The sequence below is a fragment of the Scyliorhinus torazame genome, chromosome 25 (assembly GCF_047496885.1).
Source record: "Scyliorhinus torazame isolate Kashiwa2021f chromosome 25, sScyTor2.1, whole genome shotgun sequence".
In the NCBI taxonomy this organism is placed as follows: domain Eukaryota; kingdom Metazoa; phylum Chordata; class Chondrichthyes; order Carcharhiniformes; family Scyliorhinidae; genus Scyliorhinus; species Scyliorhinus torazame.
In genome coordinates, this window is record NC_092731.1 from 11,415,478 (window position 1) to 11,485,196 (window position 69,719).

The window sequence follows — 69,719 nt, forward strand, 5'->3', positions numbered from 1 at the left end:
CAGTGTGTTGGACAGAGTGCAGAACAGTGTGCTGGACAGTGTGTTGGACAGTGTGCTGGACAGTGTGTTCGAAATTGTGCTGGACAGTGTGCTGGACAGTGTGTTGGACAGTGTGCTGAACAGTGTGTTGGACAGTGTGCTGGACAGTGTGCTGGACAGTGTGTTGGGCAGTGTGCTGGACAGAGTGCAGAACAGTGTATTGGACAGTGTGCCTGACAGTGTTTTGGACAGTATGTTCGACAGTGTGCTGGACAGTGTGCTGGACAGTGTGTTGGACAGTGTGCTGGACAGTGTGTTGGACAGTATGCTGGACAGTGTGCTGGACAGTGTGCTGGACAGTGTGTTGGACAGTGTGCTGGACAGTGTGTTGGACAGTGTGTTGGACAGTGTGCTGGACAGTGTGCTGGACAGTGTGTTGGACAGTGTGCTGGACAGTGTGTTGGACAGTGTGCTGGACAGTGTGTTGGACAGTGTGCTGGACAGTGTGTTGGACAGTGTGCTGGACAGTGTGCCTGACAGTGTGTTGGACAGTGTGCTGGTCGGTGTGCTGGACAGTGTGCTGGACAGTGTGTTGGACAGTGTGTTGGAAAGTGTGTTGGACAGTGTGCTGGACAGTGTGCTGGACAGTGTGTTGGACTGTGTGCTGGGCAGTGTGTTGGACAGTGTGTTGGACAGTGTGCTGGGCAGTGTGCTGGTCAGTGTGTTGGACAGTGTGTTGGACAGTGTGCTGGACAGTGTGTTGGGCAGTGTGCTAGACAGTGTGTCGGGCAGTGTGCTGGACAGTGTGCTGGGCAGTGTGTTGGACATTGTGTTGGACAGTGTGTTGGGCAGTGTGCTGGACAGTGTGCTGGGCAGTGTGTTGGACAGTGTGTTGGACAGTGTGCTGGACAGTGTGCTGGACAGTGTGTCGGACAGTGTGTTGGACAGTGTGTTGGACAGTGTGTCGGGCAGTGTGCTGGACAGTGTGTTGGAAAGTGTGCTGGACAGTGTGCTGGACAGTGTGTTGGACAGTGTGCTGGACAGTGTGCTGGACAGTGTGCTGGACAGTGTGTTGGACAGTGTGTCGGACAGTGTGTTGGACAGTGTGCTGGACAGTGTGTTGGACAGTGTGCTGGACAGTGTGCTGGACAGTGTGCTGGACAGTGTGTTGGACAGTATGCTGGACAGTGTGCTGGACAGTGTGCTGGACAGTGTGTTGGACAGTGTGCTGGACAGTGTGCTGGGCAGTGTGTTGGGCAGTGTGCTGGACAGTGTGTTGGGCAGAGTGCTGGTCAGCGTGTCGGGCAGTGTGCTGGACAGTGTGCTGGGCAGTGTGTTGGGCAGTGTGCTGGACAGTGTGTTGGGCAGTGTGCTGGACAGTGTGCTGGGCAGTGTGTTGGACAGTGTGTTGGACAGTGTGCTGGACAGTGTGCTGGACAGTGTGTCGGACAGTGTGTTGGACAGTGTGTTGGACAGTGGGTCGGGCAGTGTGCTGGACAGTGTGTTGGAAAGTGTGCTGGACAGTGTGCTGGACAATGTGTTGGACAGTGTGCTGGACAGTGTGCTGGACAGTGTGCTGGACAGTGTGTTGGACAGTGTGTCGGACAGTGTGTTGGAAAGTGTGCAGGACAGTGTGTTGGACAGTGTGCTGGACAGTGTTCTGGACAGTGTGTTGGACAGTGTGTTGGACAGTGTGCTGGACAGTGTGCTTGACAGTGTGCTGGACAGTGTGTTGGGCAGTGTGTTGGGCAGTGTGCTGGACAGTGTGTTGGACAGTGTGTTGGACAGTGTGTTGGACAGTGTGCTGGACAGTGTGCTGGACAGTGTGTTGGACAGTGTGCTGGACAGTGTGCTGGACAGTGTGTTGGACAGTGTGCTGGACAGTGTGCTGGACAGTGTGCTGGACAGTGTGCTGGACAGTGTGTTGGAAATTGTGCTGGACAGTGTGCTGGACAGTGTGTTGGACAGTGTGCTGGACAGTGTGTTGGACAGTGTGCTGGACAGTGTGCTGGACAGTGTGTTGGGCAGTGTGCTGGACAGAGTGCAGAACAGTGTATTGGACAGTGTGCCTGACAGTGTTTTGGACAGTATGTTCGACAGTGTGCTGGACAGTGTGCTGGACAGTGTGTTGGACAGTGTGCTGGACAGTGTGTTGTACAGTGTGTTGGACAGTGTGTTGGACAGTGTGCTGGACAGTGTGCTGGACAGTGTGTTGGACAGTGTGTCGGACAGTGTGTTGGACAGTGTGCTTGACAGTGTGTTGGACAGTGTGCTGGACAGTGTGTTGGACAGTGTGTTGGACAGTGTGTTGGACAGTGTGTTGGACAGTGTGCTGGACAGTGTGCTGGACAGTGTGCTGGACAGTGTGTCGGACAGTGTGTTGGACAGTGTGTCGGGCAGTGTGCTGGACAGTGTGCTGGACAGTGTGTTGGACAGTGTGCTGGACAGTGTGCTGGACAGTGTGCTGGACAGTGTGTCGGGCAGTGTGCTGGACAGTGTGCTGGACAGTGTGTTGGACAGTGTGCTGGACAGTGTGCTGGACAGTGTGCTGGACAGTGTGTTGGACAGTGTGCTGGACAGTGTGTTGGACAGTGTGCTGGACAGTGTGCTAGACAGTGTGTTGTGCAGTGTGCTGGACAGTGTGCTGGACAGTGTGTTGGACAGAGTGCAGAACAGTGTGCTGGACAGTGTGTTGGACAGTGTGCTGGACAGTGTGTTCGAAATTGTGCTGGACAGTGTGCTGGACAGTGTGTTGGACAGTGTGCTGGACAGTGTGTTGGACAGTGTGTTGGACAGTGTGTCGGACAGTGTGTTGGAAAGTGTGCTGGACAGTGTGCTGGTCAGTGTGCTGGACAGTGTGTTGGACAGTGTGTTGGACAGTGTGCTGGACAGTGTGCTGGACAGTGTGCTGGACAGTGTGTTGGACAGTGTGTCGGACAGTGTGTTGGACAGTGTGCTTGACAGTGTGTTGGACAGTGTGCTGGACAGTGTGTTGGACAGTGTGTTGGACAGTGTGTTGGACAGTGTGTTGGACAGTGTGCTGGACAGTGTGCTGGACAGTGTGCTGGACAGTGTGTCGGACAGTGTGTTGGACAGTGTGTCGGGCAGTGTGCTGGACAGTGTGCTGGACAGTGTGTTGGACAGTGTGCTGGACAGTGTGCTGGACAGTGTGTCGGACAGTGTGTTGGACAGTGTGTTGGACAGTGTGTCGGGCAGTGTGCTGGACAGTGTGTTGGAAAGTGTGCTGGACAGTGTGCTGGACAGTGTGTTGGACAGTGTGCTGGACAGTGTGCTGGACAGTGTGCTGGACAGTGTGTTGGACAGTGTGTCGGACAGTGTGTTGGACAGTGTGCTGGACAGTGTGTTGGACAGTGTGCTGGACAGTGTGCTGGACAGTGTGCTGGACAGTGTGTTGGACAGTATGCTGGACAGTGTGCTGGACAGTGTGCTGGACAGTGTGTTGGACAGTGTGCTGGACAGTGTGCTGGGCAGTGTGTTGGGCAGTGTGCTGGACAGTGTGTTGGGCAGTGTGCTGGACAGTGTGTCGGGCAGTGTGCTGGACAGTGTGCTGGGCAGTGTGTTGGGCAGTGTGCTGGACAGTGTGTCGGACAGTGTGTTGGACAGTGTGCTGGACAGTGTGTTGGACAGTGTGCTGGACAGTGTGCTGGACAGTGTGTTGGACAGTGTGTTGGACAGTGTGCTGGACAGTGTGCTTGACAGTGTGCTGGACAGTGTGTTGGACAGTGTGTTGGACGGTGTGTTGGACAGTGTGCTGGACAGTGTGCTGGACAGTGTGTTGGACAGTGTGCTGGACAGTGTGTTGGACAGTGTGCTGGACAGTGTGTTGGACAGTGTGCTGGACAATGTGCTGGACAGTGTGCTGGACAGTGTGTTGGAAATTGTGCTGGACAGTGTGCTGGACAGTGTGTTGGACAGTGTGCTGGACAGTGTGTTGGACAGTGTGCTGGACATTGTGCTGGACAGTGTGTTGGGCAGTGTGCTGGACAGAGTGCAGAACAGTGTATTGGACAGTGTGCCTGACAGTGTTTTGGACAGTATGTTCGACAGTGTGCTGGACAGTGTGCTGGACAGTGTGTTGGACAGTGTGCTGGACAGTGTGTTGGACAGTGTGCTGGACAGTGTGCTGGACAGTGTGCTGGACAGTGTGTTGGACAGTGTGCTGGACAGTGTGTTGGAAAGTGTGCTGGACAGTGTGTTGGACAGTGTGCTGGACAGTGTGTTGGAAAGTGTGCTGGGCAGTGTGTTGGGCAGTGTGTTGGACAGTGTGCTGGACAGTGTGCTGGACAGTGTGTCGGGCAGTGTGCTGGACAATGTGCTGGACAGTGTGTTGGACAGTGTGCTGGACAGTGTGTTGGACAGTGTGCTGGACAGTGTGCTGGACAGTGTGTTGGGCAGTGTGTTGGACAGTGTGTTGGAAAGTGTGCTGGACAGTGTGCTGGTCAGTGTGCTGGACAGTGTGCTGGACAGTGTGCTGGACAGTGTGTTGGACAGTGTGCTGGACAGTGTGTTGGACAGTGTGCTGGACAGTGTGCTGGACAGTGTGTTGGGCAGTGTGTTGGGCAGTGTGTTCGACAGTGTGCTGGACAGTGTGCTGGACAGTGTGCTGGACAGTGTGCTGGGCAGTGTGTTGGACAGTGTGTCGGACAGTGTGTTGGAAAGTGTGCTGGACAGTGTGTTGGACAGTGTGTTGGACAGTGTGTCGGACAGTGTGCTGGACAGTGTGTTGGACAGTGTGTTGGACAGTGTGTCGGACAGTGTGTTGGAAAGTGTGCTGGACAGTGTGTTGGACAGTGTGCTGGACAGTGTGCTGGACAGTGTGCTGGACAGTGTGTTGGACAGTGTGTTGGACAGTGTGTTGGAAAGTGTGCTGGACAGTGTGCTGGTCAGTGTGCTGGACAGTGTGTTGGACAGTGTGTTGGACAGTGTGCTGGACAGTGTGCTGGGCAGTGTGTTGGACAGTGTGCTGGACAGTGTGCTGGACAGTGTGTTGGACAGTGTGCTGGACAGTGTGTTGGACAGTGTGCTGGACAGTGTGCTGGACAGTGTGTTGGACAGTGTGCTGGACAGTGTGTTCGAAATTGTGCTGGACAGTGTGCTGGACAGTGTGTTGGACAGTGTGCTGAACAGTGTGTTGGACAGTGTGCTGGACAGTGTGCTGGACAGTGTGTTGGGCAGTGTGCTGGACAGAGTGCAGAACAGTGTATTGGACAGTGTGCCTGACAGTGTTTTGGACAGTATGTTCGACAGTGTGCTGGACAGTGTGCTGGACAGTGTGTTGGACAGTGTGCTGGACAGTGTGTTGGACAGTATGCTGGACAGTGTGCTGGACAGTGTGCTGGACAGTGTGTTGGACAGTGTGCTGGACAGTGTGTTGGACAGTGTGTTGGACAGTGTGCTGGACAGTGTGCTGGACAGTGTGTTGGACAGTGTGCTGGACAGTGTGTTGGACAGTGTGCTGGACAGTGTGTTGGACAGTGTGCTGGACAGTGTGTTGGACAGTGTGCTGGACAGTGTGCCTGACAGTGTGTTGGACAGTGTGCTGGTCGGTGTGCTGGACAGTGTGCTGGACAGTGTGTTGGACAGTGTGTTGGAAAGTGTGTTGGACAGTGTGCTGGACAGTGTGCTGGACAGTGTGTTGGACTGTGTGCTGGGCAGTGTGTTGGACAGTGTGTTGGACAGTGTGCTGGGCAGTGTGCTGGTCAGTGTGTTGGACAGTGTGTTGGACAGTGTGCTGGACAGTGTGTTGGGCAGTGTGCTAGACAGTGTGTCGGGCAGTGTGCTGGACAGTGTGCTGGGCAGTGTGTTGGACATTGTGTTGGACAGTGTGTTGGGCAGTGTGCTGGACAGTGTGCTGGGCAGTGTGTTGGACAGTGTGTTGGACAGTGTGCTGGACAGTGTGCTGGACAGTGTGTCGGACAGTGTGTTGGACAGTGTGTTGGACAGTGTGTCGGGCAGTGTGCTGGACAGTGTGTTGGAAAGTGTGCTGGACAGTGTGCTGGACAGTGTGTTGGACAGTGTGCTGGACAGTGTGCTGGACAGTGTGCTGGACAGTGTGTTGGACAGTGTGTCGGACAGTGTGTTGGACAGTGTGCTGGACAGTGTGTTGGACAGTGTGCTGGACAGTGTGCTGGACAGTGTGCTGGACAGTGTGTTGGACAGTATGCTGGACAGTGTGCTGGACAGTGTGCTGGACAGTGTGTTGGACAGTGTGCTGGACAGTGTGCTGGGCAGTGTGTTGGGCAGTGTGCTGGACAGTGTGTTGGGCAGAGTGCTGGTCAGCGTGTCGGGCAGTGTGCTGGACAGTGTGCTGGGCAGTGTGTTGGGCAGTGTGCTGGACAGTGTGTTGGGCAGTGTGCTGGACAGTGTGCTGGGCAGTGTGTTGGACAGTGTGTTGGACAGTGTGCTGGACAGTGTGCTGGACAGTGTGTCGGACAGTGTGTTGGACAGTGTGTTGGACAGTGGGTCGGGCAGTGTGCTGGACAGTGTGTTGGAAAGTGTGCTGGACAGTGTGCTGGACAATGTGTTGGACAGTGTGCTGGACAGTGTGCTGGACAGTGTGCTGGACAGTGTGTTGGACAGTGTGTCGGACAGTGTGTTGGAAAGTGTGCAGGACAGTGTGTTGGACAGTGTGCTGGACAGTGTTCTGGACAGTGTGTTGGACAGTGTGTTGGACAGTGTGCTGGACAGTGTGCTTGACAGTGTGCTGGACAGTGTGTTGGGCAGTGTGTTGGGCAGTGTGCTGGACAGTGTGTTGGACAGTGTGTTGGACAGTGTGTTGGACAGTGTGCTGGACAGTGTGCTGGACAGTGTGTTGGACAGTGTGCTGGACAGTGTGCTGGACAGTGTGTTGGACAGTGTGCTGGACAGTGTGCTGGACAGTGTGCTGGACAGTGTGCTGGACAGTGTGTTGGAAATTGTGCTGGACAGTGTGCTGGACAGTGTGTTGGACAGTGTGCTGGACAGTGTGTTGGACAGTGTGCTGGACAGTGTGCTGGACAGTGTGTTGGGCAGTGTGCTGGACAGAGTGCAGAACAGTGTATTGGACAGTGTGCCTGACAGTGTTTTGGACAGTATGTTCGACAGTGTGCTGGACAGTGTGCTGGACAGTGTGTTGGACAGTGTGCTGGACAGTGTGTTGTACAGTGTGTTGGACAGTGTGTTGGACAGTGTGCTGGACAGTGTGCTGGACAGTGTGTTGGACAGTGTGTCGGACAGTGTGTTGGACAGTGTGCTTGACAGTGTGTTGGACAGTGTGCTGGACAGTGTGTTGGACAGTGTGTTGGACAGTGTGTTGGACAGTGTGTTGGACAGTGTGCTGGACAGTGTGCTGGACAGTGTGCTGGACAGTGTGTCGGACAGTGTGTTGGACAGTGTGTCGGGCAGTGTGCTGGACAGTGTGCTGGACAGTGTGTTGGACAGTGTGCTGGACAGTGTGCTGGACAGTGTGCTGGACAGTGTGTCGGGCAGTGTGCTGGACAGTGTGCTGGACAGTGTGTTGGACAGTGTGCTGGACAGTGTGCTGGACAGTGTGCTGGACAGTGTGTTGGACAGTGTGCTGGACAGTGTGTTGGACAGTGTGCTGGACAGTGTGCTGGACAGTGTGTTGTGCAGTGTGCTGGACAGTGTGCTGGACAGTGTGTTGGACAGAGTGCAGAACAGTGTGCTGGACAGTGTGTTGGACAGTGTGCTGGACAGTGTGTTCGAAATTGTGCTGGACAGTGTGCTGGACAGTGTGTTGGACAGTGTGCTGGACAGTGTGTTGGACAGTGTGTTGGACAGTGTGTCGGACAGTGTGTTGGAAAGTGTGCTGGACAGTGTGCTGGTCAGTGTGCTGGACAGTGTGTTGGACAGTGTGTTGGACAGTGTGCTGGACAGTGTGCTGGACAGTGTGCTGGACAGTGTGTTGGACAGTGTGTCGGACAGTGTGTTGGACAGTGTGCTTGACAGTGTGTTGGACAGTGTGCTGGACAGTGTGTTGGACAGTGTGTTGGACAGTGTGTTGGACAGTGTGTTGGACAGTGTGCTGGACAGTGTGCTGGACAGTGTGCTGGACAGTGTGTCGGACAGTGTGTTGGACAGTGTGTCGGGCAGTGTGCTGGACAGTGTGCTGGACAGTGTGTTGGACAGTGTGCTGGACAGTGTGCTGGACAGTGTGTCGGACAGTGTGTTGGACAGTGTGTTGGACAGTGTGTCGGGCAGTGTGCTGGACAGTGTGTTGGAAAGTGTGCTGGACAGTGTGCTGGACAGTGTGTTGGACAGTGTGCTGGACAGTGTGCTGGACAGTGTGCTGGACAGTGTGTTGGACAGTGTGTCGGACAGTGTGTTGGACAGTGTGCTGGACAGTGTGTTGGACAGTGTGCTGGACAGTGTGCTGGACAGTGTGCTGGACAGTGTGTTGGACAGTATGCTGGACAGTGTGCTGGACAGTGTGCTGGACAGTGTGTTGGACAGTGTGCTGGACAGTGTGCTGGGCAGTGTGTTGGGCAGTGTGCTGGACAGTGTGTTGGGCAGTGTGCTGGACAGTGTGTCGGGCAGTGTGCTGGACAGTGTGCTGGGCAGTGTGTTGGGCAGTGTGCTGGACAGTGTGTCGGACAGTGTGTTGGACAGTGTGCTGGACAGTGTGTTGGACAGTGTGCTGGACAGTGTGCTGGACAGTGTGTTGGACAGTGTGTTGGACAGTGTGCTGGACAGTGTGCTTGACAGTGTGCTGGACAGTGTGTTGGACAGTGTGTTGGACGGTGTGTTGGACAGTGTGCTGGACAGTGTGCTGGACAGTGTGTTGGACAGTGTGCTGGACAGTGTGTTGGACAGTGTGCTGGACAGTGTGTTGGACAGTGTGCTGGACAATGTGCTGGACAGTGTGCTGGACAGTGTGTTGGAAATTGTGCTGGACAGTGTGCTGGACAGTGTGTTGGACAGTGTGCTGGACAGTGTGTTGGACAGTGTGCTGGACAGTGTGCTGGACAGTGTGTTGGGCAGTGTGCTGGACAGAGTGCAGAACAGTGTATTGGACAGTGTGCCTGACAGTGTTTTGGACAGTATGTTCGACAGTGTGCTGGACAGTGTGCTGGACAGTGTGTTGGACAGTGTGCTGGACAGTGTGTTGGACAGTGTGCTGGACAGTGTGCTGGACAGTGTGCTGGACAGTGTGTTGGACAGTGTGCTGGACAGTGTGTTGGAAAGTGTGCTGGACAGTGTGTTGGACAGTGTGCTGGACAGTGTGTTGGAAAGTGTGCTGGGCAGTGTGTTGGGCAGTGTGTTGGACAGTGTGCTGGACAGTGTGCTGGACAGTGTGTCGGGCAGTGTGCTGGACAATGTGCTGGACAGTGTGTTGGACAGTGTGCTGGACAGTGTGTTGGACAGTGTGCTGGACAGTGTGCTGGACAGTGTGTTGGGCAGTGTGTTGGACAGTGTGTTGGAAAGTGTGCTGGACAGTGTGCTGGTCAGTGTGCTGGACAGTGTGCTGGACAGTGTGCTGGACAGTGTGTTGGACAGTGTGCTGGACAGTGTGTTGGACAGTGTGCTGGACAGTGTGCTGGACAGTGTGTTGGGCAGTGTGTTGGGCAGTGTGTTCGACAGTGTGCTGGACAGTGTGCTGGACAGTGTGCTGGACAGTGTGCTGGGCAGTGTGTTGGACAGTGTGTCGGACAGTGTGTTGGAAAGTGTGCTGGACAGTGTGTTGGACAGTGTGTTGGACAGTGTGTCGGACAGTGTGCTGGACAGTGTGTTGGACAGTGTGTTGGACAGTGTGTCGGACAGTGTGTTGGAAAGTGTGCTGGACAGTGTGTTGGACAGTGTGCTGGACAGTGTGCTGGACAGTGTGCTGGACAGTGTGTTGGACAGTGTGTTGGACAGTGTGTTGGAAAGTGTGCTGGACAGTGTGCTGGTCAGTGTGCTGGACAGTGTGTTGGACAGTGTGTTGGACAGTGTGCTGGACAGTGTGCTGGGCAGTGTGTTGGACAGTGTGCTGGACAGTGTGCTGGACAGTGTGTTGGACAGTGTGCTGGACAGTGTGTTGGACAGTGTGCTGGACAGTGTGCTGGACAGTGTGTTGGGCAGTGTGCTGGACAGTGTGTTGGACAGTGTGCTGGACAGTGTGTTGGGCAGTGTGCTGGACAGTGTGCTGGACAGTTTGTTGGACAGAGTGCAGAACAGTGTGCTGGACAGTGTGTTGGACAGTGTGCTGGACAGTGTGTTGGAAAGTGTGCTGGACAGTGTGCTGGACAGTGTGTTGGACAGTGTGTCGGACAGTGTGTTGGACAGTGTGCTGGACAGTGTGTTGGACAGTGTGCTGGACAGTGTGCTGGACAGTGTGTTGGACAGTGTGTTGGACAGTGTGCTGGACAGTGTGCTGGACAGTGTGCTGGACAGTGTGTTGGGCAGTGTGTTCGGCAGTGTGCTGGACAGTGTGCTGGACAGTGTGTTGGACAGTGTGCTCGACAGTGTGCTGGACAGTGTGTTGGACAGTGTGTTGGACAGTGTGTTGGACAGTGTGCTGGACAGTGTGCTGGACAGTGTGTTGGACAGTGTGTCGGACAGTGTGTTGGACAGTGTGCTTGACAGTGTGTTGGACAGTGTGCTGGACAGTGTGCTGGACAGTGTGTTGGACAGTGTGTTGGACAGTGTGTTGAACAGTGTGTTGGACAGTGTGCTGGACAGTGTGCTGGACAGTGTGCTGGACAGTGTGTCGGACAGTGTGTTGGACAGTGTGTCGGGCAGTGTGCTGGACAGTGTGCTGGACAGTGTTTTGGACAGTGTGCTGGACAGTGTGCTGGACAGTGTACTGGACAGTGTGTCGGGCAGTGTGCTGGACAGTGTGCTGGACAGTGTGTTGGACAGTGTGCTGGACAGAGTGCTGGACAGTGTGCTGGACAGTGTGTTGGACAGTGTGCTGGACAGTGTGTTGGACAGTGTGCTGGACAGTGTGCTGGACAGTGTGTTGTGCAGTGTGCTGGACAGTGTGCTGGACAGTGTGTTGGACAGAGTGCAGAACAGTGTGCTGGACAGTGTGTTGGACAGTGTGCTGGACAGTGTGTTCGAAATTGTGCTGGACAGTGTGCTGGACAGTGTGTTGGACAGTGTGCTGAACAGTGTGTTGGACAGTGTGCTGGACAGTGTGCTGGACAGTGTGTTGGGCAGTGTGCTGGACAGAGTGCAGAACAGTGTATTGGACAGTGTGCCTGACAGTGTTTTGGACAGTATGTTCGACAGTGTGCTGGACAGTGTGCTGGACAGTGTGTTGGACAGTGTGCTGGACAGTGTGTTGGACAGTATGCTGGACAGTGTGCTGGACAGTGTGCTGGACAGTGTGTTGGACAGTGTGCTGGACAGTGTGTTGGACAGTGTGTTGGACAGTGTGCTGGACAGTGTGCTGGACAGTGTGTTGGACAGTGTGCTGGACAGTGTGTTGGACAGTGTGCTGGACAGTGTGTTGGACAGTGTGCTGGACAGTGTGTTGGACAGTGTGCTGGACAGTGTGCCTGACAGTGTGTTGGACAGTGTGCTGGTCGGTGTGCTGGACAGTGTGCTGGACAGTGTGTTGGACAGTGTGTTGGAAAGTGTGTTGGACAGTGTGCTGGACAGTGTGCTGGACAGTGTGTTGGACTGTGTGCTGGGCAGTGTGTTGGACAGTGTGTTGGACAGTGTGCTGGGCAGTGTGCTGGTCAGTGTGTTGGACAGTGTGTTGGACAGTGTGCTGGACAGTGTGTTGGGCAGTGTGCTAGACAGTGTGTCGGGCAGTGTGCTGGACAGTGTGCTGGGCAGTGTGTTGGACATTGTGTTGGACAGTGTGTTGGGCAGTGTGCTGGACAGTGTGCTGGGCAGTGTGTTGGACAGTGTGTTGGACAGTGTGCTGGACAGTGTGCTGGACAGTGTGTCGGACAGTGTGTTGGACAGTGTGTTGGACAGTGTGTCGGGCAGTGTGCTGGACAGTGTGTTGGAAAGTGTGCTGGACAGTGTGCTGGACAGTGTGTTGGACAGTGTGCTGGACAGTGTGCTGGACAGTGTGCTGGACAGTGTGTTGGACAGTGTGTCGGACAGTGTGTTGGACAGTGTGCTGGACAGTGTGTTGGACAGTGTGCTGGACAGTGTGCTGGACAGTGTGCTGGACAGTGTGTTGGACAGTATGCTGGACAGTGTGCTGGACAGTGTGCTGGACAGTGTGTTGGACAGTGTGCTGGACAGTGTGCTGGGCAGTGTGTTGGGCAGTGTGCTGGACAGTGTGTTGGGCAGAGTGCTGGTCAGCGTGTCGGGCAGTGTGCTGGACAGTGTGCTGGGCAGTGTGTTGGGCAGTGTGCTGGACAGTGTGTTGGGCAGTGTGCTGGACAGTGTGCTGGGCAGTGTGTTGGACAGTGTGTTGGACAGTGTGCTGGACAGTGTGCTGGACAGTGTGTCGGACAGTGTGTTGGACAGTGTGTTGGACAGTGGGTCGGGCAGTGTGCTGGACAGTGTGTTGGAAAGTGTGCTGGACAGTGTGCTGGACAGTGTGTTGGACAGTGTGCTGGACAGTGTGCTGGACAGTGTGCTGGACAGTGTGTTGGACAGTGTGTCGGACAGTGTGTTGGAAAGTGTGCAGGACAGTGTGTTGGACAGTGTGCTGGACAGTGTTCTGGACAGTGTGTTGGACAGTGTGTTGGACAGTGTGCTGGACAGTGTGCTTGACAGTGTGCTGGACAGTGTGTTGGGCAGTGTGTTGGGCAGTGTGCTGGACAGTGTGTTGGACAGTGTGTTGGACAGTGTGTTGGACAGTGTGCTGGACAGTGTGCTGGACAGTGTGTTGGACAGTGTGCTGGACAGTGTGCTGGACAGTGTGTTGGACAGTGTGCTGGACAGTGTGCTGGACAGTGTGCTGGACAGTGTGCTGGACAGTGTGCTGGACAGTGTGTTGGAAATTGTGCTGGACAGTGTGCTGGACAGTGTGTTGGACAGTGTGCTGGACAGTGTGTTGGACAGTGTGCTGGACAGTGTGCTGGACAGTGTGTTGGGCAGTGTGCTGGACAGAGTGCAGAACAGTGTATTGGACAGTGTGCCTGACAGTGTTTTGGACAGTATGTTCGACAGTGTGCTGGACAGTGTGCTGGACAGTGTGTTGGACAGTGTGCTGGACAGTGTGTTGTACAGTGTGTTGGACAGTGTGTTGGACAGTGTGCTGGACAGTGTGCTGGACAGTGTGTTGGACAGTGTGTCGGACAGTGTGTTGGACAGTGTGCTTGACAGTGTGTTGGACAGTGTGCTGGACAGTGTGTTGGACAGTGTGTTGGACAGTGTGTTGGACAGTGTGTTGGACAGTGTGCTGGACAGTGTGCTGGACAGTGTGCTGGACAGTGTGTCGGACAGTGTGTTGGACAGTGTGTCGGGCAGTGTGCTGGACAGTGTGCTGGACAGTGTGTTGGACAGTGTGCTGGACAGTGTGCTGGACAGTGTGCTGGACAGTGTGTCGGGCAGTGTGCTGGACAGTGTGCTGGACAGTGTGTTGGACAGTGTGCTGGACAGTGTGCTGGACAGTGTGCTGGACAGTGTGTTGGACAGTGTGCTGGACAGTGTGTTGGACAGTGTGCTGGACAGTGTGCTGGACAGTGTGTTGTGCAGTGTGCTGGACAGTGTGCTGGACAGTGTGTTGGACAGAGTGCAGAACAGTGTGCTGGACAGTGTGTTGGACAGTGTGCTGGACAGTGTGTTCGAAATTGTGCTGGACAGTGTGCTGGACAGTGTGTTGGACAGTGTGCTGGACAGTGTGTTGGACAGTGTGTTGGACAGTGTGTCGGACAGTGTGTTGGAAAGTGTGCTGGACAGTGTGCTGGTCAGTGTGCTGGACAGTGTGTTGGACAGTGTGTTGGACAGTGTGCTGGACAGTGTGCTGGACAGTGTGCTGGACAGTGTGTCGGGCAGTGTGCTGGACAGTTTGCTGGACAGTGTGTTGGACAGTGTGCTGGACAGTGTGCTGGGCAGTGTGTTGGACAGTGTGCTGGACAGTGTGCTGGACAGTGTGTTGGACAGTGTGCTGGACAGTGTGTTGGACAGTGTGCTGGACAGTGTGCTGGACAGTGTGTTGGGCAGTGTGCTGGACAGTGTGTTGGACCGTGTGCTGGACAGTGTGTTGGGCAGTGTGCTGGACAGTGTGCTGGACAGTTTGTTGGACAGAGTGCAGAACAGTGTGCTGGACAGTGTGTTGGACAGTGTGCTGGACAGTGTGTTGGAAAGTGTGCTGGACAGTGTGCTGGACAGTGTGTTGGACAGTGTGTCGGACAGTGTGTTGGACAGTGTGCTGGACAGTGTGTTGGACAGTGTGCTGGACAGTGTGCTGGACAGTGTGTTGGACAGTGTGTTGGACAGTGTGCTGGACAGTGTGCTGGACAGTGTGCTGGACAGTGTGTTGGGCAGTGTGTTCGGCAGTGTGCTGGACAGTGTGCTGGACAGTGTGTTGGACAGTGTGCTGGACAGTGTGCTGGACAGTGTGTTGGACAGTGTGTTGGACAGTGTGTTGGACAGTGTGCTGGACAGTGTGCTGGACAGTGTGTCGGACAGTGTGTCGGACAGTGTGCTTGACAGTGTGTTGGACAGTGTGTTGAACAGTGTGTTGGACAGTGTGCTGGACAGTGTGCTGGACAGTGTGCTGGACAGTGTGTCGGACAGTGTGTTGGACAGTGTGTCGGGCAGTGTGCTGGACAGTGTGCTGGACAGTGTGTTGGACAGTGTGCTGGACAGTGTGCTGGACAGTGTGCTGGACAGTGTGTCGGGCAGTGTGCTGGACAGTGTGCTGGACAGTGTGTTGGACAGTGTGCTGGACAGTGTGCTGGACAGTGTGCTGGACAGTGTGTTGGACAGTGTGCTGGACAGTGTGTTGGACAGTGTGCTGGACAGTGTGCTGGACAGTGTGTTGTGCAGTGTGCTGGACAGTGTGCTGGACAGTGTGTTGGACAGAGTGCAGAACAGTGTGCTGGACAGTGTGTTGGACAGTGTGCTGGACAGTGTGTTCGAAATTGTGCTGGACAGTGTGCTGGACAGTGTGTTGGACAGTGTGCTGAACAGTGTGTTGGACAGTGTGCTGGACAGTGTGCTGGACAGTGTGTTGGGCAGTGTGCTGGACAGAGTGCAGAACAGTGTATTGGACAGTGTGCCTGACAGTGTTTTGGACAGTATGTTCGACAGTGTGCTGGACAGTGTGCTGGACAGTGTGTTGGACAGTGTGCTGGACAGTGTGTTGGACAGTATGCTGGACAGTGTGCTGGACAGTGTGCTGGACAGTGTGTTGGACAGTGTGCTGGACAGTGTGTTGGACAGTGTGTTGGACAGTGTGCTGGACAGTGTGCTGGACAGTGTGTTGGACAGTGTGCTGGACAGTGTGTTGGACAGTGTGCTGGACAGTGTGTTGGACAGTGTGCTGGACAGTGTGTTGGACAGTGTGCTGGACAGTGTGTTGGACAGTGTGTTGGACAGTGTGCTGGTCGGTGTGCTGGACAGTGTGCTGGACAGTGTGTTGGACAGTGTGTTGGAAAGTGTGTTGGACAGTGTGCTGGACAGTGTGCTGGACAGTGTGTTGGACTGTGTGCTGGGCAGTGTGTTGGACAGTGTGTTGGACAGTGTGCTGGGCAGTGTGCTGGTCAGTGTGTTGGACAGTGTGTTGGACAGTGTGCTGGACAGTGTGTTGGGCAGTGTGCTAGACAGTGTGTCGGGCAGTGTGCTGGACAGTGTGCTGGGCAGTGTGTTGGACATTGTGTTGGACAGTGTGCTGGACAGTGTGCTGGGCAGTGTGTTGGACAGTGTGTTGGACAGTGTGCTGGACAGTGTGCTGGACAGTGTGTCGGACAGTGTGTTGGACAGTGTGTTGGACAGTGTGTCGGGCAGTGTGCTGGACAGTGTGTTGGAAAGTGTGCTGGACAGTGTGCTGGACAGTGTGTTGGACAGTGTGCTGGACAGTGTGCTGGACAGTGTGCTGGACAGTGTGTTGGACAGTGAGTCGGACAGTGTGTTGGACAGTGTGCTGGACAGTGTGTTGGACAGTGTGCTGGACAGTGTGCTGGACAGTGTGCTGGACAGTGTGTTGGACAGTATGCTGGACAGTGTGCTGGACAGTGTGCTGGACAGTGTGTTGGACAGTGTGCTGGACAGTGTGCTGGGCAGTGTGTTGGGCAGTGTGCTGGACAGTGTGTTGGGCAGTGTGCTGGACAGTGTGTCGGGCAGTGTGCTGGACAGTGTGCTGGGCAGTGTGTTGGGCAGTGTGCTGGACAGTGTGTTGGGCAGTGTGCTGGACAGTGTGCTGGGCAGTGTGTTGGACAGTGTGTTGGACAGTGTGCTGGACAGTGTGCTGGACAGTGTGTCGGACAGTGTGTTGGACAGTGTGTTGGACAGTGGGTCGTACAGTGTGCTGGACAGTGTGTTGGAAAGTGTGCTGGACGTGTGCTGGACAGTGTGTTGGACAGTGTGCTGGACAGTGTGCTGGACAGTGTGCTGGACAGTGTGTTGGACAGTGTGTCGGACAGTGTGTTGGACAGTGTGCAGGACAGTGTGTTGGACAGTGTGCTGGACAGTGTGCTGGACAGTGTGTTGGACAGTGTGTTGGACAGTGTGCTGGACAGTGTGCTTGACAGTGTGCTGGACAGTGTGTTGGGCAGTGTGTTGGGCAGTGTGCTGGACAGTGTGTTGGACAGTGTGTTGGACAGTGTGTTGGACAGTGTGCTGGACAGTGTGCTGGACAGTGTGTTGGACAGTGTGCTGGACAGTGTGCTGGACAGTGTGTTGGACAGTGTGCTGGACAGTGTGCTGGACAGTGTGCTGGACAGTGTGCTGGACAGTGTGTTGGAAATTGTGCTGGACAGTGTGCTGGACAGTGTGTTGGACAGTGTGCTGGACAGTGTGTTGGACAGTGTGCTGGACAGTGTGCTGGACAGTGTGTTGGGCAGTGTGCTGGACAGAGTGCAGAACAGTGTATTGGACAGTGTGCCTGACAGTGTTTTGGACAGTATGTTCGACAGTGAGCTGGACAGTGTGCTGGACAGTGTGTTGGACAGTGTGCTGGACAGTGTGTTGGACAGTGTGTTGGACAGTGTGCTGGACAGTGTGCTGGACAGTGTGTTGGACAGTGTGTCGGACAGTGTGTTGGACAGTGTGCTTGACAGTGTGTTGGACAGTGTGCTGGACAGTGTGCTGGACAGTGTGTTGGACAGTGTGTTGGACAGTGTGTTGGACAGTGTGCTGGACAGAGTGCTGGACAGTGTGCTGGACAGTGTGTCGGACAGTGTGTTGGACAGTGTGTCGGGCAGTGTGCTGGACAGTGTGCTGGACAGTGTGTTGGACAGTGTGCTGGACAGTGTGCTGGACAGTGTGCTGGACAGTGTGTCGGGCAGTGTGCTGGACAGTGTGCTGGACAGTGTGTTGGACAGTGTGCTGGACAGTGTGCTGGACAGTGTGCTGGACAGTGTGTTGGACAGTGTGCTGGACAGTGTGTTGGACAGTGTGCTGGACAGTGTGCTGGACAGTGTGTTGTGCAGTGTGCTGGACAGTGTGCTGGACAGTGTGTTGGACAGAGTGCAGAACAGTGTGCTGGACAGTGTGTTGGACAGTGTGCTGGACAGTGTGTTCGAAATTGTGCTGGACAGTGTGCTGGACAGTGTGTTGGACAGTGTGCTGGACAGTGTGTTGGACAGTGTGCTGGACAGTGTGCTGGACAGTGTGTTGGGCAGTGTGCTGGACAGAGTGCAGAACAGTGTATTGGACAGTGTGCCTGACAGTGTTTTGGACAGTATGTTCGACAGTGTGCTGGACAGTGTGCTGGACAGTGTGTTGGACAGTGTGCTGGACAGTGTGTTGGACAGTATGCTGGACAGTGTGCTGGACAGTGTGCTGGACAGTGTGTTGGACAGTGTGCTGGACAGTGTGTTGGACAGTGTGTTGGACAGTGTGCTGGACAGTGTGTTGGACAGTGTGTTGGACAGTGTGCTGGACAGTGTGTTGGACAGTGTGCTGGACAGTGTGTTGGACAGTGTGCTGGACAGTGTGTTGGACAGTGTGCTGGACAGTGTGTTGGACAGTGTGTTGGACAGTGTGCTGGTCGGTGTGCTGGACAGTGTGCTGGACAGTGTGTTGGACAGTGTGTTGGAAAGTGTGTTGGACAGTGTGCTGGACAGTGTGCTGGACAGTGTGTTGGACTGTGTGCTGGGCAGTGTGTTGGACAGTGTGTTGGACAGTGTGCTGGGCAATGTGCTGGTCAGTGTGTTGGACAGTGTGTTGGACAGTGTGCTGGACAGTGTGTTGGGCAGTGTGCTAGACAGTGTGTCGGGCAGTGTGCTGGACAGTGTGCTGGGCAGTGTGTTGGACATTGTGTTGGACAGTGTGTTGGGCAGTGTGCTGGACAGTGTGCTGGGCAGTGTGTTGGACAGTGTGTTGGACAGTGTGCTGGACAGTGTGCTGGACAGTGTGTCGGACAGTGTGTTGGACAGAGTGCAGAACAGTGTGCTGGACAGTGTGTTGGACAGTGTGCTGGACAGTGTGTTCGAAATTGTGCTGGACAGTGTGCTGGACAGTGTGTTGGACAGTGTGCTGAACAGTGTGTTGGACAGTGTGCTGGACAGTGTGCTGGACAGTGTGTTGGGCAGTGTGCTGGACAGAGTGCAGAACAGTGTATTGGACAGTGTGCCTGACAGTGTTTTGGACAGTATGTTCGACAGTGTGCTGGACAGTGTGCTGGACAGTGTGTTGGACAGTGTGCTGGACAGTGTGTTGGACAGTATGCTGGACAGTGTGCTGGACAGTGTGCTGGACAGTGTGTTGGACAGTGTGCTGGACAGTGTGTTGGACAGTGTGTTGGACAGTGTGCTGGACAGTGTGCTGGACAGTGTGTTGGACAGTGTGCTGGACAGTGTGTTGGACAGTGTGCTGGACAGTGTGTTGGACAGTGTGCTGGACAGTGTGTTGGACAGTGTGTTGGACAGTGTGCTGGTCGGTGTGCTGGACAGTGTGCTGGACAGTGTGTTGGACAGTGTGTTGGAAAGTGTGTTGGACAGTGTGCTGGACAGTGTGCTGGACAGTGTGTTGGACTGTGTGCTGGGCAGTGTGTTGGACAGTGTGTTGGACAGTGTGCTGGGCAGTGTGCTGGTCAGTGTGTTGGACAGTGTGTTGGACAGTGTGCTGGACAGTGTGTTGGGCAGTGTGCTAGACAGTGTGTCGGGCAGTGTGCTGGACAGTGTGCTGGGCAGTGTGTTGGACATTGTGTTGGACAGTGTGTTGGGCAGTGTGCTGGACAGTGTGCTGGGCAGTGTGTTGGACAGTGTGTTGGACAGTGTGCTGGACAGTGTGCTGGACAGTGTGTCGGACAGTGTGTTGGACAGTGTGTTGGACAGTGTGTCGGGCAGTGTGCTGGACAGTGTGTTGGAAAGTGTGCTGGACAGTGTGCTGGACAGTGTGTTGGACAGTGTGCTGGACAGTGTGCTGGACAGTGTGCTGGACAGTGTGTTGGACAGTGTGTCGGACAGTGTGCTGGACAGTGTGTTGGACAGTGTGCTGGACAGTGTGCTGGACAGTGTGCTGGACAGTGTGTTGGACAGTATGCTGGACAGTGTGCTGGACAGTGTGCTGGACAGTGTGTTGGACAGTGTGCTGGACAGTGTGCTGGGCAGTGTGTTGGGCAGTGTGCTGGACAGTGTGTTGGGCAGTGTGCTGGACAGTGTGTCGGGCAGTGTGCTGGACAGTGTGCTGGGCAGTGTGTTGGGCAGTGTGCTGGACAGTGTGTTGGGCAGTGTGCTGGACAGTGTGCTGGGCAGTGTGTTGGACAGTGTGTTGGACAGTGTGCTGGACAGTGTGCTGGACAGTGTGTCGGACAGTGTGTTGGACAGTGTGTTGGACAGTGGGTCGGGCAGTGTGCTGGACAGTGTGTTGGAAAGTGTGCTGGACAGTGTGCTGGACAGTGTGTTGGACAGTGTGCTGGACAGTGTGCTGGACAGTGTGCTGGACAGTGTGTTGGACAGTGTGTCGGACAGTGTGTTGGACAGTGTGCAGGACAGTGTGTTGGACAGTGTGCTGGACAGTGTGCTGGACAGTGTGTTGGACAGTGTGTTGGACAGTGTGCTGGACAGTGTGCTTGACAGTGTGCTGGACAGTGTGTTGGGCAGTGTGCTGGACAGTGTGTTGGACAGTGTGTTGGACAGTGTGTTGGACAGTGTGCTGGACAGTGTGCTGGACAGTGTGTTGGACAGTGTGCTGGACAGTGTGCTGGACAGTGTGTTGGACAGTGTGCTGGACAGTGTGTTGGACAGTGTGCTGGACAGTGTGCTGGACAGTGTGCTGGACAGTGTGCTGGACAGTGTATTGGACAGTGTGCCTGACAGTGTTTTGGACAGTATGTTCGACAGTGTGCTGGACAGTGTGCTGGACAGTGTGTTGGACAGTGTGCTGGACAGTGTGTTGGACAGTGTGTTGGACAGTGTGTTGGACAGTGTGCTGGACAGTGTGCTGGACAGTGTGTTGGACAGTGTGTCGGACAGTGTGTTGGACAGTGTGCTTGACAGTGTGTTGGACAGTGTGCTGGACAGTGTGCTGGACAGTGTGTTGGACAGTGTGTTGGACAGTGTGTTGGACAGTGTGTTGGACAGTGTGCTGGACAGTGTGCTGGACAGTGTGCTGGACAGTGTGTCGGACAGTGTGTTGGACAGTGTGTCGGGCAGTGTGCTGGACAGTGTGCTGGACAGTGTGTTGGACAGTGTGCTGGACAGTGTGCTGGACAGTGTGCTGGACAGTGTGTCGGGCAGTGTGCTGGACAGTGTGCTGGACAGTGTGTTGGACAGTGTGCTGGACAGTGTGCTGGACAGTGTGCTGGACAGTGTGTTGGCCAGTGTGCTGGACAGTGTGTTGGACAGTGTGCTGGACAGTGTGCTGGACAGTGTGTTGTGCAGTGTGCTGGACAGTGTGCTGGACAGTGTGTTGGACAGAGTGCAGAACAGTGTGCTGGACAGTGTGTTGGACAGTGTGCTGGACAGTGTGTTCGAAATTGTGCTGGACAGTGTGCTGGACAGTGTGTTGGACAGTGTGCTGGACAGTGTGTTGGACAGTGTGCTGGACAGTGTGCTGGACAGTGTGTTGGGCAGTGTGCTGGACAGAGTGCAGAACAGTGTATTGGACAGTGTGCCTGACAGTGTTTTGGACAGTATGTTCGACAGTGTGTTGGACAGTGTGTTGGACAGTGTGTTGGACAGTGTGCTGGACAGTGTGCTGGACAGTGTGTTGGACAGTGTGCTGGACAGTGTGTTGGACAGTGTGCTGGACAGTGTGCTGGACAGTGTGCTGGACAGTGTGCTGGACAGTGTGTTGGAAATTGTGCTGGACAGTGTGCTGGACAGTGTGTTGGACAGTGTGCTGGACAGTGTGTTGGACAGTGTGCTGGACAGTGTGCTGGACAGTGTGTTGGGCAGTGTGCTGGACAGAGTGCAGAACAGTGTATTGGACAGTGTGCCTGACAGTGTTTTGGACAGTATGTTCGACAGTGTGCTGGACAGTGTGCTGGACAGTGTGTTGGACAGTGTGCTGGACAGTGTGTTGGACAGTGTGCTGGACAGTGTGCTGGACAGTGTGCTGGACAGTGTGTTGGACAGTGTGCTGGACAGTGTGTTGGACAGTGTGTTGGACAGTGTGCTGGACAGTGTGCTGGACAGTGTGTTGGACAGTGTGCTGGACAGTGTGTTGGACAGTGTGCTGGACAGTGTGTTGGACAGTGTGCTGGACAGTGTGTTGGACAGTGTGCTGGACAGTGTGTTGGACAGTGTGTTGGACAGTGTGCTGGTCGGTGTGCTGGACAGTGTGCTGGACAGTGTGTTGGACAGTGTGCTGGACAGTGTGTTGGACAGTGTGCTGGACAGTGTGCTGGACAGTGTGTTGGACAGTGTGTTGGAAAGTGTGTTGGACAGTGTGCTGGACAGTGTGCTGGACAGTGTGTTGGACTGTGTGCTGGGCAGTGTGTTGGACAGTGTGTTGGACAGTGTGCTGGGCAGTGTGCTGGTCAGTGTGTTGGACAGTGTGTTGGACAGTGTGCTGGACAGTGTGTTGGGCAGTGTGCTGGACAGTGTGTTGGGCAGTGTGCTGGTCAGTGTGTTCGACAGTGTGCTGGACAGTGTGCTGGACAGTGTGCTGGACAGTGTGTTGGACAGTGTGTTGGACAGTGTGTTGGACAGTGTGCTGGACAGTGTGCTGGACAGTGTGTCGGACAGTGTGTTGGACAGTGTGTCGGGCAGTGTGCTGGACAGTGTGCTGGACAGTGTGTTGGACAGTGTGCTGGACAGTATGCTGGACAGTGTGTTGGACAGTGTGCTGGACAGTGTGTTGGACAGTGTGCTGGACAGTGTGTTGGACAGTGTGCTGGACAGTGTGCTGGACAGTGTGTTGGGCAGTGTGCTGGACAGTGTGCTGGACAGTTTGTTGGAAAGAGTGCAGAACAGTGTGCTGGACAGTGTGTTGGACAGTGTGCTAGACAGTGTGTTGGAAAGTGTGCTGGACAGTGTGTTGGACAGTGTGCTGGACAGTGTGTTCGAAATTGTGCTGGACAGTGTGCTGGACAGTGTGTTGGACAGTGTGCTGGACAGTGTGTTGGACAGTGTGCTGGACAGTGTGCTGGACAGTGTGTTGGGCAGTGTGCTGGACAGAGTGCAGAACAGTGTATTGGACAGTGTGCCTGACAGTGTTTTGGACAGTATGTTCGACAGTGTGTTGGACAGTGTGTTGGACAGTGTGTTGGACAGTGTGCTGGACAGTGTGCTGGACAGTGTGTTGGACAGTGTGCTGGACAGTGTGTTGGACAGTGTGCTGGACAGTGTGCTGGACAGTGTGCTGGACAGTGTGCTGGACAGTGTGTTGGAAATTGTGCTGGACAGTGTGCTGGACAGTGTGTTGGACAGTGTGCTGGACAGTGTGTTGGACAGTGTGCTGGACAGTGTGCTGGACAGTGTGTTGGGCAGTGTGCTGGACAGAGTGCAGAACAGTGTATTGGACAGTGTGCCTGACAGTGTTTTGGACAGTATGTTCGACAGTGTGCTGGACAGTGTGCTGGACAGTGTGTTGGACAGTGTGCTGGACAGTGTGTTGGACAGTGTGCTGGACAGTGTGCTGGACAGTGTGCTGGACAGTGTGTTGGACAGTGTGCTGGACAGTGTGTTGGACAGTGTGTTGGACAGTGTGCTGGACAGTGTGCTGGACAGTGTGTTGGACAGTGTGCTGGACAGTGTGTTGGACAGTGTGCTGGACAGTGTGTTGGACAGTGTGCTGGACAGTGTGTTGGACAGTGTGCTGGACAGTGTGTTGGACAGTGTGTTGGACAGTGTGCTGGTCGGTGTGCTGGACAGTGTGCTGGACAGTGTGTTGGACAGTGTGCTGGACAGTGTGTTGGACAGTGTGCTGGACAGTGTGCTGGACAGTGTGTTGGACAGTGTGTTGGAAAGTGTGTTGGACAGTGTGCTGGACAGTGTGCTGGACAGTGTGTTGGACTGTGTGCTGGGCAGTGTGTTGGACAGTGTGTTGGACAGTGTGCTGGGCAGTGTGCTGGTCAGTGTGTTGGACAGTGTGTTGGACAGTGTGCTGGACAGTGTGTTGGGCAGTGTGCTGGACAGTGTGTTGGGCAGTGTGCTGGTCAGTGTGTTCGACAGTGTGCTGGACAGTGTGCTGGACAGTGTGCTGGACAGTGTGTTGGACAGTGTGTTGGACAGTGTGTTGGACAGTGTGCTGGACAGTGTGCTGGACAGTGTGTCGGACAGTGTGTTGGACAGTGTGTCGGGCAGTGTGCTGGACAGTGTGCTGGACAGTGTGTTGGACAGTGTGCTGGACAGTATGCTGGACAGTGTGTTGGACAGTGTGCTGGACAGTGTGTTGGACAGTGTGCTGGACAGTGTGTTGGACAGTGTGCTGGACAGTGTGCTGGACAGTGTGTTGGGCAGTGTGCTGGACAGTGTGCTGGACAGTTTGTTGGAAAGAGTGCAGAACAGTGTGCTGGACAGTGTGTTGGACAGTGTGCTAGACAGTGTGTTGGAAAGTGTGCTGGACAGTGTGTTGGACAGTGTTTTGGGCAGTGTGCTGGACATTGTGTTGGACAGTGTGCTGGACAGTGTGTTGGACAGTGTGCTGGACAGTATGCTGGACAGTGTGTTGGGCAGTGTGCTGGACAGTGTGTTGGGCAGTGTGCTGGACAGAGTGCTGGACAGTGTGTTGGACAGTGTGCTGGACAGTGTGTTGGACAGTGTGCTGGACAGTGTGCTGGACAGTGTGTTGGGCAGTGTGCTGGACAGTGTGCTGGACAGTGTGTTGGGCAGTGTGTTGGGCAGTGTGCTGGACAGTGTGTTGGGCAGTGTGCTGGACAGAGTGCTGGACAGTGTGTTGGACAGTGTGCTGGACAGTGTGTTGGACAGTGTGCGGGACAGTGTGCTGGACAGTGTGTTGGACAGTGTGTTGGGCAGTGTGCTGGACAGTGTGTTGGGCAGTGTGCTGGACAGAGTGCTGGACAGTGTGTTGGACAGTGTGCTGGACAGTGTGCTGGACAGTGTGTTGGACAGTGTGCTGGACAGTGTGTTGGACAGTGTGCTGGACAGTGTGCTGGACAGTGTGTTCGGCAGTGTGCTGGACAGTGTGCTGGACAGTTTGTTGGACAGAGTGCAGAACAGTGTGCTGGACAGTGTGTTGGACAGTGTGCTAGACAGTGTGTTGGACAGTGTGTTGGACAGTTTGTTGGACAGAGTGCAGAACAGTGTGCTGGAAAGTGTGCTGGACAGTGTGTTGGACAGTGTGTCGGGCAGTGTGCTGGGCAGTGTGTTGGACAGTGTGTCGGGCAGTGTGTTGGACAGTGTGCTGGACAGTATGCTGGACAGTGTGCTGGACAGTGTGTTGGACAGTGTGTTGGGCAGTGTGCTGGACAGTGTGTTGGACAGTGTGCTGGACAGTGTGTTGGACAGTGTGCTGGACAGTATGCTGGACAGTGTGTTGGGCAGTGTGCTGGACAGTGTGTTGGACAGTGTGCTGGACAGTATGCTGGACAGTGTGCTGGACAGTATGCTGGACAGTGTGTTGGGCAGTGTGCTGAACAGTGTGTTGGGCAGTGTGCTGGACAGTGTGTTGGACAGTGTGTCGGGCAGTGTGTTGGACAGTGTGTTGGGCAGTGTGCTGGACAGTGTGTTGGACAGTGTGCTGGACAGTGTGTTGGACAGTGTGCTGGACAGTATGCTGGACAGTGTGCTGGACAGTGTGTTGGGCAGTGTGCTGGACAGAGTGCAGAACAGTGTATTGGACAGTGTGCCTGACAGTGTTTTGGACAGTATGTTCGACAGTGTGCTGGACAGTGTGTTGGACAGTGTGTTGGGCAGTGTGCTGGACAGTGTGCTGGACAGTGTGCTGGACAGTGTGCTGGACAGTGTGCTGGACTGTGTGCTGGACAGTGTGTTGGACAGTGTGCTGTCCAGTGTGTTGGACAGTGTGTTGGACAGTGTGTTGGGCAGTGTGTTGGACAGTGTGCTGGACAGTGTGCTGGACAGTGTGCTGGACAGTGTGTTGGGCAGTGTGTTGGACAGTGTGTTCAACAGTGTGTTGGACAGTGTGCTGGACAGTTTGTTGGACAGTGTGCTGGACAGTGTGCTGGACATTGTGCTGGACAGTGTGTTTGACACTGTGCTGGACAGTGTCCTGGACATTGTGCTGGTCAGTGTGTTGGACAGTGGGCTGGACAGTGTGCTGGACAGTGTGTTGGACAGTGTGCTGGGCAGTGTGTTGGGCAGTGTGCTGGACAGTGTGTTGGACAGGGTGTTGGACAGTGTGTTGGACAGTGTGCTGGACAGTGTGTTGGACAGTGTGTTGGACAGTGTGCTGGTCGGTGTGCTGGACAGTGTGCTGGACAGTGTGTTGGACAGTGTGCTGGACAGTGTGTTGGACAGTGTGCTGGACAGTGTGCTGGACAGTGTGTTGGACAGTGTGTTGGACAGTGTGTTGGACAGTGTGCTGGACAGTGTGCTGGACAGTGTGTTGGACAGTGTGCTGGGCAGTGTGTTGGACAGTGTGTTGGACAGTGTGCTGGGCCGTGTGCTAGTCAGTGTGTTGGACAGTGTGTTGGACAGTGTGCTGGACAGTGTGTTGGTCAGTGTGCTGGACAGTGTGTTGGGCAGTGTGCTGGTCAGTGTGTTGGACAGTGTGCTGGTCAGTGTGTTGGGCAGTGTACTGGACAGTGTGTTGGACAGTGTGTTGGACATTGTGTTGGGCAGTGTGCTGGTCAGTGTGTTGGACAGTGTGTTGGACAGTTAGCTGGACAGTGTGCTGGACAGTGTGCTGGACAGTCTGTTGGACAGTCTGTTGGACAGTGTGTTGGACAGTGTGTTGGACAGTGTGCTGGACAGTGTGCTGGACAGTGTGCTGGACAGTGTGTTGGACAGTGTGTTGGACAGTGTGCTGGACAGTGTGCTGGACAGTGTGCTGGACAGTGTGTCGGACAGTGTGTTGGACAGTGTGTCGGGCAGTGTGCTGGACAGTGTGCTGGACAGTGTGTTGGACACTGTGCTGGACAGTGTGCTGGACAGTGTTCTGGACAGTGTGTCGGACAGTGTGTTGGACAGTGTGTCGGGCAATGTGCTGGACAGTGTGCTGGACAGTGTGTTGGACGGTGTGCTGGACAGTGTGTTGGACAGTGTGCTGGACAGTGTGCTGGACAGTGTGCTGGACAGTGTGCTGGACAGTGTGCTGGACAGTGTGCTGGACAGTGTGTTGGGCAGTGTGCTGGACAGTGTGCTGGACAGTGTGTTGGACAGAGTGCAGAACAGTGTGCTGGACAGTGTGCTGGACAGTGTGTTGGAAATTGTGCTGGACAGTGTGCTGGACAGTGTGCTGGACAGTGTGCTGGACAATGTGCTGGACAGTGTGTCGGACAGTGTGTTGGACAGTGTGTCGGGCAGTGTGCTGGACAGTGTGCTGGACAGTGTGTTGGACAGTGTGCTGGACAGTGTGTTGGACAGTGTGCTGGACAGTGTGCTGGACAGTGTGCTGGACAGTGTGTTGGACAGTGTGCTGGACAGTGTGCTGGTCAGTGTGCTGGACAGTGTGTTGGGCAGTGTGCTGGACAGTGTGCTGGACAGTGTGTTGGACAGAGTGCAGAACAGTGTGCTGGACAGTGTGTTGGACAGTGTGCTGGACAGTGTGTTGGAAATTGTGCTGGACAGTGTGCTGGACAGTGTGTTGGACAGTGTGCTGGACAGTGTGTTGGACAGTGTGCTGGACAGTGTGCTGGACAGTGTGTTGGGCAGTGTGCTGGACAGAGTGCAGAACAGTGTATTGGACAGTGTGCCTGACAGTGTTTTGGACAGTGTGCTGGACAGTGTGTTGGACAGTGTGCTGGACAGTGTGCTGGACAGTTTGCTGGACAGTGTGTTGGACAGTGTGCTGGACAGTGTGTTGGACAGTGTGCTGGACAGTGTGCTGGACAGTGTGCTGGACAGTGTGTTGGACAGTGTGTTGGACAGTGTGCTGGACAGTGTGCTGGACAGTGTGTTGGACAGTGTGTTGGAGAGTGTGCTGGACAGTGTGTTGGGTAGTGTGCTGGACAGTGTGGTGGACAGTGTGTTGGAGAGTGTGCTGGACAGTGTGTTGGGGAGTGTGATAGACAGTGTGTTGGACAGTGACCTGGACAGTGTGTTGGGTAGTGTGCTGGACAGTGTGTTGGACAGTGTGTTGGAGAGTGTGCTGGTTCAGTGTGTTGGGCAGTGTGCTGGACAGTGTGTTGGGCAGTGTGCTGGTCAGTGTGTTGGACAGTGTGCTGGTCAGTGTGTTGGGCAGTGTGCTGGACAGTGTGTTGGACAGTGTGTTGGACAGTGTGCTGGACAGTGTGTTGGGCAGTGTGCTGGTCAGTGTGTTGGACAGTGTGTTGGACAGTTATCTGGACAGTGTGTTGGACAGTGTGTTGGACAGTGTGCTGGACAGTGTGTTGGACAGTGCGCTGGACAGTGTGCTGGACAGTGTGTTGGACAGTGTGTTGGACAGTGTGCTGGACAGTGTGCTGGACAGTGTGTCGGACAGTGTGTTGGACAGTGTGTCGGTCAGTGTGTTGGACAGTGTGCTGGACAGTGTGCTGGACAGTGTGCTGGACAGTGTGTTGGACAGTGTGTTGGACAGTGTGTTGGACAGTGTGCTGGACAGTGTGCTGGACAGTGTGTCGGACAGTGTGTTGGACAGTGTGTCGGGCAGTGTGCTGGACAGTATGCTGGACAGTGTGTTGGACAGTGTGCTGGACAGTATGCTGGACAGTGTGTTGGACAGTGTGCTGGACAGTGTGTTGGACAGTGTGCTGGACAGTGTGTTGGACAGTGTGCTGGACAGTGTGCTGGACAGTGTGTTGGGCAGTGTGCTGGACAGTGTGCTGGACAGTTTGTTGGACAGAGTGCAGAACAGTGTGCTGGACAGTGTGTTGGACAGTGTGCTAGACAGTGTGTTGGAAAGTGTGCTGGACAGTGTGTTGGACAGTGTGTCGGGCAGTGTGCTGGGCAGTGTGTTGGACAGAGTGTCGGGCAGTGTGTTGGACAGTGTGCTGGACAGTATGCTGGACAGTGTGCTGGACAGTGTGATGGACAGTGTGTTGGGCAGTGTGCTGGACATTGTGTTGGACAGTGTGCTGGACAGTGTGTTGGACAGTGTGCTGGACAGTATGCTGGACAGTGTGTTGGGCAGTGTGCTGGACAGTGTGTTGGGCAGTGTGCTGGACAGAGTGCTGGACAGTGTGTTGGACAGTGTGCTGGACAGTGTGTTGGACAGTGTGCTGGACAGTGTGCTGGACAGTGTGTTGGGCAGTGTGCTGGACAGTGTGCTGGACAGTGTGTTGGGCAGTGTGTTGGGCAGTGTGCTGGACAGTGTGTTGGGCAGTGTGCTGGACAGAGTGCTGGACAGTGTGTTGGACAGTGTGCTGGACAGTGTGTTGGACAGTGTGCTGGACAGTGTGCTGGACAGTGTGTTGGACAGTGTGTTGGGCAGTGTGCTGGACAGTGTGTTGGGCAGTGTGCTGGACAGTGTGCTGGACAGTGTGTTGGACAGTGTGCTGGACAGTGTGCTGGACAGTGTGTTGGACAGTGTGCTGGACAGTGTGTTGGACAGTGTGCTGGACAGTGTGCTGGACAGTGTGTTCGGCAGTGTGCTGGACAGTGTGCTGGACAGTTTGTTGGACAGAGTGCAGAACAGTGTGCTGGACAGTGTGTTGGACAGTGTGCTAGACAGTGTGTTGGACAGTGTGTTGGACAGTTTGTTGGACAGAGTGCAGAACAGTGTGCTGGAAAGTGTGCTGGACAGTGTGTTGGACAGTGTGTCGGGCAGTGTGCTGGGCAGTGTGTTGGACAGTGTGTCGGGCAGTGTGTTGGACAGTGTGCTGGACAGTATGCTGGACAGTGTGCTGGACAGTGTGTTGGACAGTGTGTTGGGCAGTGTGCTGGACAGTGTGTTGGACAGTGTGCTGGACAGTGTGTTGGACAGTGTGCTGGACAGTATGCTGGACAGTGTGTTGGGCAGTGTGCTGGACAGTGTGTTGGACAGTGTGCTGGACAGTGTGTTGGACAGTGTGCTGGACAGTATGCTGGACAGTGTGCTGGACAGTGTGTTGGGCAGTGTGCTGGACAGAGTGCAGAACAGTGTATTGGACAGTGTGCCTGACAGTGTTTTGGACAGTATGTTCGACAGTGTGCTGGACAGTGTGTTGGACAGTGTGTTGGGCAGTGTGCTGGACAGTGTGCTGGACAGTGTGCTGGACAGTGTGCTGGACAGTGTGCTGGACTGTGTGCTGGACAGTGTGTTGGACAGTGTGCTGTCCAGTGTGTTGGACAGTGTGTTGGACAGTGTGTTGGGCAGTGTGTTGGACAGTGTGCTGGACAGTGTGCTGGACAGTGTGCTGGACAGTGTGTTGGGCAGTGTGTTGGACAGTGTGTTCAACAGTGTGTTCGACAGTGTGCTGGACAGTGTGTTGGACAGTGTGCTGGACAGTGTGCTGGACATTGTGCTGGACTGTGTGTTTGACACTGTGCTGGACAGTGTCCTGGACATTGTGCTGGTCAGTGTGTTGGACAGTGGGCTGGACAGTGTGCTGGACAGTGTGTTGGACAGTGTGCTGGGCAGTGTGTTGGGCAGTGTGCTGGACAGTGTGTTGGACAGGGTGTTGGACAGTGTGTTGGACAGTGTGCTGGACAGTGTGTTGGACAGTGTGTTGGACAGTGTGCTGGTCGGTGTGCTGGACAGTGTGCTGGACAGTGTGTTGGACAGTGTGCTGGACAGTGTGTTGGACAGTGTGCTGGACAGTGTGCTGGACAGTGTGTTGGACAGTGTGTTGGACAGTGTGTTGGACAGTGTGCTGGACAGTGTGCTGGACAGTGTGTTGGACAGTGTGCTGGGCAGTGTGTTGGACAGTGTGTTGGACAGTGTGCTGGGCCGTGTGCTAGTCAGTGTGTTGGACAGTGTGTTGGACAGTGTGCTGGACAGTGTGTTGGTCAGTGTGCTGGACAGTGTGTTGGGCAGTGTGCTGGTCAGTGTGTTGGACAGTGTGCTGGTCAGTGTGTTGGGCAGTGTGCTGGACAGTGTGTTGGACAGTGTGTTGGACATTGTGTTGGGCAGTGTGCTGGTCAGTGTGTTGGACAGTGTGTTGGACAGTTAGCTGGACAGTGTGCTGGACAGTGTGCTGGACAGTCTGTTGGACAGTCTGTTGGACAGTGTGTTGGACAGTGTGTTGGACAGTGTGCTGGACAGTGTGCTGGACAGTGTGCTGGACAGTGTGTTGGACAGTGTGTTGGACAGTGTGCTGGACAGTGTGCTGGACAGTGTGCTGGACAGTGTGTCGGACAGTGTGTTGGACAGTGTGTCGGGCAGTGTGCTGGACAGTGTGCTGGACAGTGTGTTGGACAGTGTGCTGGACAGTGTGCTGGACAGTGTTCTGGACAGTGTGTCGGACAGTGTGTTGGACAGTGTGTCGGGCAGTGTGCTGGACAGTGTGCTGGACAGTGTGTTGGACGGTGTGCTGGACAGTGTGCTGGACAGTGTGCTGGACAGTGTGCTGGACAGTGTGCTGGACAGTGTGTTGGGCAGTGTGCTGGACAGTGTGCTGGACAGTGTGTTGGACAGAGTGCAGAACAGTGTGCTGGACAGTGTGCTGGACAGTGTGTTGGAAATTGTGCTGGACAGTGTGCTGGACAGTGTGCTGGACAGTGTGCTGGACAGTGTGCTGGACAGTGTGTCGGACAGTGTGTTGGACAGTGTGTCGGGCAGTGTGCTGGACAGTGTGCTGGACAGTGTGTTGGACAGTGTGCTGGACAGTGTGCTGGACAGTGTGTTGGACAGTGTGCTGGACAGTGTGCTGGACAGTGTGCTGGACAGTGTGTTGGACAGTGTGCTGGACAGTGTGCTGGTCAGTGTGCTGGACAGTGTGTTGGGCAGTGTGCTGGACAGTGTGCTGGACAGTGTGTTGGACAGAGTGCAGAACAGTGTGCTGGACAGTGTGTTGGACAGTGTGCTGGACAGTGTGTTGGAAATTGTGCTGGACAGTGTGCTGGACAGTGTGTTGGACAGTGTGCTGGACAGTGTGTTGGACAGTGTGCTGGACAGTGTGCTGGACAGTGTGTTGGGCAGTGTGCTGGACAGAGTGCAGAACAGTGTATTGGACAGTGTGCCTGACAGTGTTTTGGACAGTGTGCTGGACAGTGTGTTGGACAGTGTGCTGGACAGTGTGCTGGACAGTTTGCTGGACAGTGTGTTGGACAGTGTGCTGGACAGTGTGTTGGACAGTGTGCTGGACAGTGTGCTGGACAGTGTGCTGGACAGTGTGTTGGACAGTGTGTTGGACAGTGTGCTGGACAGTGTGCTGGACAGTGTGTTGGACAGTGTGTTGGAGAGTGTGCTGGACAGTGTGTTGGGTAGTGTGCTGGACAGTGTGGTGGACAGTGTGTTGGAGAGTGTGCTGGACAGTGTGTTGGGGAGTGTGATAGACAGTGTGTTGGACAGTGACCTGGACAGTGTGTTGGGTAGTGTGCTGGACAGTGTGTTGGACAGTGTGTTGGAGAGTGTGCTGGTTCAGTGTGTTGGGCAGTGTGCTGGACAGTGTGTTGGGCAGTGTGCTGGTCAGTGTGTTGGACAGTGTGCTGGTCAGTGTGTTGGGCAGTGTGCTGGACAGTGTGTTGGACAGTGTGCTGGACAGTGTGTTGGACAGTTATCTGGACAGTGTGTTGGACAGTGTGTTGGACAGTGTGCTGGACAGTGTGTTGGACAGTGCGCTGGACAGTGTGCTGGACAGTGTGTTGGACAGTGTGTTGGACAGTGTGCTGGACAGTGTGCTGGACAGTGTGTCGGACAGTGTGTTGGACAGTGTGTCGGTCAGTGTGTTGGACAGTGTGCTGGACAGTGTGCTGGACAGTGTGCTGGACAGTGTGTTGAACAGTGTGTTGGACAGTGTGTTGGACAGTGTGCTGGACAGTGTGCTGGACAGTGTGTCGGACAGTGTGTTGGACAGTGTGTCGGGCAGTGTGCTGGACAGTGTGCTGGACAGTGTGTTGGACAGTGTGCTGGACAGTATGCTGGACAGTGTGTTGGACAGTGTGCTGGACAGTGTGTTGGACAGTGTGCTGGACAGTGTGTTGGACAGTGTGCTGGACAGTGTGCTGGACAGTGTGTTGGGCAGTGTGCTGGACAGTGTGCTGGACAGTTTGTTGGACAGAGTGCAGAACAGTGTGCTGGACAGTGTGTTGGACAGTGTGCTAGACAGTGTGTTGGAAAGTGTGCTGGACAGTGTGTTGGACAGTGTGTCGGGCAGTGTGCTGGGCAGTGTGTTGGACAGAGTGTCGGGCAGTGTGTTGGACAGTGTGCTGGACAGTATGCTGGACAGTGTGCTGGACAGTGTGATGGACAGTGTGTTGGGCAGTGTGCTGGACATTGTGTTGGACAGTGTGCTGGACAGTGTGTTGGACAGTGTGCTGGACAGTATGCTGGACAGTGTGTTGGGCAGTGTGCTGGACAGTGTGTTGGGCAGTGTGCTGGACAGAGTGCTGGACAGTGTGTTGGACAGTGTGCTGGACAGTGTGTTGGACAGTGTGCTGGACAGTGTGCTGGACAGTGTGTTGGGCAGTGTGCTGGACAGTGTGCTGGACAGTGTGTTGGGCAGTGTGTTGGGCAGTGTGCTGGACAGTGTGCTGGACAGTGTGCTGGACAGTGTGTTGGGCAGTGTGCTGGACAGTGTGCTGGACAGTGTGTTGGACAGTGTGTTGGACAGTGTGCGGGACAGTGTGTTGGACAGTGTGCTGGACAGTGTGTTGGACAGTGTGCTGGACAGTGTGTTGGAAAGTGTGCTGGACAGTGTGCTGGACAGTGTGTTGGACAGTGTGCTGGACAGTGTGTTGGACAGTGTGCTGGACAGTGTGTTGGACAGTGTGTTGGGCAGTGTGCTGGACAGAGTGCAGAACAGTGTATTGGACATTGTGCTGGACAGTGTTTTGGACAGTATGTTCGACAGTGTGCTGGACAGTGTGCTGGACAGTGTGTTGGACAGTGTGCTGGACAGTGTGTTGGACAGTGTGCTGGACAGTGTGCTGGACAGTGTGCTGGACAGTGTGTTGGACAGTGTGTTGGACAGTGTGCTGGACAGTGTGTTGGACAGTGTGCTGGACAGTGTGCTGGACAGTGTGTTGGACAGTGTGTTGGACAGTGTGTTGGACAGTGTGCTGGACAGTGTGTTGGACAGTGTGCTGGACAGTGTGTTGGACAGTGTGCTGGACAGTGTGTTGGACAGTGTGCTGGGCAGTGTGTTGGACAGTGTCCTGGACAGTGTGTTGGGCAGTGTGCTGGACAGTGTGGTGGACAGTGTGTTGGACAGTGTGTTGGAGAGTGTGCTGGACAGTGTATTGGACAGTGTGTTGGACAGTGTGCTGGACAGTGTGTTGGACAGTGTGTTGGACAGTGTGTTGGACAGTGTGATGGACAGTGTGTTGGACAGTGTGTTGGACAGTTTGCTGGACAGTGTGTTGGAGAGTGTGCTGGACAGTGTGTTGGAAAGTGTGCTGGACAGTGTGCTGGACAGTGTGCTGGACAGTGTGTTGGGCAGTGTGTTGGGCAGTGTGCTGGACAGTGTGCTGGACAGTGTGTTGGACAGTGTGCTGGACAGTGTGCTGGACAGTGTGCTGGACAGTGTGCTGGACAGTGTGTTGGACAGTGTGTTGGACAGTGTGTTGGACAGTGTGTTGGGCACTGTGTTGGGCAGTGTGCTGGACAGTGTGCTGGACAGTGTGTTGGTCAGTGTGCTGGACAGTGTGTTGGACAGTGTGCTGGACAGTGTGCTGGACAGTGTGCTGGACAGTGTGTTGGACAGTGTGTTGGACAGTGTGCTGGACAGTGTGTTGGACAGTGTGCTGGACAGTGTGCTGGACAGTGTGTTGGCCAATGTGCTGGGCAGTGAGTTGGACAATGTCCTGGACAGTGTGTTGGAGAGTGTGCTGGACAGTGTGTTGGACAGTGTGCCGGACAGTGTGCTGGACAGTGTGTTGGACAGTGTGTTGGACAGTGTGCTGGAAAGTGTGTTGGACAGTGTGCTGGACAGTGTGCTGGACAGTGTCCCGGACAGTGTGTTGGACAGTGTGCTGGACAGTGTGCTGGACAGTGTGCTGGACAGTGTGCTGGACAGTGTGCTGGAAAGTGTGTTGGACAGTGTGCTGGACAGTATGCTGGACAGTGTGCTGGTCAGTGTGTTGGACAGTGTGCTGGACAGTGTGTTGGACAGTGTGCTGGACAGTGTGCTGCACAGTGTGTTGGACAGTGTGTTGGACAGTGTGCTGGACAGTGTGCTGGTCAGTGTGTTGGACAGTGTGCTGGAAAGTGTGTTGGACAGTGTGCTGGACAGTGTGTTGGACAGTGTGCTGGACAGTGTGTTGGACAGTGTGCTGGACAGTGTGTTGGACAGTGTGCTGCACAGTGTGCTGGAAAGTGTGTTGGACAGTGTGCTGGACAGTGTGTTGGACAGTGTGCTGGACAGTGTGCTGGACAGTGTGCTGGACAGTGTGTTGGACAGTGTGCTGGACAGTATGCTGGACAGTGTGCTGGACAGTGTGTTGGACAGTGTGCTGGAAAGTGTGTTGGACAGTGTGCTGGAAAGTGTGTTGGACAGTGTGCTGGACAGTGTGTTGGACAGTGTGCTGGACAGTGTGTTGGACAGTGTGTTGGACATTGTGCTGGACAGTGTGCTGGACAGTGTCCCGGACAGTGTGCTGGACAGTGTGCTGGACAGTGTGTTGGACAGTGTGCTGGACAGTGTGTTGGATAGTGTGCTGGACAGTGTGCTGGACAGTGTGCTGGACAGTGTGTTGGACAGTGTGCTGGACAGTGTGCTGGACAGTGTGTTGGACAGTGTGCTGGACAGTGTGTTGGACAGTGTGCTGGACAGTGTGCGGGACAGTGTGTTGGACAGTGTGCTGAACAGTGTGCTGGACAGTGTGTTGGACAGTGTGCTGGACAGTGTGTTGGACAGCGTGCTGGACAGTGTGCTGGGCAGTGTTTTGGACAGTGTGTTGGACAGTGTGTTGGGCAGTGTGCTGGACAGTGTGTTGGACAGTGTGCTGGACAGTGTGTTGGACAGTGTGCTGGGCAGTGTGTTGGACAGTGTCCTGGACAGTGTGTTGGGCAGTGTGCTGGACAGTGTGGTGGACAGTGTGTTGGACAGTGTGTTGGAGAGTGTGCTGGACAGTGTGTTGAACAGTGTGTTGGACAGTGTGCTGGACAGTGTGTTGGACAGTGTGTTGGACAGTGTGTTGGACAGTGTGTTGGGCAGTGTGCTGGACAGTGTGCTGGACAGTGTGTTGGACAGTGTGTTGGACAGTGTGTTGGACAGTGTGTTGGACAGTGTGTTGGACAGTTTGCTGGACAGTGTGTTGGAGAGTGTGCTGGACAGTGTGTTGGAAAGTGTGCTGGACAGTGTGCTGGACAGTGTGCTGGACAGTGTGTTGGGCAGTGTGTTGGGCAGTGTGCTGGGCAGTGTGTTGGACAGTGTGTTGGACAGTGTGCTGGACAGTGTGCTGGACAGTGTCCCGGACAGTGTGTTGGACAGTGTGCTGGACAGTGTGTTGGAGAGTGTGCTGGACAGTGTGTTGGACAGTGTGCTGGACAGTGTGCTGGACAGTGTGCTGGACAGTGTGTTGGACAGTGTGTTGGACAGTGTGTTGGACAGTGTGTTGGGCACTGTGTTGGGTAGTGTGCTGGACAGTGTGCTGGACAGTGTGTTGGACAGTGTGCTGGACAGTGTGTTGGACAGTGTGCTGGACAGTGTGTTGGACAGTGTGCTGGACAGTGTGCTGGACAGTGTGCTGGACAGTGTGTTGGACAGTGTGCTGGACAGTGTGCTGGACAGTGTGCTGGACAGTGTGCTGGACAGTGTGTTGGACAGTGTGTTGGACAGTGTGTTGGGCACTGTGTTGGGCAGTGTGCTGGACAGTGTGTTGGACAGTGTGTTGGACAGTGTGCTGGACAGTGTGTTGGACAGTGTGCTGGACAGTGTGTGGGACAGTGTGTTGGACAGTGTGCTGGACAGTGTGTTGGACAGTGTGCTGGACAGTGTGCTGGACAGTGTGTTGGCCAATGTGCTGGGCAGTGTGTTGGACAATGTCCTGGACAGTGTGTTGGAGAGTGTGCTGGACAGTGTGTTGGACAGTGTGCCGGACAGTGTGCTGGACAGTGTGTTGGACAGTGTGTTGGACATTGTGCTGGAAAGTGTGTTGGACAGTGTGCTGGACAGTGTGTTGGACAGTGTGCTGGAATGTGTGTTGGACAGTGTGCTGGACAATGTGCTGGACAGTGTGCTGGACAGTGTCCCGGACAGTATGTTGGACAGTGTGCTGGACAGTGTGCTGGACAGTGTCCCGGACAGTGTGTTGGACAGTGTGCTGGACAGTGTGCTGGACAGTGTGCTGGACAGTGTGCTGGACAGTGTGCTGGAAAGTGTGTTGGACAGTGTGCTGGACAGTATGCTGGACAGTGTGCTGGACAGTGTGCTGGACAGTGTGTTGGACAGTGTGCTGGACAGTGTGCTGCACAGTGTGCTGGAAAGTGTGTTGGACAGTGTGCTGGACAGTGTGTTGGACAGTGTGCTAGACAGTGTGCTGGACAGTGTGCTGGACAGTGTGTTGGACAGTGTGCTGGACAGTGTGCTGGAAAGTGTGTTGGACAGTGTGCTGGACAGTGTGCTGGACAGTGTGTTGGACAGTGTGCTGGACAGTGTGTTGGACAGTGTACTGGACAGTGTGTTGGACAGTGTGCTGGACAGTGTGCTGGACAGTGTGCTGGACAGTGTGTTGGGCAGTGTGTTGGACAGTGTGCTGGACAGTGTGCTGGACAGTGTGCTGGACTGTGTGCTGGACAGTGTGTTGGACAGTGTGCTGGACAGTGTGCTGGACAGTATGCTGGACAGTGTGCTGGACAGTGTGCTGGACAGTGTGTTGGACAGTGTGCTGGACAGTGTGCTGCACAGTGTGCTGGAAAGTGTGTTGGACAGTGTGCTGGACAGTGTGTTGGACAGTGTGCTGGACAGTGTGCTGGACAGTGTGCTGGACAGTGTGTTGGACAGTGTGCTGGACAGTGTGCTGGAAAGTGTGTTGGACAGTGTGCTGGACAGTGTGCTGGACAGTGTGTTGGACAGTGTGCTGGACAGTGTGTTGGACAGTGTACTGGACAGTGTGTTGGACAGTGTGCTGGACAGTGTGCTGGACAGTGTGTTGGGCAGTGTGTTGGACAGTGTGCTGGACAGTGTGCTGGACAGTCTGCTGGACTGTGTGCTGGACAGTGTGTTGGACAGTGTGCTGGACAGTGTGTTGGACAGTGTGTTGGACAGTGTGTTGGACAGTGTGTTGGACAGTGTGCTGGGCAGTGTGTTGGACAGTGTGTTGGACAGTGTGCTGGGCAGTGTGTTGGACAGTGTGCTGGACAGTGTGCTGGACAGTGTGCTGGTCAGTGTGTTGGACCGTGTGTTGGACAGTGTGCTGGGCAGTGTGCTGGACATTGTGTTGGACAGTGTGTTGGACAGTGTGGTGGACAGTGTGTTGGACAGTGTGCTGGACAGTGTGTTGGACAGTGCGCTGGACAGTGTGCTGGACAGTGTGTTGGACAGTGTGTTGGACAGTGTGTTGGACAGTGTGCTGGACAGTGTGCTGGACAGTGTGTCGGACAGTGTGTTGGACAGTGTGTCGGTCAGTGTGCTGGACAGTGTGCTGGACAGTGTGTTGGACAGTGCGCTGGACAGTGTGCTGGACAGTGTGTTGGACAGTGTGTTGGACAGTGTGTTGGACAGTGTGCTGGACAGTGTGCTGGACAGTGTGTCGGACAGTGTGTTGGACAGTGTGTCGGTCAGTGTGCTGGACAATGTGCTGGACAGTGTGTTGGACAGTGTGCTGGACAGTGTGCTGGACAGTGTGTTGGACAGTGTGCTGGACAGTGTGCTGGACAGTGTGCTGGACAGTGTGTTGGACAGTGTGCGGGACAGTGTGTTGGACAGTGTGCTGGACAGTGTGTTGGACAGTGTGCTGGACAGTGTGCTGGACAGTGTGTTGGACAGTGTGCTGGACAGTGTGTTGGACAGTGTGCTGGACAGTGTGTTGGACAGTGTGTTGGGCAGTGTGCTGGACAGAGTGCAGAACAGTGTATTGGACATTGTGCTGGACAGTGTTTTGGACAGTATGTTCGACAGTGTGCTGGACAGTGTGCTGGACAGTGTGTTGGACAGTGTGCTGGACAGTGTGTTGGACAGTGTGCTGGACAGTGTGCTGGACAGTGTGCTGGACAGTGTGTTGGACAGTGTGTTGGACAGTGTGCTGGACAGTGTGTTGGACAGTGTGCTGGACAGTGTGTTGGACAGTGTGCTGGACAGTGTGCTGGACAGTGTGTTGGACAGTGTGTTGGACAGTGTGTTGGACTGTGTGCTGGACAGTGTGTTGGACAGTGTGCTGGACAGTGTGTTGGACAGTGTGCTGGATAGTGTGTTGGACAGTGTGCTGGACAGTGTGTTGGACAGTGTGCTGGGCAGTGTGTTGGACAGTGTCCTGGACAGTGTGTTGGGCAGTGTGCTGGACAGTGTGGTGGACAGTGTGTTGGACAGTGTGTTGGAGAGTGTGCTGGACAGTGTGTTGGACAGTGTGTTGGACAGTGTGCTGGACAGTGTGTTGGACAGTGTGTTGGACAGTGTGTTGGACAGTGTGTTGGACAGTGTGTTGGACAGTGTGTTGGACAGTTTGCTGGACAGTGTGTTGGAGAGTGTGCTGGACAGTGTGTTGGAAAGTGTGCTGGACAGTGTGCTGGACAGTGTGCTGGACAGTGTGTTGGGCAGTGTGTTGGGCAGTGTGCTGGACAGTGTGTTGGAGAGTGTGCTGGACAGTGTGCTGGACAGTGTGCTGGACAGTGTGCTGGACAGTGTGTTGGACAGTGTGTTGGACAGTGTGTTGGACAGTGTGTTGGACAGTGTGCTGGACAGTGTGTTGGACAGTGTGTTGGACAGTGTGCTGGACAGTGTGTTGGACAGTGTGCTGGACAGTGTGTTGGCCAATGTGCTGGGCAGTGTGTTGGACAATGTCCTGGACAGTGTGTTGGAGAGTGTGCTGGACAGTGTGTTGGACAGTGTGCCGGACAGTGTGCTGGACAGTGTGTTGGACAGTGTGTTGGACAGTGTGCTGGAAAGTGTGTTGGACAGTGTGCTGGACAGTGTGCTGGACAGTGTCCCGGACAGTGTGTTGGACCGTGTGCTGGACAGTGTGATGGACAGTGTGCTGGACAGTGTGCTGGACAGTGTGCTGGAAAGTGTGTTGGACAGTGTGCTGGACAGTATGCTGGACAGTGTGCTGGTCAGTGTGTTGGACAGTGTGCTGGACAGTATGTTGGACAGTGTGTTGGACAGTGTGCTGGGCAGTGTGTTGGACAGTGTGTTGGACAGTGTGCTGGGCAGTGTGTTGGACAGTGTGCTGGACAGTGTGCTGGACAGTGTGCTGGTCAGTGTGTTGGACAGTGTGTTGGACAGTGTGTTGGACAGTGTGTTGGACAGTGTGCTGGGCAGTGTGTTGGACAGTGTGTTGGACAGTGTGCTGGGCAGTGTGTTGGACAGTGTGCTGGACAGTGTGCTGGACAGTGTGCTGGTCAGTGTGTTGGACCGTGTGTTGGACAGTGTGCTGGGCAGTGTGCTGGACATTGTGTTGGACAGTGTGTTGGACAGTGTGCTGGACAGTGTGTTGGACAGTGTGCTGGACAGTGTGTTGGACAGTGTGTTGGACAGTGTGCTGGACAGTGTGTTGGACAGTGTGTTGGACAGTGTGTTGGACAGTGTGTTGGACAGTGTGCTGGGCAGTGTGTTGGACAGTGTGTTGGACAGTGTGCTGGGCAGTGTGTTGGACAGTGTGCTGGACAGTGTGCTGGACAGTGTGCTGGTCAGTGTGTTGGACCGTGTGTTGGACAGTGTGCTGGGCAGTGTGCTGGACATTGTGTTGGACAGTGTGTTGGACAGTGTGCTGGACAGTGTGTTGGACAGTGTGCTGGACAGTGTGTTGGACAGTGCGCTGGACAGTGTGCTGGACAGTGTGTTGGACAGTGTGTTGGACAGTGTGTTGGACAGTGTGCTGGACAGTGTGCTGGACAGTGTGTCGGACAGTGTGTTGGACAGTGTGTCGGTCAGTGTGCTGGACAGTGTGCTGGACAGTGTGTTGGACAGTGCGCTGGACAGTGTGCTGGACAGTGTGTTGGACAGTGTGTTGGACAGTGTGTTGGACAGTGTGCTGGACAGTATGCTGGACAGTGTGTCGGACAGTGTGTTGGACAGTGTGTCGGTCAGTGTGCTGGACAATGTGCTGGACAGTGTGTTGGACAGTGTGCTGGACAGTGTGCTGGACAGTGTGTTGGACAGTGTGCTGGACAGTGTGCTGGACAGTGTGCTGGACAGTGTGTTGGACAGTGTGCGGGACAGTGTGTTGGACAGTGTGCTGGACAGTGTGTTGGACAGTGTGCTGGACAGTGTGCTGGACAGTGTGTTGGACAGTGTGCTGGACAGTGTGTTGGACAGTGTGCTGGACAGTGTGTTGGACAGTGTGTTGGGCAGTGTGCTGGACAGAGTGCAGAACAGTGTATTGGACATTGTGCTGGACAGTGTTTTGGACAGTATGTTCGACAGTGTGCTGGACAGTGTGCTGGACAGTGTGTTGGACAGTGTGCTGGACAGTGTGTTGGACAGTGTGCTGGACAGTGTGCTGGACAGTGTGCTGGACAGTGTGTTGGACAGTGTGTTGGACAGTGTGCTGGACAGTGTGTTGGACAGTGTGCTGGACAGTGTGTTGGACAGTGTGCTGGACAGTGTGCTGGACAGTGTGTTGGACAGTGTGCTGGACAGTGTGTTGGACTGTGTGCTGGACAGTGTGTTGGACAGTGTGCTGGACAGTGTGTTGGACAGTGTGCTGGATAGTGTGTTGGACAGTGTGCTGGACAGTGTGTTGGACAGTGTGCTGGGCAGTGTGTTGGACAGTGTCCTGGACAGTGTGTTGGGCAGTGTGCTGGACAGTGTGGTGGACAGTGTGTTGGACAGTGTGTTGGAGAGTGTGCTGGACAGTGTGTTGGACAGTGTGTTGGACAGTGTGCTGGACAGTGTGTTGGACAGTGTGTTGGACAGTGTGTTGGACAGTGTGTTGGACAGTGTGTTGGACAGTGTGTTGGACAGTTTGCTGGACAGTGTGTTGGAGAGTGTGCTGGACAGTGTGTTGGAAAGTGTGCTGGACAGTGTGCTGGACAGTGTGCTGGACAGTGTGTTGGGCAGTGTGTTGGGCAGTGTGCTGGACAGTGTGTTGGAGAGTGTGCTGGACAGTGTGCTGGACAGTGTGCTGGACAGTGTGCTGGACAGTGTGTTGGACAGTGTGTTGGACAGTGTGTTGGACAGTGTGTTGGACAGTGTGCTGGACAGTGTGTTGGACAGTGTGTTGGACAGTGTGCTGGACAGTGTGTTGGACAGTGTGCTGGACAGTATGCTGGACAGTGTGTTGGCCAATGTGCTGGGCAGTGTGTTGGACAATGTCCTGGACAGTGTGTTGGAGAGTGTGCTGGACAGTGTGTTGGACAGTGTGCCGGACAGTGTGCTGGACAGTGTGTTGGACAGTGTGTTGGACAGTGTGCTGGAAAGTGTGTTGGACAGTGTGCTGGACAGTGTGCTGGACAGTGTCCCGGACAGTGTGTTGGACAGTGTGCTGGACAGTGTGCTGGACAGTGTGCTGGACAGTGTGCTGGAAAGTGTGTTGGACAGTGTGCTGGACAGTATGCTGGACAGTGTGCTGGTCAGTGTGTTGGACAGTGTGCTGGACAGTATGTTGGACAGTGTGCTGGACAGTGTGCTGCACAGTGTGTTGGACAGTGTGTTGGACAGTGTGCTGGACAGTGTGCTGGTCAGTGTGTTGGACAGTGTGCTGGAAAGTGTGTTGGACAGTGTGCTGGACAGTGTGTTGGACAGTGTGCTGGACAGTGTGTTGGACAGTGTGCTGGACATTGTGTTGGACAGTGTGCTGCACAGTGTGCTGGAAAGTGTGTTGGACAGTGTGCTGGACAGTGTGTTGGACAGTGTGCTGGACAGTGTGCTGGACAGTGTGCTGGACAGTGTGTTGAACAGTGTGCTGGACAGTATGCTGGACAGTGTGCTGGACAGTGTGTTGGACAGTGTGCTGGAAAGTGTGTTGGACAGTGTGCTGGAAAGTGTGTTGGACAGTGTGCTGGACAGTGTGTTGGACAGTGTGCTGGACAGTGTGTTGGACAGTGTGTTGGACATTGTGCTGGACAGTGTGCTGGACAGTGTCCCGGACAGTGTGCTGGACAGTGTGCTGGACAGTGTGTTGGATAGTGTGCTGGACAGTGTGTTGGATAGTGTGCTGGACAGTGTGCTGGACAGTGTGCTGGACAGTGTGTTGGACAGTGTGTTGGACAGTGTGCTGGACAGTGTGCTGGACAGTGTGTTGGACAGTGTGCTGGACAGTGTGTTGGACAGTGTGCTGGACAGTGTGCGGGACAGTGTGTTGGACAGTGTGCTGAACAGTGTGCTGGACAGTGTGTTGGACAGTGTGCTGGACAGTGTGTTGGACAGTGTGCTGGACAGTGTGCTGGGCAGTGTGTTGGACAGTGTGTTGGACAGTGTGTTGGGCAGTGTGCTGGACAGTGTGTTGGACAGTGTGCTGGACAGTCTGTTGGACAGTGTGTTGGCCAGTGTGCTGGACAGTGTGTTGGACAGTGTGCTGGGCAATGTGTTGGACAGTGTCCTGGACAGTGTGTTGGGCAGTGTGCTGGACAGTGTGGTGGACAGTGTGTTGGACAGTGTGTTGGAGAGTGTGCTGGACAGTGTGTTGGACAGTGTGTTGGACAGTGTGTTGGACAGTGTGCTGGACAGTGTGTTGGACAGTGTGTTGGACAGTGTGTTGGACAGTGTGTTGGGCAGTGTGCTGGACAGTGTGCTGGACAGTGTGTTGGACAGTGTGTTGGACAGTATGTTGGACAGTGTGTTGGACAGTTTGCTGGACAGTGTGTTGGAGAGTGTGCTGGACAGTGTGTTGGAAAGTGTGCTGGACAGTGTGCTGGACAGTTTGCTGGACAGTGTGTTGGGCAGTGTGTTGGGCAGTGTGCTGGGCAGTGTGTTGGACAGTGTGTTGGACAGTGTGCTGGACAGTGTGCTGGACTGTGTCCCGGACAGTGTGTTGGACAGTGTGTTGGAGAGTGTGCTGGACAGTGTGTTGGACAGTGTGCTGGACATTGTGCTGGACAGTGTGCTGGACAGTGTGTTGGACAGTGTGTTGGACAGTGTGTTGGACAGTGTGTTGGGCACTGTGTTGGGCAGTGTGCTGGACAGTGTGCTGGACAGTGTGTTGGACAGTGTGCTGGACAGTGTGTTGGACAGTGTGCTGGACAGTGTGTTGGACAGTGTGCTGGACAGTGTGCTGGACAGTGTGCTGGACAGTGTGTTGGACAGTGTGCTGGACAGTGTGCTGGACAGTGTGCTGGACAGTGTGCTGGACAGTGTGCTGGAGAGTGTGTTGGACAGTGTGTTGGACAGTGTGTTGGGCACTGTGTTGGACAGTGTGCTGGACAGTGTGTGGGACAGTGTGTTGGACAGTGTGCTGGACAGTGTGTTGGACAGTGTGCTGGACAGTGTGCTGGACAGTGTGTTAGCCAATGTGCTGGGCAGTGTGTTGGACAATGTCCTGGACAGTGTGTTGGAGAGTGTGCTGGACAGTGTGTCGGACAGCGTGTTGGACAGTGTGTCGGTCAGTGTGCTGGACAGTGTGCTGGACAGTGTGTTGGACAGTGCGCTGGACAGTGTGCTGGACAGTGTGTTGGACAGTGTGTTGGACAGTGTGTTGGACAGTGTGCTGGACAGTGTGCTGGACAGTGTGTCGGACAGTGTGTTGGACAGTGTGTCGGTCAGTGTGCTGGACAATGTGTTGGACAGTGTGTTGGACAGTGTGCTGGACAGTGTGCTGGACAGTGTGTTGGACAGTGTGCTGGACAGTGTGCTGGACAGTGTGCTGGACAGTGTGTTGGACAGTGTGCTGGACAGTGTGCTGGACAGTGTGCTGGACAGTGTGTTGGGCAGTGTGCTGGACAGTGTGCTGGACAGTGTGTTGGACAGTGTGTTGGACAGTGTGCGGGACAGTGTGTTGGACAGTGTGCTGGACAGTGTGTTGGACAGTGTGCTGGACAGTGTGTTGGAAAGTGTGCAGGACAGTGTGCTGGACAGTGTGTTGGACAGTGTGCTGGACAGTGTGTTGGACAGTGTGCTGGACAGTGTGTTGGACAGTGTGTTGGGCAGTGTGCTGGACAGAGTGCAGAACAGTGTATTGGACATTGTGCTGGACAGTGTTTTGGACAGTATGTTCGACAGTGTGCTGGACAGTGTGCTGGACAGTGTGTTGGACAGTGTGCTGGACAGTGTGTTGGACAGTGTGCTGGACAGTGTGCTGGACAGTGTGCTGGACAGTGTGTTGGACAGTGTGTTGGACAGTGTGTTGGACAGTGTGCTGGACAGTGTGTTGGACAGTGTGCTGGACAGTGTGCTGGACAGTGTGTTGGACAGTGTGTTGGACAGTGTGTTGGACAGTGTGCTGGACAGTGTGTTGGACAGTGTGCTGGACAGTGTGTTGGACAGTGTGCTGGACAGTGTGTTGGACAGTGTGCTGGGCAGTGTGTTGGACAGTGTCCTGGACAGTGTGTTGGGCAGTGTGCTGGACAGTGTGGTGGACAGTGTGTTGGACAGTGTGTTGGAGAGTGTGCTGGACAGTGTATTGGACAGTGTGTTGGACAGTGTGCTGGACAGTGTGTTGGACAGTGTGTTGGACAGTGTGTTGGACAGTGTGATGGACAGTGTGTTGGACAGTGTGTTGGACAGTTTGCTGGACAGTGTGTTGGAGAGTGTGCTGGACAGTGTGTTGGAAAGTGTGCTGGACAGTGTGCTGGACAGTGTGCTGGACAGTGTGTTAGGCAGTGTGTTGGGCAGTGTGCTGGACAGTGTGTTGGAGAGTGTGCTGGACAGTGTGTTGGACAGTGTGCTGGACAGTGTGCTGGACAGTGTGCTGGACAGTGTGCTGGACAGTGTGTTGGACAGTGTGTTGGACAGTGTGTTGGGCACTGTGTTGGGCAGTGTGCTGGACAGTGTGCTGGACAGTGTGTTGGTCAGTGTGCTGGACAGTGTGTTGGACAGTGTGCTGGACAGTGTGCTGGACAGTGTGCTGGACAGTGTGTTGGACAGTGTGTTGGACAGTGTGCTGGACAGTGTGTTGGACAGTGTGTTGGCCAATGTGCTGGGCAGTGAGTTGGACAATGTCCTGGACAGTGTGTTGGAGAGTGTGCTGGACAGTGTGTTGGACAGTGTGCCGGACAGTGTGCTGGACAGTGTGTTGGACAGTGTGTTGGACAGTGTGCTGGAAAGTGTGTTGGACAGTGTGCTGGACAGTGTGCTGGACAGTGTCCCGGACAGTGTGTTGGACAGTGTGCTGGACAGTGTGCTGGACAGTGTGCTGGACAGTGTGCTGGACAGTGTGCTGGAAAGTGTGTTGGACAGTGTGCTGGACAGTATGCTGGACAGTGTGCTGGTCAGTGTGTTGGACAGTGTGCTGGACAGTGTGTTGGACAGTGTGCTGGACAGTGTGCTGCACAGTGTGTTGGACAGTGTGTTGGACAGTGTGCTGGACAGTGTGCTGGTCAGTGTGTTGGACAGTGTGCTGGAAAGTGTGTTGGACAGTGTGCTGGACAGTGTGTTGGACAGTGTGCTGGACAGTGTGTTGGACAGTGTGCTGGACAGTGTGTTGGACAGTGCGCTGCACAGTGTGCTGGAAAGTGTGTTGGACAGTGTGCTGGACAGTGTGTTGGACAGTGTGCTGGACAGTGTGCTGGACAGTGTGCTGGACAGTGTGTTGGACAGTGTGCTGGACAGTATGCTGGACAGTGTGCTGGACAGTGTGTTGGACAGTGTGCTGGAAAGTGTGTTGGACAGTGTGCTGGAAAGTGTGTTGGACAGTGTGCTGGACAGTGTGTTGGACAGTGTGCTGGACAGTGTGTTGGACAGTGTGTTGGACATTGTGCTGGACAGTGTGCTGGACAGTGTCCCGGACAGTGTGCTGGACAGTGTGCTGGACAGTGTGTTGGACAGTGTGCTGGACAGTGTGTTGGATAGTGTGCTGGACAGTGTGCTGGACAGTGTGCTGGACAGTGTGTTGGACAGTGTGTTGGACAGTGTGCTGGACAGTGTGCTGGACAGTGTGTTGGACAGTGTGCTGGACAGTGTGTTGGACAGTGTGCTGGACAGTGTGCGGGACAGTGTGTTGGACAGTGTGCTGAACAGTGTGCTGGACAGTGTGTTGGACAGTGTGCTGGACAGTGTGTTGGACAGTGTGCTGGACAGTGTGCTGGGCAGTGCTTTGGACAGTGTGTTGGACAGTGTGTTGGGCAGTGTGCTGGACAGTGTGTTGGACAGTGTGCTGGACAGTCTGTTGGACAGTGTGTTGGACAGTGTGCTGGACAGTGTGTTGGACAGTGTGCTGGGCAGTGTGTTGGACAGTGTCCTGGACAGTGTGTTGGGCAGTGTGCTGGACAGTGTGGTGGACAGTGTGTTGGACAGTGTGTTGGAGAGTGTGCTGGACAGTGTGTTGAACAGTGTGTTGGACAGTGTGCTGGACAGTGTGTTGGACAGTGTGTTGGACAGTGTGTTGGACAGTGTGTTGGGCAGTGTGCTGGACAGTGTGCTGGACAGTGTGTTGGACAGTGTGTTGGACAGTGTGTTGGACAGTGTGTTGGACAGTGTGTTGGACAGTTTGCTGGACAGTGTGTTGGAGAGTGTGCTGGACAGTGTGTTGAACAGTGTGTTGGACAGTGTGCTGGACAGTGTGTTGGACAGTGTGTTGGACAGTGTGTTGGACAGTGTGTTGGGCAGTGTGCTGGACAGTGTGCTGGACAGTGTGCTGGACAGTGTGTTGGGCAGTGTGTTGGGCAGTGTGCTGGGCAGTGTGTTGGACAGTGTGTTGGACAGTGTGCTGGACAGTGTGCTGGACAGTGTCCCGGACAGTGTGTTGGACAGTGTGCTGGACAGTGTGTTGGAGAGTGTGCTGGACAGTGTGTTGGACAGTGTGCTGGACAGTGTGCTGGACAGTGTGCTGGACAGTGTGTTGGACAGTGTGTTGGACAGTGTGTTGGACAGTGTGTTGGGCACTGTGTTGGGCAGTGTGCTGGACAGTGTGCTGGACAGTGTGTTGGACAGTGTGCTGGGCAGTGTGTTGGACAGTGTGCTGGACAGTGTGTTGGACAGTGTGCTGGACAGTGTGTTGGACAGTGTGTTGGACAGTGTGCTGGACAGTGTGCTGGACAGTGTGCTGGACAGTGTGCTGGACAGTGTGTTGGACAGTGTGTTGGACAGTGTGTTGGGCACTGTGTTGGGCAGTGTGCTGGACAGTGTGTTGGACAGTGTGTTGGACAGTGTGCTGGACAGTGTGTTGGACAGTGTGCTGGACAGTGTGTGGGACAGTGTGTTGGACAGTGTGCTGGACAGTGTGTTGGACAGTGTGCTGGACAGTGTGCTGGACAGTGTGTTGGCCAATGTGCTGGGCAGTGTGTTGGACAATGTCCTGGACAGTGTGTTGGAGAGTGTGCTGGACAGTGTGTTGGACAGTGTGCCGGACAGTGTGCTGGACAGTGTGTTGGACAGTGTGTTGGACATTGTGCTGGAAAGTGTGTTGGACAGTTTGCTGGACAGTGTGTTGGACAGTGTGCTGGAAAGTGTGTTGGACAGTGTGCTGGACAATGTGCTGGACAGTGTGCTGGACAGTGTCCCGGACAGTGTGTTGGACAGTGTGCTGGACAGTGTGCTGGACAGTGTCCCGGACAGTGTGTTGGACAGTGTGCTGGACAGTGTGCTGGACAGTGTGCTGGACAGTGTGCTGGACAGTGTGCTGGAAAGTGTGTTGGACAGTGTGCTGGACAGTATGCTGGACAGTGTGCTGGACAGTGTGCTGGACAGTGTGTTGGACAGTGTGCTGGACAGTGTGCTGCACAGTGTGCTGGAAAGTGTGTTGGACAGTGTGCTGGACAGTGTGTTGGACAGTGTGCTGGACAGTGTGCTGGACAGTGTGCTGGACAGTGTGTTGGACAGTGTGCTGGACAGTGTGCTGGAAAGTGTGTTGGACAGTGTGCTGGACAGTGTGCTGGACAGTGTGTTGGACAGTGTGCTGGACAGTGTGTTGGACAGTGTACTGGACAGTGTGTTGGACAGTGTGCTGGACAGTGTGCTGGACAGTGTGCTGGACAGTGTGTTGGGCAGTGTATTGGACAGTGTGCTGGACAGTGTGCTGGACAGTGTGCTGGACTGTGTGCTGGACAGTGTGTTGGACAGTGTGCTGGACAGTGTGCTGGACAGTATGCTGGACAGTGTGCTGGACAGTGTGCTGGACAGTGTGTTGGACAGTGTGCTGGACAGTGTGCTGCACAGTGTGCTGGAAAGTGTGTTGGACAGTGTGCTGGACAGTGTGTTGGACAGTGTGCTGGACAGTGTGCTGGACAGTGTGCTGGACAGTGTGTTGGACAGTGTGCTGGACAGTGTGCTGGAAAGTGTGTTGGACAGTGTGCTGGACAGTGTGCTGGACAGTGTGTTGGACAGTGTGCTGGACAGTGTGTTGGACAGTGTACTGGACAGTGTGTTGGACAGTGTGCTGGACAGTGTGCTGGACAGTGTGCTGGACAGTGTGTTGGGCAGTGTGTTGGACAGTGTGCTGGACAGTGTGCTGGACAGTCTGCTGGACTGTGTGCTGGACAGTGTGTTGGACAGTGTGCTGGACAGTGTGTTGGACAGTGTGTTGGACAGTGTGTTGGACAGTGTGTTGGACAGTGTGCTGGGCAGTGTGTTGGACAGTGTGTTGGACAGTGTGCTGGGCAGTGTGTTGGACAGTGTGCTGGACAGTGTGCTGGACAGTGTGCTGGTCAGTGTGTTGGACCGTGTGTTGGACAGTGTGCTGGGCAGTGTGCTGGACATTGTGTTGGACAGTGTGTTGGACAGTGTGCTGGACAGTGTGTTGGACAGTGTGCTGGACAGTGTGTTGGACAGTGCGCTGGACAGTGTGCTGGACAGTGTGTTGGACAGTGTGTCGGACAGTGTGTTGGACAGTGTGCTGGACAGTGTGCTGGACAGTGTGTCGGACAGTGTGTTGGACAGTGTGTCGGTCAGTGTGCTGGACAGTGTGCTGGACAGTGTGTTGGACAGTGCGCTGGACAGTGTGCTGGACAGTGTGTTGGACAGTGTGTTGGACAGTGTGTTGAACAGTGTGCTGGACAGTGTGCTGGACAGTGTGTCGGACAGTGTGTTGGACAGTGTGTCGGTCAGTGTGCTGGACAATGTGCTGGACAGTGTGTTGGACAGTGTGCTGGACAGTGTGCTGGGCAGTGTGTTGGACAGTGTGCTGGACAGTGTGCTGGACAGTGTGCTGGACAGTGTGTTGGACAGTGTGCGGGACAGTGTGTTGGACAGTGTGCTGGACAGTGTGTTGGACAGTGTGCTGGACAGTGTGCTGGACAGTGTGTTGGACAGTGTGCTGGACAGTGTGTTGGACAGTGTGCTGGACAGTGTGTTGGACAGTGTGTTGGGCAGTGTGCTGGACAGAGTGCAGAACAGTGTATTGGACATTGTGCTGGACAGTGTTTTGGACAGTATGTTCTACAGTGTGCTGGACAGTGTGCTGGACAGTGTGTTGGACAGTGTGCTGGACAGTGTGTTGGACAGTGTGCTGGACAGTGTGCTGGACAGTGTGTTGGACAGTGTGTTGGACAGTGTGCTGGACAGTGTGTTGGACAGTGTGCTGGACAGTGTATTGGACAGTGTGCTGGACAGTGTGCTGGACAGTGTGTTGGACAGTGTGTTGGACAGTGTGTTGGACAGTGTGCTGGACAGTGTGTTGGACAGTGTGCTGGACAGTGTGTTGGACAGTGTGCTGGACAGTGTGTTGGACAGTGTGCTGGACAGTGTGTTGGACAGTGTGCTGGGCAGTGTGTTGGACAGTGTCCTGGACAGTGTGTTGGGCAGTGTGCTGGACAGTGTGGTGGACAGTGTGTTGGACAGTGTGTTGGAGAGTGTGCTGGACAGTGTGTTGGACAGTGTGTTGGACAGTGTGCTGGACAGTGTGTTGGACAGTGTGTTGGACAGTGTGTTGGACAGTGTGTTGGACAGTGTGTTGGACAGTGTGTTGGACAGTTTGCTGGACAGTGTGTTGGAGAGTGTGCTGGACAGTGTGTTGGAAAGTGTGCTGGACAGTGTGCTGGACAGTGTGCTGGACAGTGTGTTGGGCAGTGTGTTGGGCAGTGTGCTGGACAGTGTGTTGGAGAGTGTGCTGGACAGTGTGCTGGACAGTGTGCTGGACAGTGTGCTGGACAGTGTGTTGGACAGTGTGTTTGACAGTGTGTTGGACAGTGTGCTGGACAGTGTGCTGGACAGTGTGTTGGACAGTGTGTTGGACAGTGTGCTGGACAGTGTGTTGGACAGTGTGCTGGACAGTGTGCTGGACAGTGTGTTGGCCAATGTGCTGGGCAGTGTGTTGGACAATGTCCTGGACAGTGTGTTGGAGAGTGTGCTGGACAGTGTGTTGGACAGTGTGCCGGACAGTGTGCTGGACAGTGTGTTGGACAGTGTGTTGGACAGTGTGCTGGAAAGTGTGTTGGACAGTGTGCTGGACAGTGTGCTGGACAGTGTCCCGGACAGTGTGTTGGACAGTGTGCTGGACAGTGTGCTGGACAGTGTGCTGGACAGTGTGCTGGACAGTGTGCTGGAAAGTGTGTTGGACAGTGTGCTGGACAGTATGCTGGACAGTGTGCTGGTCAGTGTGTTGGACAGTGTGCTGGACAGTATGTTGGACAGTGTGCTGGACAGTGTGCTGCACAGTGTGTTGGACAGTGTGTTGGACAGTGTGCTGGACAGTGTGCTGGTCAGTGTGTTGGACAGTGTGCTGGAAAGTGTGTTGGACAGTGTGCTGGACAGTGTGTTGGACAGTGTGCTGGACAGTGTGTTGGACAGTGTGCTGGACATTGTGTTGGACAGTGTGCTGCACAGTGTGCTGGAAAGTGTGTTGGACAGTGTGCTGGACAGTGTGTTGGACAGTGTGCTGGACAGTGTGCTGGACAGTGTGCTGGACAGTGTGTTGGACAGTGTGCTGGACAGTATGCTGGACAGTGTGCTGGACAGTGTGTTGGACAGTGTGCTGGAAAGTGTGTTGGACAGTGTGCTGGAAAGTGTGTTGGACAGTGTGCTGGACAGTGTGTTGGACAGTGTGCTGGACAGTGTGTTGGACAGTGTGTTGGACATTGTGCTGGACAGTGTGCTGGACAGTGTCCCGGACAGTGTGCTGGACAGTGTGCTGGACAGTGTGTTGGATAGTGTGCTGGACAGTGTGTTGGATAGTGTGCTGGACAGTGTGCTGGACAGTGTGCTGGACAGTGTGTTGGACAGTGTGTTGGACAGTGTGCTGGACAGTGTGCTGGACAGTGTGTTGGACAGTGTGCTGGACAGTGTGTTGGACAGTGTGCTGGACAGTGTGCGGGACAGTGTGTTGGACAGTGTGCTGAACAGTGTGCTGGACAGTGTGTTGGACAGTGTGCTGGACAGTGTGTTGGACAGTGTGCTGGACAGTGTGCTGGGCAGTGTGTTGGACAGTGTGTTGGACAGTGTGTTGGGCAGTGTGCTGGACAGTGTGTTGGACAGTGTGCTGGACAGTCTGTTGGACAGTGTGTTGGCCAGTGTGCTGGACAGTGTGTTGGACAGTGTGCTGGGCAATGTGTTGGACAGTGTCCTGGACAGTGTGTTGGGCAGTGTGCTGGACAGTGTGGTGGACAGTGTGTTGGACAGTGTGTTGGACAGTGTGCTGGACAGTGTGTTGGACAGTGTGTTGGACAGTGTGCTGGACAGTGTGCTGGACAGTGTGTTGGACAGTGTGTTGGACAGTGTGTTGGGCAGTGTGCTGGACAGTGTGCTGGACAGTGTGTTGGACAGTGTGTTGGACAGTGTGTTGGACAGTGTGTTGGACAGTTTGCTGGACAGTGTGTTGGAGAGTGTGCTGGACAGTGTGTTGGAAAGTGTGCTGGACAGTGTGCTGGACAGTTTGCTGGACAGTGTGTTGGGCAGTGTGTTGGGCAGTGTGCTGGGCAGTGTGTTGGACAGTGCGTTGGACAGTGTGCTGGACAGTGTGCTGGACTGTGTCCCGGACAGTGTGTTGGACAGTGTGTTGGAGAGTGTGCTGGACAGTGTGTTGGACAGTGTGCTGGACATTGTGCTGGACAGTGTGCTGGACAGTGTGTTGGACAGTGTGTTGGACAGTGTGTTGGACAGTGTGTTGGGCACTGTGTTGGGCAGTGTGCTGGACAGTGTGCTGGACAGTGTGTTGGACAGTGTGCTGGACAGTGTGTTGGACAGTGTGCTGGACAGTGTGTTGGACAGTGTGCTGGACAGTGTGCTGGACAGTGTGCTGGACAGTGTGTTGGACAGTGTGTTGGACAGTGTGCTGGACAGTGTGCTGGACAGTGTGCTGGACAGTGTGCTGGACAGTGTGCTGGAGAGTGTGTTGGACAGTGTGTTGGACAGTGTGTTGGGCACTGTGTTGGACAGTGTGCTGGACAGTGTGTGGGACAGTGTGTTGGACAGTGTGCTGGACAGTGTGTTGGTCAGTGTGCTGGACAGTGTGCTGGACAGTGTGTTAGCCAATGTGCTGGGCAGTGTGTTGGACAATGTCCTGGACAGTGTGTTGGAGAGTGTGCTGGACAGTGTGTTGGACAGTGTGCCGGACAGTGTGCTGGATAGTGTGTTGGACAGTGTGCTGGACAGTGTGTTGGACAGTGTGTTGGACAGTGTGCTGGACAGTGTGTTGGACAGTGTGCTGGACAGTGTGTGGGACAGTGTGTTGGACAGTGTGCTGGACAGTGTGTTGGACAGTGTGCTGGACAGTGTGCTGGACAGTGTGTTGGCCAATGTGCTGGGCAGTGTGTTGGACAATGTCCTGGACAGTGTGTTGGAGAGTGTGCTGGACAGTGTGTTGGACAGTGTGCCGGACAGTGTGCTGGACAGTGTGTTGGACAGTGTGTTGGACAGTGTGCTGGAAAGTGTGTTGGACAGTGTGCTGGACAGTGTGTTGGACAGTGTGCTGGAAAGTGTGTTGGACAGTGTGCTGGACAATGTGCTGGACAGTGTGCTGGACAGTGTCCCGGACAGTGTGCTGGACAGTGTCCCGGACAGTGTGTTGGACAGTGTGCTGGACAGTGTGCTGGACAGTGTCCCGGACAGTGTGTTGGACAGTGTGCTGGACAGTGTGCTGGACAGTGTGCTGGACAGTGTGCTGGACAGTGTGCTGGAAAGTGTGTTGGACAGTGTGCTGGACAGTATGCTGGACAGTGTGCTGGTCAGTGTGTTGGACAGTGTGCTGGACAGTGTGTTGGACAGTGTGCTGGACAGTGTGCTGGACAGTGTGCTGGACAGTGTGCTGGACAGTGAGCTGCACAGTGTGCTGGAAAGTGTGTTGGACAGTGTGCTGGACAGTGTGTTGGACAGTGTGCTGGACAGTGTGCTGCACAGTGTGCTGGACAGTGTGTTGGACAGTGTGCTGGAAAGTGTGTTGGACAGTGTGCTGGACAATGTGCTGGACAGTGTGCTGGACAGTGTCCCGGACAGTGTGTTGGACAGTGTGCTGGACAGTGTGCTGGACAGTGTCCCGGACAGTGTGTTGGACAGTGTGCTGGACAGTGTGCTGGACAGTGTGCTGGACAGTGTGCTGGACAGTGTGCTGGAAAGTGTGTTGGACAGTGTGCTGGACAGTATGCTGGACAGTGTGCTGGTCAGTGTGTTGGACAGTGTGCTGGACAGTGTGTTGGACAGTGTGCTGGACAGTGTGCTGCACAGTGTGCTGGAAAGTGTGTTGGACAGTGTGCTGGACAGTGTGTTGGACAGTGTGCTGGACAGTGTGTTGGACAGTGTGCTGGACAGTGTGCTGCACAGTGTGCTGGAAAGTGTGTTGGACAGTGTGCTGGATAGTGTGTTGGACAGTGTGCTGGACAGTGTGTTGGACAGTGTGCTGGACAGTGTGCTGCACAGTGTGCTGGAAAGTGTGTTGGACAGTGTGCTGGATAGTGTGTTGGACAGTGTGTTGGGCAGTGTGCTGGACAGTGTGTTGGACTGTGTGCTGGACAGTGTGTTGGACAGTGTGCTGGACAGTGTGCTGGACAGTGTGCTGGACAGTGTGTTGGACAGTGTGCTGGACAGTATGCTGGAAAGTGTGTTGGACAGTGTGCTGGACAGTGTGCTGGACAGTGTGTTGGACAGTGTGCTGGACAGTGTGTTGGACAGTGTACTGGACAGTGTGTTGGACAGTGTGGTGGACAGTGTGCTGGACAGTGTGCTGGACAGTGTGTTGGGCAGTGTGTTGGACAGTGTGCTGGACAGTGTGCTGGACAGTGTGCTGGACTGTGTGCTGGACAGTGTGTTGGACAGTGTGCTGGACAGTGTGTTGGACAGTGTGTTGGACAGTGTGTTGGACAGTGTGTTGGACAGTGTGCTGGACAGTGTGCTGGACAGTGTGTTGGACAGTGTGTTGGACAGTGTGCTGGGCAGTGTGTTGGACAGTGTGCTGGACAGTGTGCTGGACAGTGTGCTGGTCAGTGTGTTGGACAGTGTGATGGACAGTGTGCTGGGCAGTGTGCTGGACATTGTGTTGGACAGTGTGTTGGACAGTGTGCTGGACATTGTGCTGGACAGTGTGTTGGACAGTGTGCTGGACAGTGTGTTGGACAGTGTACTGGACAGTGTGTTGGACAGTGTGCTGGACAGTGTGCTGGACAGTGTGCTGGACAGTGTGTTGGGCAGTGTGTTGGACAGTGTGCTGGACAGTGTGCTGGACAGTGTGCTGGACTGTGTGCTGGACAGTGTGTTGGACAGTGTGCTGGACAGTGTGCTGGACAGTATGCTGGACAGTGTGCTGGACAGTGTGCTGGACAGTGTGTTGGACAGTGTGCTGGACAGTGTGCTGCACAGTGTGCTGGAAAGTGTGTTGGACAGTGTGCTGGACAGTGTGTTGGACAGTGTGCTGGACAGTGTGCTGGACAGTGTGCTGGACAGTGTGTTGGACAGTGTGCTGGACAGTGTGCTGGAAAGTGTGTTGGACAGTGTGCTGGACAGTGTGCTGGACAGTGTGCTGGACAGTGTGTTGGACAGTGTACTGGACAGTGTGTTGGACAGTGTGCTGGACAGTGTGCTGGACAGTGTGCTGGACAGTGTGTTGGGCAGTGTGTTGGACAGTGTGCTGGACAGTGTGCTGGACAGTCTGCTGGACTGTGTGCTGGACAGTGTGTTGGACAGTGTGCTGGACAGTGTGTTGGACAGTGTGTTGGACAGTGTGTTGGACAGTGTGTTGGACAGTGTGCTGGGCAGTGTGTTGGACAGTGTGTTGGACAGTGTGCTGGGCAGTGTGTTGGACAGTGTGCTGGACAGTGTGCTGGACAGTGTGCTGGTCAGTGTGTTGGACCGTGTGTTGGACAGTGTGCTGGGCAGTGTGCTGGACATTGTGTTGGACAGTGTGTTGGACAGTGTGCTGGACAGTGTGTTGGACAGTGTGCTGGACAGTGTGTTGGACAGTGCGCTGGACAGTGTGCTGGACAGTGTGTTGGACAGTGTGTTGGACAGTGTGTTGGACAGTGTGCTGGACAGTGTGCTGGACAGTGTGTCGGACAGTGTGTTGGACAGTGTGTCGGTCAGTGTGCTGGACAGTGTGCTGGACAGTGTGTTGGACAGTGCGCTGGACAGTGTGCTGGACAGTGTGTTGGACAGTGTGTTGGACAGTGTGTTGGACAGTGTGCTGGACAGTGTGCTGGACAGTGTGTCGGACAGTGTGTTGGACAGTGTGTCGGTCAGTGTGCTGGACAATGTGCTGGACAGTGTGTTGGACAGTGTGCTGGACAGTGTGCTGGACAGTGTGTTGGACAGTGTGCTGGACAGTGTGCTGGACAGTGTGCTGGACAGTGTGTTGGAAGTGTGCGGGACAGTGTGTTGGACAGTGTGCTGGACAGTGTGTTGGACAGTGTGCTGGACAGTGTGCTGGACAGTGTGTTGGACAGTGTGCTGGACAGTGTGTTGGACAGTGTGCTGGACAGTGTGTTGGACAGTGTGTTGGGCAGTGTGCTGGACAGAGTGCAGAACAGTGTATTGGACATTGTGCTGGACAGTGTTTTGGACAGTATGTTCGACAGTGTGCTGGACAGTGTGCTGGACAGTGTGTTGGACAGTGTGCTGGACAGTGTGTTGGACAGTGTGCTGGACAGTGTGCTGGACAGTGTGCTGGACAGTGTGTTGGACAGTGTGTTGGACAGTGTGCTGGACAGTGTGTTGGACAGTGTGCTGGACAGTGTGTTGGACAGTGTGCTGGACAGTGTGCTGGACAGTGTGTTGGACAGTGTGTTGGACAGTGTGTTGGACAGTGTGCTGGACAGTGTGTTGGACAGTGTGCTGGACAGTGTGTTGGACAGTGTGCTGGACAGTGTGTTGGACAGTGTGCTGGACAGTGTGTTGGACAGTGTGCTGGGCAGTGTGTTGGACAGTGTCCTGGACAGTGTGTTGGGCAGTGTGCTGGACAGTGTGGTGGACAGTGTGTTGGACAGTGTGTTGGAGAGTGTGCTGGACAGTGTGTTGGACAGTGTGTTGGACAGTGTGCTGGACAGTGTGTTGGACAGTGTGTTGGACAGTGTGTTGGACAGTGTGTTGGACAGTGTGTTGGACAGTGTGTTGGACAGTTTGCTGGACAGTGTGTTGGAGAGTGTGCTGGACAGTGTGTTGGAAAGTGTGCTGGACAGTGTGCTGGACAGTGTGCTGGACAGTGTGTTGGGCAGTGTGTTGGGCAGTGTGCTGGACAGTGTGTTGGAGAGTGTGCTGGACAGTGTGCTGGACAGTGTGCTGGACAGTGTGTTGGACAGTGTGTTGGACAGTGTGTTGGACAGTGTGCTGGACAGTGTGTTGGACAGTGTGCTGGACAGTGTGTTGGACAGTGTGCTGGACAGTGTGCTGGACAGTGTGTTGGCCAATGTGCTGGGCAGTGTGTTGGACAATGTCCTGGACAGTGTGTTGGAGAGTGTGCTGGACAGTGTGTTGGACAGTGTGCCGGACAGTGTGCTGGACAGTGTGTTGGACAGTGTGTTGGACAGTGTGCTGGAATGTGTGTTGGACAGTGTGCTGGACAGTGTGCTGGACAGTGTCCCGGACAGTGTGTTGGACAGTGTGCTGGACAGTGTGCTGGACAGTGTGCTGGACAGTGTGCTGGACAGTGTGCTGGAAAGTGTGTTGGACAGTGTGCTGGACAGTATGCTGGACAGTGTGCTGGTCAGTGTGTTGGACAGTGTGCTGGACAGTATGTTGGACAGTGTGCTGGACAGTGTGCTGCACAGTGTGTTGGACAGTGTGTTGGACAGTGTGCTGAACAGTGTGCTGCTCAGTTTGTTGGACAGTGTGCTGGAAAGTGTGTTGGACAGTGTGCTGGACAGTGTGTTGGACAGTGTGCTGGACAGTGTGTTGGACAGTGTGCTGGACATTGTGTTGGACAGTGTGCTGCACAGTGTGCTGGAAAGTGTGTTGGACAGTGTGCTGGACAGTGTGTTGGACAGTGTGCTGGACAGTGTGCTGGACAGTGTGCTGGACAGTGTGTTGGACAGTGTGCTGGACAGTATGCTGGACAGTGTGCTGGACAGTGTGTTGGACAGTGTGCTGGAAAGTGTGTTGGACAGTGTGCTGGAAAGTGTGTTGGACAGTGTGCTGGACAGTGTGTTGGACAGTGTGCTGGACAGTGTGTTGGACAGTGTGTTGGACATTGTGCTGGACAGTGTGCTGGACAGTGTCCCGGACAGTGTGCTGGACAGTGTGCTGGACAGTGTGTTGGATAGTGTGCTGGACAGTGTGTTGGATAGTGTGCTGGACAGTGTGCTGGACAGTGTGCTGGACAGTGTGTTGGACAGTGTGTTGGACAGTGTGCTGGACAGTGTGCTGGACAGTGTGTTGGACAGTGTGCTGGACAGTGTGTTGGACAGTGTGCTGGACAGTGTGCGGGACAGTGTGTTGGACAGTGTGCTGAACAGTGTGCTGGACAGTGTGTTGGACAGTGTGCTGGACAGTGTGTTGGACAGTGTGCTGGACAGTGTGCTGGGCAGTGTGTTGGACAGTGTGTTGGACAGTGTGTTGGGCAGTGTGCTGGACAGTGTGTTGGACAGTGTGCTGGACAGTCTGTTGGACAGTGTGTTGGCCAGTGTGCTGGACAGTGTGTTGGACAGTGTGCTGGGCAATGTGTTGGACAGTGTCCTGGACAGTGTGTTGGGCAGTGTGCTGGACAGTGTGGTGGACAGTGTGTTGGACAGTGTGTTGGAGAGTGTGCTGGACAGTGTGTTGGACAGTGTGTTGGACAGTGTGTTGGACAGTGTGCTGGACAGTGTGTTGGACAGTGTGTTGGACAGTGTGTTGGACAGTGTGTTGGGCAGTGTGCTGGACAGTGTGCTGGACAGTGTGTTGGACAGTGTGTTGGACAGTGTGTTGGACAGTGTGTTGGGCAGTTTGCAGGACAGTGTGTTGGAGAGTGTGCTGGACAGTGTGTTGGAAAGTGTGTTGGACAGTGTGCTGGACAGTTTGCTGGACAGTGTGTTGGGCAGTGTGTTGGGCAGTGTGCTGGGCAGTGTGTTGGACAGTGTGTTGGACAGTGTGCTGGACAGTGTGCTGGACTGTGTCCCGGACAGTGTGTTGGACAGTGTGTTGGAGAGTGTGCTGGACAGTGTGTTGGACAGTGTGCTGGACATTGTGCTGGACAGTGTGCTGGACAGTGTGTTGGACAGTGTGTTGGACAGTGTGTTGGGCACTGTGTTGGGCAGTGTGCTGGACAGTGTGCTGGACAGTGTGTTGGACAGTGTGCTGGACAGTGTGTTGGACAGTGTGCTGGACAGTGTGTTGGACAGTGTGCTGGACAGTGTGCTGGACAGTGTGTTGGACAGTGTGTTGGACAGTGTGCTGGACAGTTTGCTGGACAGTGTGCTGGACAGTGTGCTGGACAGTGTGCTGGAGAGTGTGTTGGACAGTGTGTTGGACAGTGTGTTGGGCACTGTGTTGGACAGTGTGCTGGACAGTGTGTGGGACAGTGTGTTGGACAGTGTGCTGGACAGTGTGTTGGACAGTGTGCTGGACAGTGTGCTGGACAGTGTGTTAGCCAATGTGCTGGGCAGTGTGCTGGACAATGTCCTGGACAGTGTGTTGGAGAGTGTGCTGGACAGTGTGTTGGACAGTGTGCCGGACAGTGTGCTGGACAGTGTGTTGGACAGTGTGCTGGACAGTGTGCTGGACAGTGTGTTGGGCAGTGTGCTGGTCAGTGTGTTGGACAGTGTGTTGGACAGTTATCTGGACAGTGTGTTGGACAGTGTGTTGGACAGTGTGCTGGACAGTGTGTTGGACAGTGCGCTGGACAGTGTGCTGGACAGTGTGTTGGACAGTGTGTTGGACAGTGTGCTGGACAGTGTGCTGGACAGTGTGTCGGACAGTGTGTTGGACAGTGTGTCGGTCAGTGTGCTGGACAGTGTGCTGGACAGTGTGTTGGACAGTGCGCTGGACAGTGTGCTGGACAGTGTGTTGGACAGTGTGTTGGACAGTGTGTTGGACAGTGTGCTGGACAGTGTGCTGGACAGTGTGTCGGACAGTGTGTTGGACAGTGTGTCGGTCAGTGTGCTGGACAATGTGCTGGACAGTGTGTTGGACAGTGTGCTGGACAGTGTGCTGGACAGTGTGTTGGACAGTGTGCTGGACAGTGTGCTGGACAGTGTGCTGGACAGTGTGTTGGACAGTGTGCTGGACAGTGTGCTGGACAGTGTGCTGGACAGTGTGTTGGGCAGTGTGCTGGACAGTGTGCTGGACAGTGTGTTGGACAGTGTGTTGGACAGTGTGCGGGACAGTGTGTTGGACAGTGTGCTGGACAGTGTGTTGGACAGTGTGCTGGACAGTGTGTTGGAAAGTGTGCTGGACAGTGTGCTGGACAGTGTGTTGGACAGTGTGCTGGACAGTGTGTTGGACAGTGTGCTGGACAGTGTGTTGGACAGTGTGTTGGGCAGTGTGCTGGACAGAGTGCAGAACAGTGTATTGGACATTGTGCTGGACAGTGTTTTGGACAGTATGTTCGACAGTGTGCTGGACAGTGTGCTGGACAGTGTGTTGGACAGTGTGCTGGACAGTGTGTTGGACAGTGTGCTGGACAGTGTGCTGGACAGTGTGCTGGACAGTGTGTTGGACAGTGTGTTGGACAGTGTGTTGGACAGTGTGCTGGACAGTGTGTTGGACAGTGTGCTGGACAGTGTGCTGGACAGTGTGTTGGACAGTGTGTTGGACAGTGTGTTGGACAGTGTGCTGGACAGTGTGTTGGACAGTGTGCTGGACAGTGTGTTGGACAGTGTGCTGGACAGTGTGTTGGACAGTGTGCTGGGCAGTGTGTTGGACAGTGTCCTGGACAGTGTGTTGGGCAGTGTGCTGGACAGTGTGGTGGACAGTGTGTTGGACAGTGTGTTGGAGAGTGTGCTGGACAGTGTATTGGACAGTGTGTTGGACAGTGTGCTGGACAGTGTGTTGGACAGTGTGTTGGACAGTGTGTTGGACAGTGTGATGGACAGTGTGTTGGACAGTGTGTTGGACAGTTTGCTGGACAGTGTGTTGGAGAGTGTGCTGGACAGTGTGTTGGAAAGTGTGCTGGACAGTGTGCTGGACAGTGTGCTGGACAGTGTGTTAGGCAGTGTGTTGGGCAGTGTGCTGGACAGTGTGTTGGAGAGTGTGCTGGACAGTGTGTTGGACAGTGTGCTGGACAGTGTGTTGGACAGTGTGCTGGACAGTGTGCTGGACAGTGTGTTGGACAGTGTGTTGGACAGTGTGTTGGACAGTGTGTTGGGCACTGTGTTGGGCAGTGTGCTGGACAGTGTGCTGGACAGTGTGTTGGTCAGTGTGCTGGACAGTGTGTTGGACAGTGTGCTGGACAGTGTGCTGGACAGTGTGCTGGACAGTGTGTTGGACAGTGTGTTGGACAGTGTGCTGGACAGTGTGTTGGACAGTGTGCTGGACAGTGTGCTGGACAGTGTGTTGGCCAATGTGCTGGGCAGTGAGTTGGACAATGTCCTGGACAGTGTGTTGGAGAGTGTGCTGGACAGTGTGTTGGACAGTGTGCCGGACAGTGTGCTGGACAGTGTGTTGGACAGTGTGTTGGACAGTGTGCTGGAAAGTGTGTTGGACAGTGTGCTGGACAGTGTGCTGGACAGTGTCCCGGACAGTGTGCTGGACAGTGTGCTGGACAGTGTGCTGGACAGTGTGCTGGACAGTGTGCTGGACAGTGTGCTGGAAAGTGTGTTGGACAGTGTGCTGGACAGTATGCTGGACAGTGTGCTGGTCAGTGTGTTGGACAGTGTGCTGGACAGTGTGTTGGACAGTGTGCTGGACAGTGTGCTGCACAGTGTGTTGGACAGTGTGTTGGACAGTGTGCTGGACAGTGTGCTGGTCAGTGTGTTGGACAGTGTGCTGGAAAGTGTGTTGGACAGTGTGCTGGACAGTGTGTTGGACAGTGTGCTGGACAGTGTGTTGGACAGTGTGCTGGACAGTGTGTTGGACAGTGTGCTGCACAGTGTGCTGGAAAGTGTGTTGGACAGTGTGCTGGACAGTGTGTTGGACAGTGTGCTGGACAGTGTGCTGGACAGTGTGCTGGACAGTGTGTTGGACAGTGTGCTGGACAGTATGCTGGACAGTGTGCTGGACAGTGTGTTGGACAGTGTGCTGGAAAGTGTGTTGGACAGTGTGCTGGAAAGTGTGTTGGACAGTGTGCTGGACAGTGTGTTGGACAGTGTGCTGGACAGTGTGTTGGACAGTGTGTTGGACATTGTGCTGGACAGTGTGCTGGACAGTGTCCCGGACAGTGTGCTGGACAGTGTGCTGGACAGTGTGTTGGACAGTGTCCTGGACAGTGTGTTGGATAGTGTGCTGGACAGTGTGCTGGACAGTGTGCTGGACAGTGTGTTGGACAGTGTGTTGGACAGTGTGCTGGACAGTGTGCTGGACAGTGTGTTGGACAGTGTGCTGGACAGTGTGTTGGACAGTGTGCTGGACAGTGTGCGGGACAGTGTGTTGGACAGTGTGCTGAACAGTGTGCTGGACAGTGTGTTGGACAGTGTGCTGGACAGTGTGTTGGACAGTGTGCTGGACAGTGTGCTGGGCAGTGTTTTGGACAGTGTGTTGGACAGTGTGTTGGGCAGTGTGCTGGACAGTGTGTTGGACAGTGTGCTGGACAGTCTGTTGGACAGTGTGTTGGACAGTGTGCTGGACAGTGTGTTGGACAGTGTGCTGGGCAGTGTGTTGGACAGTGTCCTGGACAGTGTGTTGGGCAGTGTGCTGGACAGTGTGGTGGACAGTGTGTTGGACAGTGTGTTGGAGAGTGTGCTGGACAGTGTGTTGAACAGTGTGTTGGCCAGTGTGCTGGACAGTGTGTTGGACAGTGTGTTGGACAGTGTGTTGGACAGTGTGTTGGGCAGTGTGCTGGACAGTGTGCTGGACAGTGTGTTGGACAGTGTGTTGGACAGTGTGTTGGACAGTGTGTTGGACAGTTTGCTGGACAGTGTGTTGGAGAGTGCGCTGGACAGTGTGTTGGAAAGTGTGCTGGACAGTGTGCTGGACAGTGTGCTGGACAGTGTGTTGGGCAGTGTGTTGGGCAGTGTGCTGGGCAGTGTGTTGGACAGTGTTTTGGACAGTGTGCTGGACAGTGTGCTGGACAGTGTCCCGGACAGTGTGTTGGACAGTGTGCTGGACAGTGTGTTGGAGAGTGTGCTGGACAGTGTGTTGGACAGTGTGCTGGACAGTGTGCTGGACAGTGTGCTGGACAGTGTGTTGGACAGTGTGTTGGACAGTGTGTTGGACAGTGTGTTGGGCACTGTGTTGGGCAGTGTGCTGGACAGTGTGCTGGACAGTGTGTTGGACAGTGTGCTGGACAGTGTGTTGGACAGTGTGCTGGACAGTGTGTTGGACAGTGTGCTGGACAGTGTGCTGGACAGTGTGCTGGACAGTGTGTTGGACAGTGTGCTGGACAGTGTGCTGGACAGTGTGCTGGACAGTGTGCTGGACAGTGTGTTGGACAGTGTGTTGGACAGTGTGTTGGGCACTGTGTTGGGCAGTGTGCTGGACAGTGTGTTGGACAGTGTGTTGGACAGTGTGCTGGACAGTGTGTTGGACAGTGTGCTGGACAGTGTGTGGGACAGTGTGTTGGACAGTGTGCTGGACAGTGTGTTGGACAGTGTGCTGGACAGTGTGCTGGACAGTGTGTTGGCCAATGTGCTGGGCAGTGTGTTGGACAATGTCCTGGACAGTGTGTTGGAGAGTGTGCTGGACAGTGTGTTGGACAGTGTGCCGGACAGTGTGCTGGATAGTGTGTTGGACAGTGTGTTGGACATTGTGCTGGAAAGTGTGTTGGACAGTTTGCTGGACAGTGTGTTGGACAGTGTGCTGGAAAGTGTGTTGGACAGTGTGCTGGACAATGTGCTGGACAGTGTGCTGGACAGTGTCCCGGACAGTGTGTTGGACAGTGTGCTGGACAGTGTGCTGGACAGTGTCCCGGACAGTGTGTTGGACAGTGTGCTGGACAGTGTGCTGGACAGTGTGCTGGACAGTGTGCTGGACAGTGTGCTGGAAAGTGTGTTGGACAGTGTGCTGGACAGTATGCTGGACAGTGTGCTGGACAGTGTGCTGGACAGTGTGCTGGACAGTGTGCTGCACAGTGTGCTGGAAAGTGTGTTGGACAGTGTGCTGGACAGTGTGTTGGACAGTGTGCTGGACAGTGTGCTGGACAGTGTGCTGGACAGTGTGTTGGACAGTGTGCTGGACAGTGTGCTGGAAAGTGTGTTGGACAGTGTGCTGGACAGTGTGCTGGACAGTGTGTTGGACAGTGTGCTGGACAGTGTGTTGGACAGTGTACTGGACAGTGTGCTGGACAGTGTGCTGGACAGTGTGCTGGACAGTGTGCTGGACAGTGTGTTGGGCAGTGTGTTGGACAGTGTGCTGGACAGTGTGCTGGACAGTCTGCTGGACTGTGTGCTGGACAGTGTGTTGGACAGTGTGCTGGACAGTGTGCTGGACAGTATGCTGGACAGTGTGCTGGACAGTGTGCTGGACAGTGTGTTGGACAGTGTGCTGGACAGTGTGCTGCACAGTGTGCTGGAAAGTGTGTTGGACAGTGTGCTGGACAGTGTGTTGGACAGTGTGCTGGACACTGTGCTGGACAGTGTGCTGGACAGTGTGTTGGACAGTGTGCTGGACAGTGTGCTGGAAAGTGTGTTGGACAGTGTGCTGGACAGTGTGCTGGACAGTGTGTTGGACAGTGTGCTGGACAGTGTGTTGGACAGTGTACTGGACAGTGTGTTGGACAGTGTGCTGGACAGTGTGCTGGACAGTGTGCTGGACAGTGTGTTGGGCAGTGTGTTGGACAGTGTGCTGGACAGTGTGCTGGACAGTCTGCTGGACTGTGTGCTGGACAGTGTGTTGGACAGTGTGCTGGACAGTGTGTTGGACAGTGTGTTGGACAGTGTGTTGGACAGTGTGTTGGACAGTGTGCTGGGCAGTGTGTTGGACAGTGTGTTGGACAGTGTGCTGGGCAGTGTGTTGGACAGTGTGCTGGACAGTGTGCTGGACAGTGTGCTGGTCAGTGTGTTGGACCGTGTGTTGGACAGTGTGCTGGGCAGTGTGCTGGACATTGTGTTGGACAGTGTGTTGGACAGTGTGCTGGACAGTGTGTTGGACAGTGTGCTGGACAGTGTGTTGGACAGTGCGCTGGACAGTGTGCTGGACAGTGTGTTGGACAGTGTGTTGGACAGTGTGTTGGACAGTGTGCTGGACAGTGTGCTGGACAGTGTGTCGGACAGTGTGTTGGACAGTGTGTCGGTCAGTGTGCTGGACAGTGTGCTGGACAGTGTGTTGGACAGTGCGCTGGACAGTGTGCTGGACAGTGTGTTGGACAGTGTGTTGGACAGTGTGTTGGACAGTGTGCTGGACAGTGTGCTGGACAGTGTGTCGGACAGTGTGTTGGACAGTGTGTCGGTCAGTGTGCTGGACAATGTGCTGGACAGTGTGTTGGACAGTGTGCTGGACAGTGTGCTGGACAGTGTGTTGGACAGTGTGCTGGACAGTGTGCTGGACAGTGTGCTGGACAGTGTGTTGGACAGTGTGCGGGACAGTGTGTTGGACAGTGTGCTGGACAGTGTGTTGGACAGTGTGCTGGACAGTGTGCTGGACAGTGTGTTGGACAGTGTGCTGGACAGTGTGTTGGACAGTGTGCTGGACAGTGTGTTGGACAGTGTGTTGGGCAGTGTGCTGGACAGAGTGCAGAACAGTGTATTGGACATTGTGCTGGACAGTGTTTTGGACAGTATGTTCTACAGTGTGCTGGACAGTGTGCTGGACAGTGTGTTGGATAGTGTGCTGGACAGTGTGTTGGACAGTGTGCTGGACAGTGTGCTGGACAGTGTGCTGGACAGTGTGTTGGACAGTGTGTTGGACAGTGTGCTGGACAGTGTGTTGGACAGTGTGCTGGACAGTGTGTTGGACAGTGTGCTGGACAGTGTGCTGGACAGTGTGTTGGACAGTGTGTTGGACAGTGTGTTGGACAGTGTGCTGGACAGTGTGTTGGACAGTGTGCTGGACAGTGTGTTGGACAGTGTGCTGGACAGTGTGTTGGACAGTGTGCTGGACAGTGTGTTGGACAGTGTGCTGGGCAGTGTGTTGGACAGTGTCCTGGACAGTGTGTTGGGCAGTGTGCTGGACAGTGTGGTGGACAGTGTGTTGGACAGTGTGTTGGAGAGTGTGCTGGACAGTGTGTTGGGCAGTGTGTTGGACAGTGTGCTGGACAGTGTGTTGGACAGTGTGTTGGACAGTGTGTTGGACAGTGTGTTGGACAGTGTGTTGGACAGTGTGTTGGACAGTTTGCTGGACAGTGTGTTGGAGAGTGTGCTGGACAGTGTGTTGGAAAGTGTGCTGGACAGTGTGCTGGACAGTGTGCTGGACAGTGTGTTGGGCAGTGTGTTGGGCAGTGTGCTGGACAGTGTGTTGGAGAGTGTGCTGGACAGTGTGCTGGACAGTGTGCTGGACAGTGTGCTGGACAGTGTGTTGGACAGTGTGTTGGACAGTGTGTTGGACAGTGTGCTGGACAGTGTGCTGGACAGTGTGTTGGACAGTGTGTTGGACAGTGTGCTGGACAGTGTGTTGGACAGTGTGCTGGACAGTGTGCTGGACAGTGTGTTGGCCAATGTGCTGGGCAGTGTGTTGGACAATGTCCTGGACAGTGTGTTGGAGAGTGTGCTGGACAGTGTGTTGGACAGTGTGCCGGACAGTGTGCTGGACAGTGTGTTGGACAGTGTGTTGGACAGTGTGCTGGAAAGTGTGTTGGACAGTGTGCTGGACAGTGTGCTGGACAGTGTCCCGGACAGTGTGTTGGACAGTGTGCTGGACAGTGTGCTGGACAGTGTGCTGGACAGTGTGCTGGAAAGTGTGTTGGACAGTGTGCTGGACAGTATGCTGGACAGTGTGCTGGTCAGTGTGTTGGACAGTGTGCTGGACAGTATGTTGGACAGTGTGCTGGACAGTGTGCTGCACAGTGTGTTGGACAGTGTGTTGGACAGTGTGCTGGACAGTGTGCTGGTCAGTGTGTTGGACAGTGTGCTGGACAGTGTGCTGGACAGTGTGTTGGACAGTGTGCTGGACAGTGTGCTGGACAGTGTGTTGGACAGTGTGCTGGACATTGTGTTGGACAGTATGCTGGACAGTGTGCTGGACAGTGTGTTGGACAGTGTGCTGGAAAGTGTGTTGGACAGTGTGCTGGAAAGTGTGTTGGACAGTGTGCTGGACAGTGTGTTGGACAGTGTGCTGGACAGTGTGTTGGACAGTGTGTTGGACATTGTGCTGGACAGTGTGCTGGACAGTGTCCCGGACAGTGTGCTGGACAGTGTGCTGGACAGTGTGTTGGATAGTGTGCTGGACAGTGTGTTGGATAGTGTGCTGGACAGTGTGCTGGACAGTGTGCTGGACAGTGTGTTGGACAGTGTGTTGGACAGTGTGCTGGACAGTGTGCTGGACAGTGTGTTGGACAGTGTGCTGGACAGTGTGTTGGACAGTGTGCTGGACAGTGTGCGGGACAGTGTGTTGGACAGTGTGCTGAACAGTGTGCTGGACAGTGTGTTGGACAGTGTGCTGGACAGTGTGTTGGACAGTGTGCTGGACAGTGTGCTGGGCAGTGTGTTGGACAGTGTGTTGGACAGTGTGTTGGGCAGTGTGCTGGACAGTGTGTTGGACAGTGTGCTGGACAGTCTGTTGGACAGTGTGTTGGCCAGTGTGCTGGACAGTGTGTTGGACAGTGTGCTGGACAGTGTGTTGGAGAGTGTGCTGGACAGTGTGTTGGACAGTGTGCTGGACAGTGTGCTGGACAGTGTGCTGGACAGTGTGTTGGACAGTGTGTTGGACAGTGTGTTGGACAGTGTGTTGGGCACTGTGTTGGGCAGTGTGCTGGACAGTGTGCTGGACAGTGTGTTGGACAGTGTGCTGGACAGTGTGTTGGACAGTGTGCTGGACAGTGTGTTGGACAGTGTGCTGGACAGTGTGCTGGACAGTGTGCTGGACAGTGTGTTGGACAGTGTGCTGGACAGTGTGCTGGACAGTGTGCTGGACAGTGTGCTGGACAGTGTGTTGGACAGTGTGTTGGACAGTGTGTTGGGCACTGTGTTGGGCAGTGTGCTGGACAGTGTGTTGGACAGTGTGTTGGACAGTGTGCTGGACAGTGTGTTGGACAGTGTGCTGGACAGTGTGTGGGACAGTGTGTTGGACAGTGTGCTGGACAGTGTGTTGGACAGTGTGCTGGACAGTGTGCTGGACAGTGTGTTGGCCAATGTGCTGGGCAGTGTGTTGGACAATGTCCTGGACAGTGTGTTGGAGAGTGTGCTGGACAGTGTGTTGGACAGTGTGCCGGACAGTGTGCTGGATAGTGTGTTGGACAGTGTGTTGGACATTGTGCTGGAAAGTGTGTTGGACAGTTTGCTGGACAGTGTGTTGGACAGTGTGCTGGAAAGTGTGTTGGACAGTGTGCTGGACAATGTGCTGGACAGTGTGCTGGACAGTGTCCCGGACAGTGTGTTGGACAGTGTGCTGGACAGTGTGCTGGACAGTGTCCCGGACAGTGTGTTGGACAGTGTGCTGGACAGTGTGCTGGACAGTGTGCTGGACAGTGTGCTGGACAGTGTGCTGGAAAGTGTGTTGGACAGTGTGCTGGACAGTATGCTGGACAGTGTGCTGGACAGTGTGCTGGACAGTGTGCTGGACAGTGTGCTGCACAGTGTGCTGGAAAGTGTGTTGGACAGTGTGCTGGACAGTGTGTTGGACAGTGTGCTGGACAGTGTGCTGGACAGTGTGCTGGACAGTGTGTTGGACAGTGTGCTGGACAGTGTGCTGGAAAGTGTGTTGGACAGTGTGCTGGACAGTGTGCTGGACAGTGTGTTGGACAGTGTGCTGGACAGTGTGTTGGACAGTGTACTGGACAGTGTGCTGGACAGTGTGCTGGACAGTGTGCTGGACAGTGTGCTGGACAGTGTGTTGGGCAGTGTGTTGGACAGTGTGCTGGACAGTGTGCTGGACAGTCTGCTGGACTGTGTGCTGGACAGTGTGTTGGACAGTGTGCTGGACAGTGTGCTGGACAGTATGCTGGACAGTGTGCTGGACAGTGTGCTGGACAGTGTGTTGGACAGTGTGCTGGACAGTGTGCTGCACAGTGTGCTGGAAAGTGTGTTGGACAGTGTGCTGGACAGTGTGTTGGACAGTGTGCTGGACACTGTGCTGGACAGTGTGCTGGACAGTGTGTTGGACAGTGTGCTGGACAGTGTGCTGGAAAGTGTGTTGGACAGTGTGCTGGACAGTGTGCTGGACAGTGTGTTGGACAGTGTGCTGGACAGTGTGTTGGACAGTGTACTGGACAGTGTGTTGGACAGTGTGCTGGACAGTGTGCTGGACAGTGTGCTGGACAGTGTGTTGGGCAGTGTGTTGGACAGTGTGCTGGACAGTGTGCTGGACAGTCTGCTGGACTGTGTGCTGGACAGTGTGTTGGACAGTGTGCTGGACAGTGTGTTGGACAGTGTGTTGGACAGTGTGTTGGACAGTGTGTTGGACAGTGTGCTGG